The sequence below is a fragment of the Sus scrofa genome, chromosome 3 (assembly GCF_054392235.1).
Source record: "Sus scrofa isolate SSC_HxYL_T2T_F1_AM1 chromosome 3, Sscrofa_HxYL_maternal_Yorkshire_Landrace_v2.0, whole genome shotgun sequence".
Classification (NCBI taxonomy): Eukaryota; Metazoa; Chordata; class Mammalia; order Artiodactyla; family Suidae; genus Sus; species Sus scrofa.
The window spans coordinates 54,812,175-54,884,263 of NC_139385.1; the positions used below are offsets into that span (position 1 = coordinate 54,812,175).

A 72,089-nucleotide genomic window follows, 5' to 3' on the forward strand; every position below is an offset into this window, starting at 1 on the left:
GGGCCCTGGGGGTGGGGGAGGAGGACGCAGAGCTCCTCCACTCCCAGGTTTCCTCTGCCTTCTGGGTCCTCCAGGTGCTTGGGGTGTAGGAAGCTCATAGCGTAGGAGCACAGAGGCACCCTGCCCCAAGCCGCAGCTCCACATGTTCAGTTCCTTATAGGAGCTGTCAAGCTTGCATCCCGACACCCCCTGCCCAGAGCCTCTTTCCCCAGTCGAGGGCAGAGCTGGGATCGTGCCCAGGCTCCTTGTTAGGGGTCCAGTCACCATGGCACCATTCCAAGTGCCCCCGGATCTGGTGGCCCATGCCCGCCGCATGCCACTCCATGGAGGGAGGAAGACAGGCGAGGGTCCTGTTGCAGGGAAATTCCAGGGAAGAAGGCTGCAGGATGTGGGGCTGGGAGTGCTAATGCAGCCCTGGCTCTTCGGATCCCCACGGGCCCAGCAGACAGGCTGAACAGTCACTCAGCGCTGCTTTTGCTCCAACTTTGGAGTTTTGGAAGACTTGGAGCTTTCAGGAGTCCTTCATGGGCTGTTTCGTTTCACTGCACAAGATCTCAGAGAATGGAGAGGGAGACAGAGCTCCAATGGAAAGAGCCCTGGCTCTGATTCAGGAAAGTTTAGTGGTGAATTACAAGATGTTGGAAGCCTCTGGTGTCTGTTCTGTAAGGTAGGGATGAGAAATCACCCCCACCTCAGAGGAGTCACGGTGTCAGTCAAGTCCAGGGCACCAAGCCTGGCACACATAATGACAAGCCAGCCTTCAGGTCTCTGGGGGTCCAATTATGTGTGCTGCATTGTATTTGGTTGTGTGAGTGTGAAGGGGGTGAAGGGTAAACAGCCTCCTCTTCCTCTCCTTAGCTGGTCCCTTCAGCTCCAGGCTGCTGTCTAGTTTGGTCACTGCATCTTCTCTGAGGGCCTGTGCAGGCTGCTCAAGACTGTCCACAGGGCAAGCTTGTGTGGGGGGTTTGAAAGCCCTGCCCTGGGCATTGCTCACTCTTGGCCTGCTGGTCTTCCAAGGTTTGGTGGCTCCCAACAGGTGGATTATGCAGCATCCCCCATCCTTTAAGAGACCAAGCAAAGAGGAGCAGGGCAAGGAGAAAGAGAAGGAAGGATTCATGGTCCCCAGCTCTGACTCAACCCAGGCTTGCTCCGCTCATTCTGCAAAGTGATGGGGCTAAGTGTGACCACCAGTTTTCTCTGGCAAGAAAATCTTGTTAGCTTAAGACTGTCCATCTGTTCCTCTGTGTACTTAATGCTTCTTTGTCAAAATAAAACTATAAAAAATTAATAATTTGAGACCTTGAGAAGTGAGAGGAGGGCTGAAAACAGCTGAGAGTCCTGGCTGAGTTCTGTGTGAGGCATTGTTTAATGCATGTCCACAGGGGTCAGCTGTTTATATCATCCTTCCTCCCTCCCTTCCTCCCTCCCTTCTTCCCTTCTTCCCTCCCTCACCCTTCCTCTCTCTGTCTCTCCTTTCTTTCCTGCCTGCACCTGTGGCATGTGGAAGTTCCCAGGCTATGGGTCAAACCTTCATGACAGCAGTACCCCAAGATGCTGCAGTGACAACGCCAGATCCTTAACCTGCTATGCCACAAGGAAACTCCATGCCTCAGTATGTTTCAAAGACCTCTCCCAGGGGAGCAGTTCTAAGAAATGAGGACCCTGGTACCAACAGGCAGTTGTCAGCTGAACCCTGTTTTTCAAGATAAAGGTAACGATTGAGTCACTAAGCTGAAACTCTGACCTGAGATGCTTGGTATCCATTATGACCCAGTTAACCTATTTTAAAAGTTAGTTTGGGGTTACTTAATAAAAAACTTCCAGAGTTCCCATAATGGTACAGCAGAAACAAATCTGGCTTGGAACTATGAGGTTGTAGGTTCAATCCCTGGACTTGTGCAGTGGGTTAAGGATCCAGCGTGGCCATGAGCTGTGGTGTAGGTTGCACATGAGGCTTGGATCTGGCATTGCTGTGGCTGTGGTGTGGGCTGGCAGCTGTAGCTTCAATTCAACTCCTAGCCTGGGAACCTCCATATGCCTCAGGTGTGGCCCTAAAAAGCAAAGAAAAAAAAAGAAAAAACGAAGAACTTCCTACACCTGAAATACATTTCCATTCTCTCCTTTCAAGTAATTTTTTAGAAACCTTTTTTTGCCTGGAGTTTCTTTTCATTGCTAGTAAGATGGCAACTCATTCAGCTGCTTTTACCAATACTTTCAGCTTTGAAATAGAAATAATTCAATGCTGCAGTTCCTGTTGTGGATCAGTGGGTTAAGAACCCAGCATAACATCCATGAGGATGTGGGTTTGATCCCTGGCCTCACTCAGTGGGTTAAGGATCTGGCATTGCTGCAAGCTATGGCATAGGTCACAGATGTGTCTCAGATCCAGCAGCACTGTGGCTGTGGCAGAGACCCAAAGCTGCAGCTCTGATTCTACCTGTAGCCTGGGAATGTCCATATGCTACAGCTGAAGCCTTAAAAAGAAAAGAAAAATGAAAGAATCTAATGCTAAGATTCTCAAACTTGCTGTTGGTTAGAATTACCTGTGGACCTCTTGGAAATGTATCTGGGTTCAGACTTGATCCCTAGATTTAACTGATCTGGTATGACCTGGGCAACAGTAACTTTAAAGCTACCAAGTATGGAAAATGTAGCCAAGGCTAACCAGTGTCATGTGCTGTTTCTTTGTGACTCTATGTGGTCACCTCTTGGTACTTTATTTATGTGCTTTTTTATTTTTTCTTTTTTAGGTCCTTACCCATGGCATATGGAATTCCCAGGCTAGGGGTTGAATCAGAGCTTCAGTTGCCAGCCTTCACCACAGCCACAGCAATGCTGGATCAGTGCCACATCTGCAATCTATGCTGCAGCTCAAGGCAACACAGGGCAATGCCAGATCCTTAACCCACTGAGCAAGGAGAGGAATCAAACCTGAATCCTTATGGATACTAGTCAGATTCTTAACCCACTGAGCCACAGCAGGAAGGCTTGTGCTTCTCTTTTTTATAATCTGCTTATTCTAGAAGCTATTTGCCCAACTCTTGGATCATTCTGTTTCCAGGCTCTTGGTCTCTTTGTGTTCCCTTATAGTGATTTTCAGAGAAGTTCTTTGCAGGAGGAAGTGGCAGTGATCAGGAGGGCTTGGGAGAGTGTTAGTCAAGCTAGGTTGTCACAAGTCGAAATGCCCACAGAGGCCAGAGAGCAACGTAAAGGCAGTGGGCTGGGTGGGAATGATTCAGTCACAGAGGGAACTGGGGTTTGCAGTGATCTGGAGGGTACGTCCTCTGGATGAAGAAGACCACAGCCACCCCCTTCCAGCTGGTTGTGCCACATGGGCTGTCATGGATTGCAAACATGGCTACAAACTCTTCTCATCCTGGAAACCTTCCCCCTCTGTGATGATCCTTTGCAACTCCTTATGTCAGGAGGTGGATTTGGTTTCTCCAGCCCTTGACACCACAGATCATGGAACTTGCTCTGGCCAATGGGGTGATGGCAGATGTGACACCAGTGGAGGAGGAAAATTACTTGCGCATCAGTGCTTGCTCCCCTGATGCTCTTGGGGGTTCTGTGACCATGGAGGAGAGCCCTGGCCAGCCTGCTGCATGATGCACATGTGGCCCAGACCACAAGGACTGCCTGGCTGAGCCACAGAATTTGGGAGAATAATAAGCATTTGTTCAGGTGACTGAGTATCAGGGTGGGTTGCAAAAGCTTACTGAAATACAGCCCAGAATTACCAGTTGTTATGATCTTTTGCAGAGGAACCAGAGGTTCACATTTTTGTGTCAGCTCCAGTTTGTAAAATATTTGAGTTATTAGCCAGCATCCAGAAAGCCCTCTGCCAGCCAAAGAAAACACATCTTCAGGCTGCCCTGGACCAGCAGGTTGTTGTTTCAGAGGATGAGAGGTGTTTGTAATCACACTGAACTGCCACCTATTTTCTCACCTTCCTGCCTTGCTGGCCATGCCCAGCTTACCCTCAGCAGCTGTTTTTTTTTTTTTTTTTTTTTTGTTGGAAGACTCACCACAAACCTCATAACCCCAGCTTCTCTTGGCCTTCTTCCCACATGGAAGTGGGAGCTGCTGGTATCGGGAATTGTCATGGAGAAGTGAAATTTGAGAGGGATCCCAGTGAAGGGAAGTGGAAAGGATATTCCTGGTTTTCGGCCAGCAAGGGATTGGGCATGGGAGTGGTGCTGGTGGTGGGACAATGAGTGGGCAATGAGGCCACCAGTTTGGGCCAGAGAAGAGGGTTTCTGCAGGGAAAGCAAAAGAGCAAACACAGAGGAGAGATGATGTGCCCCCCCCCAAGTGCTAAGCCTGAATTTTGACCTTTGATTCTGCGAGCATTCTAGGCAAAGAGAACTACCTTGAAGCTTTTGAATGGGGGTGCATGGGAAAGCAATGCTCTAGTGTATTCTAGACATCAGAGTGCTCATAGCATAAGAATGGAGGCAGAGAGAAACAGACAAAAGATATGAGGCTTGTGATGCCACAGGGAAAAACTGAGATGGGGAAGAATTTTACTTGAAATTTATGGTAACTTCTCTTTACCTTAAGTTATGCTAATCCTCTTATATCTAAACAAGGCGTATTGGCTTTTTTTCAAGGCACTTCTGTCACCAACTTCATTTTGTCAATGTTCCTCTTTCCTGACTGAAAGGTGTCTGGAGCTCACAGTTATTTATTCTTCCACTTCTCTACTCTCCACCAGTGCTTCTGGAATCCATCTCCCCTTCTTCCTGTACACTCCCCTCCCTTTCACCCTGAGGGATTTAAGTTATTCACCTTCCTCAGAATGAAGGCTTACCAAGTGGGGAGGGTGGGAGGAGAAACCAGAAAAATCTTAAATATGTTTTTAAGTCTTGGAGAGCTGAAAGGCAGGGCTACAGATATGGGGGAAAAGGAGAAAAAGAAAACTAAGAGAAGTTAATTATTGTCATAATGCCATGAAAATACAAAACCTACACAAAACAGTGGTAAAGTGGCCAGATGTAGACCAGTGATTTTTCACTCTTGACAACACGTTGAAGTCACTAGGGAGCTTTAAAAATTCAGTCCTGGGATCCACCTTCTAGAGATTCTGATGCAGTTGGTGTGGGCAATGGGATCTTTCCAAGCAAAACTCTGAAGGTGATTGTATGGTATGTGGGAGGTGAGAACTGCTATCCATCTTCTCACTGGTGCCTCTCCTAGGCTGAGGCTGCTGTTTTGAGGTTTGAAGCCACCTCTCAGCTGCATCTGGGGGAATGTTTGCTATTCAGTCATCATCATTTTCATGGTAGATATGGGCCACAGTTCCCATGTTACCTTGAAAAGTATGTGCAGTTCTGGAGGGACATGTCTAATGTGGGCCATAATCCTTGGGTTTGATGAAAACTATTTGTTTTATAGGAATGTACAATGGCCTTAATACCAGTGAGGATGCTCATTGCCATAATTCTGCCTGGTGAGAGTACTTCTTCCCAAGAAAAAATGAGCAGAACTCTTAGAACTTGTACACAAATGGGATGGAGGGAAGGAAGATAAGTAGAATCAGAAGACAGAGCAGATGAGATTTCAAGATGAGATTTTTGAAAGGAGACAGAGGTCAGAAACATACTAGTTGTTAAGAATGGGAAAGCTTTGAAATGTTAGTGTAAAGGTAATGGAGGTATTATGGAAGTGTTAACATATTTAAATGGGACAGGCCTGAGATCAGCTGGCAAGGGGGCAAATGGCTGAGGAGCCAAGCGGTGCCATGGTGCTTATATCCTTCAAAGCCTGGGAGTCTGAGTGAGGTCATTTGGAGGGAACCTCCAGAGCCTGGCTGGCTGAAGAATTGCTGAGGAGAATTTTTTCCCCTATATTCCACCTAGAGGGTATGTGGACAGTAAACCTCCAATTCACAATCATCAAACTGCTCGTGCTCATGGACAGACCTTTTCTCTGGAACTGGAAAGATGTTATCACCGTCATTTTTTTAGAATTGAGAACAGTGGTGCCTTTAAGAGATTTTGCTTTAAATATTTGTTTTGTTTTGTTCTTTTTTGGCTGCCCCGTGGCATTTGGAATTTCCAGGCCAGGGATCAGCTTTGAGCTGCAATTTTGACCCATGCCACAGCTGTGGCAATGCTGAATCCTTAACCCACTGTGCTGGGTCAGGAATCAAACCTATGCTTCAGAGATGCCACCAATAGTTCCACAGTGAGAACTCCTGCTTTAAATATTTTTTTGAAAACCTTGATATCAGGATTCCTTGTTGTCCCAGTATGATTTTTGGAGGCTTAATGGAACTTTCTTAAAATTAATGTGTGTCCATTAAAAAAAAATAAAAGCAACCCTTGGAGTTATTTTGTAGCACTTCAGGTTAAGGATCCAGTGTTGTCACAGCAGTGGCTTGGGTTGCTGCTGTGGCACAAGTTTAATCCCTGACCTGGAAACTTACACATGCAGTGGGTGTTGCCAAAAAAAAATACAATTCTTTTTGATGTTTGGCATTTTATATCTAAAATAGATTTCTAAGTATATCGTGGGGAAGTCTAGTGTTCCTCAGTCTTTAACATGTTCAATGGAAAAATAATTGATGTTAGATTTTCTACTAAGACATTTTTTAAATATGTAAAAGAAAATGTGTGATAGGTATTTAACACATTGATATGATGCTTCTTAGATTTTCAATAACCTGCCCTTCAGAATTGCCATACCAGGCATGAGAATGCACATGAATCAATAGGTGATGGAGTCTTACAGCAGTTAATTCATCTCAGGGATGACTGGTCCATATTAATTTTTAGTCCAAACATTTATGTTTTTGGAGGGCAATTTTTAGCAGCTTTATTGAGTTATAATTGATATGCACCAAATCATAGTTGTTTTATTTTATTTTATATTTTATTTTATTTTGTCTTTTCAGGGCCACACCCATGGCATATGGAAGTTCCTAGGCCAGGGGTCATAAGGAGCTATAGCCACTGGCCTATGCTATAGCCACAGCAACAAGGGATCCAAGCTGCATCTGTGACCTACACCACAGCTCACCACAACTACAGATCCTTAACCCACTGAGCAAGGCCAGGAATTGAACCTGCATCCTCATGGATCCTAGTCTGGTTCATTACTGCTGAGCAATGATGGGAACTCCCCAGACCATACTTCTTTAAGGTCTATAGTTTGATGAGTTTTGTTACATGAATACACTTGTGATGTTAATACCACAGTCAAGGTGATAAACATATCCATCACCCCAAAAGTTTCCTCGTGCATTTTTGCATCCATCCCTTTCTCCATCTCCTCATGATCTGGTTTCTGGCACTATAGATTAATTTGGATTTTCTAGAGTTTTGTATAGATAGACTTATATAGGAGGTACTCTTTTTGAGGGGGAGGGGTTGGTTTTGTTCACTCAGCACAATTATTTTGAGATTCATCTACACTTTGTTATGTTTATCAATAATTCTTTCCTTCTTATTGTTGAGTAGTATTTCCTGGTTTAGATAGATCAGATTATGTTTATCCATTCACCTGTTTGTGGAACATTATGGTTGTTCCTAGTTTTTGGCCTTGGAGCTGCTGTAAACATGTGTTTACTAGAGCAACTTTGGGATGGCATGTCTGACATAAGCCACATTCTTGGGTTGGATGTACAAGTCTTTGCATGGACGTGTGCTTTCTTTCTCTTTGGTCAATACTTAGGAGTGGAATGGGCAAGAAACCACTGGTTTTCCAAAGTAAATGCACTATTTTCCATTCCTATCAACAAGAATTCCAGTCAGTCCACATCCTTGTCAGCAGCTCAGTGTGGTCAGTCTTTAGTTGTAGCCAGTCTAGTGGAAATGCAGTGGTGTTTCACTGTGGTTTAAATGTGTATTTCCCTAGTGACTAATAACGTTGAACATCTTTTCATGTGTTTATTTGCTATCCTTATGTCTTCTTTGGTACAATGTCTGTTAAAGACTTAATATTTCTTTTTTTCTTTTTAGGGCTGCACCTGTGGAGGTTCCCAGGCTAGGGGTTGAATTTGAGCTCTAGGTGCTGGCCTACACCACAGCCACAGCAACAAGGCCAGGGATTGAACCCACAACCTCATTGTTACTAGTTGGATTTGTTTCTGCTGTGCTACAATGGGAAATCCAGAATGTAATTTTTTAAAGTGTTGCAATATGAAATAAATTTTAGGAAATATAGTTCTACTATGTCTACAGATATAATCTATGGATATTTGATTTGAAAATTAAATATAAAGTTTGGGATTTTTTGAACTCTCTGAGTATTTCATGCATTTTCAAAATTCACTAGCTTGGGAGTTCCTGTTGTGGCTCTGTGGGTTATGAACCTGACTAGCATCCATGAGGATAGGGGTTTGATCCCTGGCCTCACTCAGTGGAGTCAGGATCTGACAGTGCTGCAAGCTACAGCATAGATTCCAGATGCAGCTTGGATCTGGTATTGCTGTGGCAATGGCGTAGGCTGACATCTGCAGCTCCAGTTCAACCCCTAGCCCAGGAACTTCCATATGGTGCCGGTGCAGCTCTAAAAGAAAAGAAAATGACTAGCTTGACAGTAAGAGATTTCAATTCATACCATTGCAATCCAGGCAGGAAGAGATCTTCTATTTTGAGGAGGTAGCTCTGTTAATCATTTAGATAATCAAGTTGTGTTCTGTTCTGAAGTATATAGGAAGGTGTAAATAGCTAATCTGCTTATATGTGTTCTTTTAAGTTACACAGAATCAGAAGTGGGAGTCATTACCAATGAGGCTCAGCGGTACAGGTCACAGGCAAGTTAAACTAACTTAGTTGACTGGATATTATCAACCACTTACAATCATATTAATATTGGTGAGAAGCAGGAGAACATATGTGTTCCTTACTATTTTGAGGCATATAAAATGTATAGCTTTGGGGAAGACAATTTGGTTGTACCTATCAAAATAGGAAATGATATACATTCCACCCACAAGTTATACTCCATAGCACAAAAGTACTCATATTGTACAAAGGTATGTGTATGTGTAATATATATATATATATATTAAAATAGTTAATGTAATTGTGTTGAAAATATATTTAAAGAGGAAACTACTTTAAGAGGTATTTCTAAAAAAGAATAGGTTAGATCTATGTATACTATTATATATATATATATATTGCCATGAAAAAAAGATCCAGAATATATTGAATGAAGAAGAAATAAGCTTTGTATCATTTGAAAACAATTTTATTATTTTAAAATAATGTTTATGTATAGAGTGGGGTCATACCTTTAGAAGGAGTTAAGTACAAAAGTCATCAAGAGGGAGTTCCTGCTGTGGCTCAGTGGGTTAAGAATCTGACTGCAGCGGCTTGGGTTGCTGAGGAGGTGCAGGTTCAGTCCCTGGCCTGGGTACTTGCCTCAGCCTCGGATGTGACCATAAAAAAAAAAAAAAAAAAAAAAAAAAAAAAAAAAAAAAAAAAAAAAAAGAAACAGTCATCAAAAAAGGGAAAAATTTACTTGTCAAAAGTACACTTGAAAATCCCTCTAACCACCATCAAGTAGACTAAATGTGATTTTGTTTATACAAATATATACGTATATAAGCCTGTATGAATATACCATCTAAGTACATCTGTGTGTACTATTCAGTGCTTTTTTGTTTTCGTTTCCTCCTCTGAGAGCCTACATTTGAATTCGAGAAAGTTAAGCATGCCTGTGTCTCAGCCCCACTGCAGGATTCTCATTGCCCAGAAAACATCTGGAGGTGAACATATGGTCCTTTTAATGTTGGGTCCCCCTGGTGAGATTCGGGGCTGAGGGAGACATGAAGAGGAGTTTACTTTTGTACTTGACAACCAAAAACAGACCCTGACTGTTGTTCTCCCCTTACTTTCTCCCAGTCTGGACCAGGACCTTCTCCTGGCAGCTGCTTACGTTTCTGATGCCCAGTACAACAGAAATGTTCCATTTGAAACATCCCCTCAGGCCATCAGGTAATTAAGGTGTTAAACTGTCACCTGGAATCTCTTGTCCTTTAGCACTTCCTGTTCATTTTTTGTTTGTTCCTTTTCACTCTAAAATCAGGTATAGTAAGCTAGAATTTGCATTAAAAATTCACTCATTTTACAGTACGATGGGTGTCAATAAACCTATAGTCACTTAACCACCATCACAAGCATAATGTATAATGTTACCATCTACCCTAAAATTTCCCTGTGTAGCAATATCCTTTCCCAGATACGCTGGCAACCACTGTCTGCTTTCTTTTGTTAGAGTTTTGCCTTTATTGCATTTTTTTTTCTTTTTCAGATTCTTTTCCCATATAGATGATCAGAATATTGGGTAGGGTTCCCTGTGCTATACAGCAGGTCCTCATTGGCCAGTCATTCCATAGACCACAGTCAGTACTTCATATTCTTGAAGTTGAACCTAAACTGAAGATGTTGTTTCCACAAATATTTTGAGAAGTGTATAGGGTTTAGCACATAGAATTGAAGAAAATCCAATGCTTTTTTTTTTAAGTTGTAAGAGCATTGTGCCTCATAGGTTGGGAAGCATTCAGATGTACTAAGGACAGATAAATATGTAAATGAATAACACCCAGGACAGGAGACAAGGATCCAAGTTAAAAACATATCATTGTCATTTCCTCCTAGACATGGTTGTAGCCACTTCAGTGAAAAGAAGACTTGTGCTTTTCTTCTGTGGGCTTTTGATGCAATTCAGACATTTGTTCTTTGCATGAGAATTCAGGTTTTTTTCTCCCTCATCCCCAAAGATTTGGCTCAGGATAAGAAAAAAAAAAATTCTTATCATCAGGGCTCAGTGTCAGCGCCTCCCAAAAGTGAATGCCTCACCCTTGGATGCTATAGAGGAAGTTGGGGGAACTGTCCCTCCATCAGAAAGAGACCCATGTGACTGCAAGGCCTTCTGAGTGCCTACCATGCCCAGAGATGGGCTTCTGTGCATTACAAGTCAGCTAGGCTCCTCAGCCACTCAATAACCCATAACTCCAGCTGAAGCTTTGCTCGGTCCTGTAAAGGTAACTTTTCTGGCCACAACCACCCAATGAGGAGGGTCCTAATCCTAGCTTGAGACTGGTAAGAAATGTGCTTTGAGATATGATAATATCCTTGATTTTTCCCCCAATATCATTTCAGAGTATATGCTCAATTAAATGCTGCTCCTCCATCTCTAGAATTGAAAGGAAAGAGACTAGACTTTATATTTGACCTCCCATTACTTCTCTTTATTTTTTTTTAGCTGTGGCAAGACATGCAGTATCCTAACCACTAGAGCACCAGTGAATGCCCTCATTAGTCTTCTTCTAATGGGATGTTGATGCTGTTTAACTCCTGATCCTTGGGGTTTTTTTTTTAGGGCTTCACCTGTGGCATATGGAAGTTCCCAGGCTAGGGATTGAATTAGAGCTGCAGCTGCTGGCCTACACTACAGTCACAGCAACATGGGATCCAAGCCTCATCTGTGACCCACACCACAGCTTGAGGCAATGCTGGATCCTTAACCCACTGAGTGAGGCCATGATCAAACCTATGTCCTCATGGATACTAGTCAGTTTCTTTAGTGCCGAGCCATACCGGGACCTCCTCCTGCTCCTTGTTTGTAACCGTCTTTATTCTCCTCTGCTCTAGGCTTTACTATTTCTATAACCACTGGACAATGCAGACAGCCACCTACTTCCTCATTTGTGTGGACCTGGCTTTCACCCTCTTTGAGGAACTGGCATGGCTCCCACTCCCTTTCTTGGTAAGCCTCCAACACAAAATGGCTAATCAGACCTTGTCATACATGAGTTGGACTCCAAGCCTCTTCCTTCTTTTTACCTCAGATTTTGATAGATATGAATTTGGTTTTATTTTTCTTGCTGGGAGAAGTGGGTGGAGGAATTCTGAGCTGGTGCTTTCATCATAAGTGGCAATTTTTAGTCTTTGGTGCCTGCAAGGATAAATTGGGTTGGCAGATGATGTTTTAAAAATCATATTTCTTTAATGCCAAGTAGATGATATCAAAATATAGGGGAACATGTGACTTGCCACATTCCCAGCTTTTTTTCATTGTCATAAGTCATTATTTGTAGGTGCTTTTCAGCAATACATCAAATCACTCCGATACTCCAGAGGGGCCTGAGTAATCAGTTGATGACTGCCCACATTGACTCCTGACTTGACACTGCTCTCACCTCTCAGAGTTGTTATGACAGAGACTATGACTTGCAAAGCCTAAGATATTTACTTTATGGTCCTTTGACAGATAAAGTTCACTGACCCCTTGACGTAAAGAATGGGCTTTTGTGATCTCCCATGATTCTGTGGGTGACTGGGCTCAGCTGGGCAGATTTTCACGTTGGCTGGGGTAGTAGATCTCTGGAGGCTGGCAGCTGCTGCTGGCTGGCAGCTGGGAACCCTGCTGGCTGGAGCTGTGGGCCACACAGCCACTCCCTGTAGCTTAGGCTTCTCCCAATTGCCAGGGGTGGGGTTCCAGAAAGGAGCATCCTAGTGTGCAAGCCCCATCCACCTTGCAGCAACCTGCTGATGTCCTGCTGGCCAAAGCCCTTCATATGCTGGAGCCCTGAGGCAACAGGGGAGGACCCTGCACAAGAGGGTGAAAACTGGAAGCATGGTTCACTTGGGGCCGTCCAAGTTGATGGTCTTCCATGCCTCCAAATGATGGGGCAGCCATGATTAATGAAGTCTCTGGGTGGAAAGCTTTTGGCCCGGTGACTGTCGAACAAAGTCTGAAGCGGCAGGGCTGGGCATTCACAGACCTGGACAGAGTGGGTTCCACCCCAGCCCTGGCCCATGCTGGCTGAGGTGAGACTTCCATGTGGCCTCTTCTCGGCCCCTGGCCTCTCTTCCCAGGCCTCACTCTTCTGTTTGTTATTGGTCACATAGAGCTTGGGCTTGGCTGCCTGAGTTCCAGAGTATGCCTTCGGCTAGCATTTGTACTTCAAAAATACATGCATTAGGGAGGGCTTTGGTCCAGATCCAGCATTTACCAAGACAACCTTATTTTGTGCAAGGGCATCCTGGCATTGCCCTAGACCCTTTGGCCAACCCGGCCTTGACAGTGAGTCTCTGTAGCCCCTCAAGTGTGAACAGGCTGAAAGCTAGGATGTTTGCAGCTCATAGCCAGGCCCAGGACACATGAGCACTAGGGTGAGGGGTGGAAAAATTGTGTCACCTGCTGTTTTCAGGGCCCAGAGCCAGCACCTACCTCCTGTCCCTGACCCTTAGGAAGTTTGTTCCCTCCAGTCCTCCAGACCTCCAGACCTTTGCATCTCCCTGTCCTGAGCCACACTGTCCAGTGCCCTGTATCCCACAGAGGAGATTGCCAGGACTTTGCAGGGGGCCAGTGGCCTCTGTTCTCTCCTCTATCCAGCTAAATACAGGCAGAAAGACTGCAGGGCCATGATACTTAAGGAATGACCCAGCTTGTCAAAACACATCTTTGGAGAGTTGTTCCTAGAGAAACCGAACATCTAGATGTCCATTCTGAGTGGGTAATTGGAGACTATAGGAGATGCCTGCTTCTGCCGGGCCTGCCTTCCCCTTTTCTGGGTAAATGGCTTCTGGGGGGGGGGGGTCCTCTACCTGCTGATGCAGCCCCCCTCCCCCCTCCCCATGAAGCCCTGCCAGTTGAGTCATGGGATTTGTGGTTCCAGAGCAGGTTTCATTTTAAGAGGAAAAAATCCATTCTAACCAGCAAAGAATTTTGCTGCAGCTGTGAGTAAAATGAAGGGACATGGCTAATTATATCAGGGTGGTGGGGGAGTATGAGTGAACCAAGACCCAGACTCTGAGCAGCAGGGTGCTGGCTCCCTCTCTGTCTTCTTCCACAGGCTACCTCAATTGCTGAAGTGCTCTGCCTGACTGTGTTCTTTGGGAGACTCGTACACTTTGCGAAAGTCACTCCTCAGATGGTTTTCTGGAAGGATACAAAAAACATCTGCCTCATGGTAACCATCATGGTGAGTGCTCGTGACAGTGCCTTTGAGAGTTTGTGGTCAGAGGCAGGAAAACCAGGAAGAGCAAACACTGAAGAGGTGTGCTTTGGCTCACCTTAGCAAATACCAGTCAGTGCTACTGCTGGCAAACCATAACTGAATCACCAATTGGACAGAATGTGAAAGTGTGAAGAGTCTAAAATATCAATAGCACTTCCAAATCAAAGAGAGACATAAACTGCAGAAGAAAAATAGGCATGGAATGTACACACATATATATATATATATAAATTGGGTCACTGTGCTGAACAGCAGAAATTGTCACAACATTGTAAGTCACCTATACTCTATTTTTTTAAAAAGCAAATAAAAAAATAGGTGAAGGCATCTCCTAAAAGAAGAAATAAATATCTACAGCAGAAATTGGCACAATATTGTAAATCAACTCTACTTTAATAAAAATAAATAAATAAATAATTTTAAAATGTTTAGAAAAAAGAATAGCAAATAGGGGAAAATGTTTAACTTGACTAATTAAGACATGTTTTAAAGCTGCAATAAAATACCAAGTATGTGCCTATGAAACAATGTTAGCAAGATTGAAAATAAGAACACATCAGAGTCTACTGGAGGGGGTATGCTGTCTGTCTTTCTGGAAGTTGGCAGTTCCTTTCAAAAGCCTTAGGTATGCATATGTTTGCACCTGGATTTCCATTCCTGGGACGTGATCTTTAGGAAAGAAGGATGTGTTCAAAGATTTAGTCACAAGCTTGGTCATGGCTGAGCTGTTCATAACATTGAAAAATTAGAGGGAGTTCCCATCATGGCCTCAGCAGGTTATGAACCTGATTAGTATCCATGAGGATGTGGGTTCGATCTTTGGCCTCGCTCAGTGGGTTAAGGATCCTGCGTTGCCCTGAGCTGTGGTATAGGTCGAAGATTCGGCTTGGATCCCACATGGTTGTGGCTGTGGCTTTGATCCCTAGCCTGGGAACTTCCATCTGACGAGGGTGTGGCCCTAAAAAGCAAAAACAAAACAAAGACCCAATTGGAAACAACTGGGTTTCCTGACAGAAGGAAATATGGCACATCCACACAGCTCTTTAAAATGGCCTTAAAGGCATGAATGTGTCTGTTATCAAGGAGAGATGCTCATTGTCTATTAAGTCAAAAGAACAGGTTACAATACAGTTGGAACACATCTTTGTTAAAAGAAAAGAAGAAAGAGCATGAGAGAGCCATAGAAAAAACTGGAAGGATATATGCTAAGTAATCATGCCAAGTGGGGTAGGGTAATGTGTTAGATGCTGCTGTGAGGAGCAGATGGGCCAGGGCAGTGATTAGCTGAGAGGGCATCATAATTAGTGTCTTGGCCCAGCAGCCAGCCTGCCTGTTCTTCCCCGTTAACCAAGACCTCGCCTTTGCCCTTTCTACTCGCTCTTCTTTCCCCATCAGGCCATCTAATCTCAGAGCTTCAGTGAACAGTTGGTGGTGGTGGAGTCCCCAGGCTGGAGCCAATACTGGTTTCTTCTCTGAATTTCTTTACTCCATAGCCAGCTGCTTGCTTGTTGTTTCCCCATCAGTGCTGCAGCTCACACTCTATGTGGATGGGGCCAAACCCACCCTCTCCTTCCCACGACTCGTGTAGCTATTCCTCCTTGGTCTGCGGTGCTTTCTCTCCCATCACTCACTCCAAGTCCTCCTGTTGAAGGTTCCCTCTCTCCCCCATCCTCGCCATGCCCCCTTCCCCTTCTCCCCACTGGGGGCGCTGTTGTGTCTGATGTGGCCACCTGTTATCTCTCTGCTACACGCCATTCTGTTCCCATGATATAATATGGCCCAGGTCCCTGTCACCCCTTTCAGGAACTGCCATGGTCACCTCAAGCTCAGATCCCTTAATCTGTGTGTTTGAGATGTCACTGCTGGATGAATTCTCAGAAGCTTACTTCAGATCCCGACACACCCTCACTCAGAACAATGTCTGTGAGCCCTGCAGACTGTGGATCCCTCTGGTGCCACCCATCCTGCAGACATGCATCATCGGCGTCCTCTCCACTCCAGCCACCTGAGCTGCCTGCTACTCCACACTCAGTGTCTCTTTGACCTAGAACATGTGCTGTCTTTTCTTAATCTTTGTCTGAATATTTGCTTTGAGTTTCCTTCGCATGTCTGCTGAACACTCAGAGGACACAGAGTACTGATCTGGTCTTTTTTCTTTCTTTTTAAGGCTGCACCTGCTGCATATGGAAGTTCTTGGGCTAGGCGGCTACAGGCCTGCGCCACAATCACGGCAACCCCAGATCAGCACTGCATCTGCAACCCATGCCACAGCATGCAGCACCCTCAGTTTATAAAATTGCTTTTTTCCATGACGGATTGTGACCCTCCTTCTGGGTCGGTGATCATACATTCACATGGTCACTTCCCCTGACCCCTAACAGTACTGACACCTCTGTCTTGTGTCTCTCACAGCTGACTTTGATTGATCTGATTATCTATGGGTCCCTGGAAGCTGTTAACATCCATGCTGTTCGATGGTCAAGGGCCTTAAGGCCAGTCTTCCTCATTAACTTCCCCGAAAGTCGTCAGGTAAGGATGACTATAGGACACACCAGGGTGTGGTTTTTACATTTGCAGGGAATTAGCTGATTTCCCATAAATGAAATGGAATCTTGCTGTCACAGATCCGAAGGGCTTTCCGAAGCATCCGGAACACCCTTCCCGATATCCTCTACATCTTCCTCTTGTTCATCTTCAGTGTGCTGATATTTTCCCTCATGGCCTTGAAGCTTTTTGGGGATAGGTGAGTGCCCCACTCTGGATGTTTCTGCCTGAGAATTCTTCCACCTTTGGGTTTGGCATGTGGGCAGTGGAATTTGTCACTAGATGCTGTCTTCCTCATTCAGACACTCCAGGAGTGTTCTTGAAAGTGGGGCGGGGAGGGAGAGAATAGGTTGGAAGCCACAGCTTCATTTATGGCTTTATGATGTGGGTTTTTTCACTCTGTATTGTTGGTTTCTCTGAGGGGTCTTAAAACAGTGGAAGGGTCACCCTACTTCACCAAAATCCTGGACATCACGTTTGAGTTCTACGTGCTGGTCACCACAGCGAACAGCCCTGACATCATGTATGTGAGTCCCCAGCTCAGGTTCCTCCAACATCTTTTACCTTAACCCAATTCACTTTGTTAAAAACAGCTGTAAGAGAAAAAAATAGTGATTTTCATATTTCAATGATTTATTCATACTCAAATTTTTGAGGAGTGCAAAATGTCAACATGAATGATAGCATACTCTCCTCTGTGCTTAGACCCAAATTTAGATGAATTAAAAACAAAAAGCCTGGAGTTCCCATTGTGGCTCAGTGGGAACAAATCTGACTAGCATCCACTGGGACGTGGGTTCTATCCCTGACCTCACTCAGTGGATTGAGGATCTGGCGTTGCTGTGAGCTGTGGTCTCGGATCTGGTGTGGCTCTGGCTGTGGTGTAGGCTGGCGGCTGTAGCTTTGACTCCTGGCATGGGAACCTCCGTGTGCCACAGGTGAGGCCCTCAAAAGAAAGAAAGAAAGAAACAAACAAAAACCCGGAAAGCAACAGGAGACATCTCTGGAGATACAGCTCAAATATTTAAGCCCACTTTCTATTCTGGGATTTTGAGTGTTGAGTTCAGACACCCAAGTCATTTTTTGTAAAGGAATCATGGCTTGTTCTAAGCAGTGATGTGGCTTTCTGATAAAATAAAACAGGAAAAAAAGGTTAAGATTAGTAGTTGTCACCTCCCCCCACCTCCCAAGGGTAATTCTCCACACATCTGGACATTATTGAGAAAAACATCATGGGTTTTTTCTAATGTCCTTTGTGTTAGGGATTTGCCTCACGCATGGAGGTAAGCTGATTTGATAGTGCAACACCTAGCAGAGAGCTCTGGTGGTTCACCATTGGGGGTTGTGTTCAAGCTGCAAACATCAGTCGCATCTCTTCCCACACTTGCACTTAGGGGGAAGGGGTGGATTTTCTATCACCCAACTCTGTGTGGGACCATCATGTCAATTTGTTCTGGGTTGGTGGCTCACACATGGGCCAAAAGGAAGCAAGGTGAGGTTCCTGGCCCTCCTTGTCTCTTCTTGGGTCTTGACCTCAGACCCTCAGCTGCCACCCCCAACATCCCCTTCTGTACAAAACCCAGTTTCCATTAAAAGCAGTATGCGCATGCCTCCCAGGTTATGCCTTATGTCCCAGCACCATTATTAATGGCACTCCTCTCATTCTTAAAGTCTCAGTGGGGATAGAAAATTATCTGCTCTGCAGCAAGGGAGTCTGTGTCCCCGACGAGCCCTGAGAGTAAACCCAGGCTGCAGTTAGGATTCCCTCTACAGTTCTGGGCACTTTTCTCTCTTTTCAGGGATCCATTTTCTCATATTGAAGGGAGGGCGTTGAATTGGGCCGAGCTCCAAGGTCCTGCTTGCTTTGATGGTTGGGACCTCTCTGAGGCACTAAGAATATTAGAAGGCAGGTTGGAAGTGAGCTGTCTAGCATTAAGGATGGTTGGGCTTCAAGGCCCAACCATGCTGTTTGGGAGTTAGGGAAGGTTCTCCTGGGCCTGTGCACATGGCTGGTCCCTGTGGGATGTCCCCAGAGCTCAGTCCCATGAACAGTGATTATCTCCTTCTAGGATGCCTGCCTATGAGTTCTGTTGCTGGTATTCGCTCTTCTTCATAACCTACATCATCATCAACACCTACATCTTCATGTCCGTCTTTCTGGCTGTTGTCTACAACAATTACAGGAAGCACTTAAAGGTAGCACACATGATCCAGGGGTTGGAAACTGGATGCAGCGGCAGGGAGGCTGAAGAGGGCATTTGCTAAATATTTGAACCTGTCCTTTCTCCTTTTGCTTTGGTGAATCTGAAGACTTGTCTGGTGGCCTGTGGGACCTTGTAGTTCTTTACCAGTCTGAGAGGAGTCTGACAGTGTGTCCCAACCTCATGGGCAGGGGCAGGTCCTAGCTTTGCACCTCTCTCTTTTTTTCTTTTTAGAGGGAGAAACTTTCTCAAAAGATTTCCCTTAAATAAGGTCATCGCCACAGACTCACCATCCAATTCCTGGGCTCCTGGCCTCCTCCCTCCTGCTAAGGTTGCAGGTGTGGTAACCACCCCCACCAACACCTGGGGTTACAGGTATGGTATAGCCTGAGCTGAGCCCCTGAGAAGGCCTTGCACTGAATGTGGGGACGGAAAACATGCCCATGACTGAGAGTCATCTGAGCATGTAGGTTTCATATGGAACAGCTTTCAGGGTCCCAGAGTCCAGGACCCCTACTTTGTGGGGTCATGGATGCTGAATTTCTCCAGGGCTTTAGCCTTCACTCTCAGACCTAGATCAAACCGTAGTCACCAGCCTATGCCACAGCCACATCAAACTAACCAGAGAGCAACCCTTCACCCTGAGAACAGAAAACTCAGTCCTTCCTAGCCTGTGGCCGAAGGTCCCAGCACCAGCTCCACACCCTGCCTGTGGGCTCAGCCCCTGAAGGTCTCCCCAGACCAGACTTTCTGCTTTGCCCCAGATAGGCACTTTTAGCCTGTATGTAAGCACATGGGCCTTGATTCTGACACATGGGTTCAAATCCAATCTCTGTCACTTAATATAGGACTTAGATGTTACTAAAGCTCTGCAATCCTCAGTGTGCTCATCTGTGAAATGGGGGGGTAATAACACTCCCTACTTGAGAGAGGCATTAAGAGGATTAGAGCACAGGTAAATAACACTCAGCTAGGTATCTGAGCTGGTGAACTCAGTGCACATTAATCATTCTTCTTCTTTTTTTTTTTGCTTTTTAGGGCCACACCTGTGGCATATGGAGGTTCCCAGGCTAGGGGATGAATTGGAGCTACACCTGCCTGCCACAGCCACAGCCACACCAGATAAGAGCCACATCTTTGACCTACACCACAGCTCACAGCAATGTGGCCAATACATAATCCACTGAGTGAGGCCAGGGATCGAAACTCCAACCTCATGGTTCCTAGTCAGATTTGCTTCTGCTGCACCATGACAGGAACTCCAATCATTATTCTTCCTAACACTCCTTACTGCACCACCCTCATGGAGGCATCATGCCACCAGCAGGGTTGGGGTCGGACAGATCCCTGTACTGGCTGGGCCAGGAGGGGGAGAGTGGCAGAGCAGGGAGTGATCAATGGAGGCAGGAGGCACCCAGGAGCTCAGCACCTTGCAAGATGGAGCTGGCACTGTCAGGCTCCCACAAAAAGCCACAGAGTTTATGCCCAGCCTTGGAGGACCCTCCTGGAACAAACAGGACTGGCCACAACTGTGGCCAGGGGAGTTTCTGAAGCCTGGATCCTAGGGACCCATTCAGGACATTCCTGCCTCTGGTGGGGGGGGGCACAGTGACCATGCCCCTACTGGGCCTCTGATTGGACAAGTGACCCACCCCTCAGTGAGGAGCTCAGGTCCTGGTCTGATGGAGGACAGGGGCCCAAACACAGGGAAGTGACAACATGGAGAGGAGGCTGTAAAACCTGTGATGTGAGAACACAGGAACAGCTGCCCAGGGGGATCCTGCAATACGAGCATCTGCCACAGGCAGTTCTAACCAGACACACAATCTGAAGTCTCCTTCTCCAATCTCTGCAAACAGCACAAGGCCTATGGCTGCTCTCTGCCTGGAATGTCCTCCTGGTCCCCCCTGCCCGAAAGTGGGGAGGGCTCCTGCCAGCTCTCCCATCACCTCCTTCTGGAAGCCCTCCACAAGCCCTCTGCAGGGGCTGTGCAGCTCTTGGCACATATCTCTGCAGAACAGGCATCAGCATCCTTGTCTCAGCTCCTTGCAGGCTGGAAGTCCCCTGGGAGCAGGTCCCCAGCCTGACTCACCCACAGGCCTCAGCCCTAGCTTGGAGCATCACAGACACTTGGCATTTCTGGGATGGATGACTGGCCCACACACATTTGATCCTAAGTGGCTCTGCCATGATGGCAGGTCAGATGAGGTTCATGGTTTGCAGCCCTTCTCACATTAGCATCTCCTTGGCAGCTTCTGGGCCCCAGACAGGCTGAGTTTCATGATATGGATACATGTTGATTCAGGATTATTGAACTGGATGAGCTAAGCCTTTTGACTTATCAAATGTTGCCAGACACTGTCTTTCATAAGCCCCAGGTTCTATTGCTGCTGCTGGTCTAAGAATGACTCTTTGAGTGTTACCACCATCTAGAGCAGTGGTTCTGAACCTCAACACTATACCAGAGTAATATTTTAAGACCATGGATGTCAGTGTGGGTGGTTTTAAGGTGCTGGTCATTTTTTCTGCAGGGCAGTGGTTCTCATTTTCCTGGGCATTGCAATAACCTCATGGTTTGTTAAAACACAGACCCTTGAGCCACAAACCCCAGCATTTCCAAAGCAGGTCTGCAGTGGAGCAAGAGTATCTATTTTCCCAACACATTTCCAGGAGCTGCTGCTGCTTCTGGTCCCAGGAACACACCTTGAGAACTCTGCTCCCAGATTTGAGGGAGTTCACAGCTCTGACAAGGAGAGGTCACAGTAGGCCCCAGAGACAGGTTTGTGTGGTTGGGGCCACCTGGGTGGGGGCACAACATGGATCAGTAACCAGAGACTGCCTACCTACAACAGGACCAAAGCCAACCCTGGCCACTGCAGCCTTGGCAACAATGGCAGTGGCAAAGTGGTCTCCTTTCCAGAACCCCATTGTGGAGGCCATGCACCTGTGTGAACCTCCTCACATTTAGGGCTCACTGCAATTTTGCCAGTAAGGAAGGTAAGGTGCCAGGGTTCACACTGACCTGCCCTTTTAAGCTGGGACTCAGGCTGAGGTCCCCTGAGTCTGTCCTGTGCAGAGGGTGGTAATGGGAGCCTGGAACCCAGACATGGGCAGAGAGATTAGTTATAGTATCTTTAAATGCCAGCATCTGTGGCTTACTCCCTGTGTCACCTGGGCCAGCTGACCTGACTCTGTTCCTCACTTTCTGCCCCCTGAAAGTGGTTATATTTAGCCATTTTTTCTGGGGTTATGGGAGGTTCACGGATGGCCCTCCGTGGGGTAGGCTCCCTGCTGGCTAGGTTTCTGGTTTTCATTAGCTCTGTGAGGAAGGAGGTCGAGTTTGCCTGCCTTGCTGCAATGGTCAGAAGGACCACCAGGCTCCAAATCTTTCTTCTCCTGTGCCCCTCAACAAGTGTGTGTTACCTGCACCTCTCTGGAAAGGCAGAGGCCTACCTTGGACTTATCTTTCTTATTGACCCTCCTGAGATTTGCTTCTGCCCAGGAAGAGACTCAGCCCCATCCCAGCTCCTTCAGGCATCCCCAGCCAGGTTCTCCCGCTCCACTAAGAGAACTGGCCCATCCCCCATCCTCACACCTCACTGCCCTCATCAGGTCACCCAGGAGCCTTACCTGAGTAGGCAGAACTCACAGAGGTGAGGCTGGGGCCTGGCTCCAGAGGGCGCCTCTGGTCTTGTCTGGGATCAGAGACAGGTTGGCATATGTGATTGGGATTGTAAGGAGTATCACAGGCTTTTTACTGCCTAAATTCTTTTCTGTGTGTGTGTGTGTGTGTGTGTGTGTGTGTGTGTGTGTGTGTGTGTGTGTGTGTGAGATGTTTGCCTCTGATTGCTTTTTAGGGCCACACCCATGGCATATGGAAGTTCCCAGGCTAGAGGTCAAAATGGAGCTGCAACTGCCAACCTACACCACAGTTTACAGCAATGCTGGGTCCTTAACCCCTGAGCGAGGCCAGGGATGGAACCTATACCCTCATGGATACTAGTTGGGTTCATTACCACTGAGTCACAGGGGAACTCCCTTTTCTGAATATTTTAAGGAACACTAAAGCAGAGAAACAATGATGTCACTATATATCACTCTCCTGGTAGAAAATGAAGGTGAAATAGAGCAAACATGGTTTCTAACTGCAAAACCGCCTTCAGCCCTTACTTGTCAGAAACTCATGCATGGCATTCCTCGGATACCTGGCCCACCTTTACTTTGAGAATAATCTGGAGGATGCTGCTCCATAAAATATTAAGTTTGACATGTCTGAATGCAGTGCCTGGTTGGTTGTAATCCACCCAAATTTTACACATTGAGAGCATAGAGAATTATGGAAGAGAAAATCCCACACCCCATGTCTGAGGTGAAGGTTCCACCCACTGTCTGACACAGCCCTACCTTCTACTGCTCTGAGCTCCTACAGCCAGGACATGGTCTCAAGCTCACAATTCTGGCACTCCCTTGCACTGGGGACTTTCAGTGTCTGGTACCTGTGCCCTCCTGGTGTCTGCTTGCACTGTCTCAGGGACAGAATGAGCATGGTGGCCTTCACATAAGCCACATACAGGGAGCTGGGCTGGTCCCAAACCTCTTTATTGTGACCATAAGTGAATCCATATTTTTCAGACCAACATCTTGATATTTAGTTTGGAAACTCTGAGCTGAAAGCTCAGGGAATGGAAAAGACAAAAAAAAGGGTGGGGTGGGGTGGGTGGGCAGTTCCCTTTGTGGTGCAGCAGAAATGAATCTGACTAGGAACCATGAGGTTAGGGGTTCCATCCCTGGCCTTGCTGAGGTGTAGGTCACAAATAGGACAAAAGACAAAAGAAGGAAAGAGAGAAAGAAAAGAAAGAAAGAAAGAAAAAGAAAGAAAAAGAAAGAAAGAAAGAAAGAAAGAAAGAAAGAAAGAAAGAAAGAAAGAAAGAAAAAGGAAGGAAGAAAGGAAGAAAGAAAGAAAGGAAGGAAGGAAGAAAGAAAGGAAGGAAGGAAAAAGAATGCAAGCAAGCTCAGGGGTTTGGCCTCTGGCATATTAAGGCCTCTCCCTTCAAGCTTCAGAGTCCTTTGGGCAAAAAGCCTCTTTTAATTGTTTCCCTTGAGCCAATGCTTCTTCCTCCAGAGGGTGCTCACAAGCCCTGAGCAGAGGTCATGTTTCCAACCCAGATTCCACTGCCTCCTCTGCTTCAGGCTATTTGGGAGGAAAGAAGGGCATCTGGAAGATTCAAAACCACCCAGCTGGTGGGTCAGGACTCAGAGCACCAAATCTATGGGTGAAGATGATCAATTTATCCTGGCAGCAGAAGAAAAGTTTCACTCGCCCCTCTGGGATTTCTCTTGTCACATTCATTTCCTGGGAAAATTCTCCAAACTCACTTACTGAGCAAGTCACCAGGGAGGAGTGGGATCTGTGCACAGCACCCCACAAGTCCCGCTTTAGAGGTACACTTTGGCCCCGGTGTGAATTTTTATACGAATCTTACCTCCTGAGCAGCCCAGAGGTTCATCTCTAGTAAACCTACATGATAAGAATATAGACTTATTAATGACTGGCCTAATGTCTCTAAAGCACAATCAACTCAGCATGAAAGAAAGGTGTTTCCCAGGGATCTGGTGAAACTTCACAGCCTTCATGCAAAGGGAAAGGAAACTGTGCTTCTCCTTTCCCACATCCTTCCTCAGCCCTGAAGACAGGAAGGTCTGGCATTTGGGGAGAAAGTATTGGAGAGAATGCCTTGGGCATGTGACTCTGCCTCTTCCTCTCAAACTGTGGGCTCAGGCAGCCTGAAAGCTGGATGCAGTCTCCTACTGACTCTGCTCTCCTCCTGAGAGCACCCCAGACCCTGCTTCCTGGAGGTTGCTGTACAAGTGTGGGTGAGTAATTCTGGGCATGATTTTGTGCCATGCCAATCCAAACACTCTCTTGGGCAGCTGATTCAAAGGCCTGGCCTTAATGGAGTGAGAACTGGGGAGTAAATTCTACATGGAGGTTCCCAGACTAGTAAATTCTATATGGAGGTTCCCAGACTAGGAGTCAGCTGCCAGCCTACACCACAGCCACAGCAGCTGGGAGTAAATTCTATACTCCACCCAACAAAGAATTGGGTTGTTACTTTGCTGTCACTCTGACTTCTGCATCCTGCATCACCACAGGACTTCTTCACATAAGGTCCTGTGCACAGGCATTCATAGCAGGAGAAGCTGCAAGGATAACAGTGGTTGGCGACCTGACCCAGCTGCACATTATGGAGACATGCCATCTGGTGTCCAGGAGAGCACAGGAATGTATTGTGTCTGTGAGCATTTGGTCAGGGAGCCAGGAGTGGATCCCACACAAGGAGCAGCAAGTCCTAGTAGGTGAGAAGAGCATGGAGACCAGGACTCTGGGTCACACTGTAGACTCATATCTAGCTGAACACCCAGGCAGCATCTGAGAAGCCCAGCAGCAAGGAGCAGGGAGCCCATCACTGGCATGAGATTCAGAGAACTAGCCATGTTCAGTGGGCACAGAGCCGGGCAGTGAATGGGACACAATCCAGAACAAAACACAGAGTAGGAAAGTGGAGACAACAATGTGGTTTTGTTTGCTGTAAGGAGCAATTAGAGGACAGTGAAGAGAGGATTTCAAACTTCATTTCTTGTGCTGCTATTTACTAACATCTCCTGAATGCAAGTCTGCTCCTTTCAATCTTATGTTTATCCACCAATGTCTGTATATAAATATTTGACAAGTATTCTTCAGTTGTTATACACATCAAGAGGAGGAGTTCCTGTTGTGGTGCCCCGGGAGTTCCCAATGTGGCACAGTGGAAATAAATCCGACTAGTAACCATGAGGTTGTGGGTTTGATCCCTGAGCTTGATCAGTGGGTTAAGAATCCAGTGTTTCCATGAGCTTGCTGTAGGTTGAAGACATGGCTCAGATCCTGAGTTGCTGTGGCTGTGGTGTAAGCCGGCAGCTGTAGCTCCACTTTGACCCCTAGCCTGGGAACCTCCATGTACTGCAGGTGTGGTCATAAAAAACAAACAAAAAAACAAAACAAACAAACAAAAAAACCTATGGAGATTTGATGAGTAATTGTAATGTGGATGGGATCCTGGAACAGTAAAATGAATTTAAGTAAAAAACTAACAAGATCTGAATGAAGGGTTGATGAATAATTAATCAATAGTCCATCTAAGAAAGAAATGGAAAATTTTATTCAAACCAACCTGAAGATTATAACCTAGGATTATGTCCTAAATATTACAACCTGAGGGAGTTCCCGTTGTGGCGCAGTGGTTAACGAATCCGACTAGGAACCCTGAGGTTGCGGGTTCGATCCCTGCCCTTGCTCGGTGGGTTAACGATCCGGCGTTGCCGTGAGCTGTGGTGTAGGTTGCAGACGCGGCTCGGATCCAGCGTTGCTATGGCTCTGGCGTAGGCCAGTGGCCACAGCTCCGATTCGACCCCTAGCCTGGGAACCTCCATATGCCGCGGGAGCGGCCCAAAGAAATAGCAAAAAAAAAAAAAAAAAAAGAAAAAAATATTACAACCTGAGGATTATAGCCTCCAACAGTCTTCCAGAAAATTCTGAGGACTATTTCACCCATTAGAGGACAAAGCACAGTTGCCTACATTTTTGAAGAATAGGGTTATACATCACAGTAATGTATTGACAGTTTACATAGTCCAACAAGGAGATTAGGGGTCATTGAGACCTCTTACAGGACAAAGAAAGGTTAGCTAAGGAGTTACCTTGCTAGTGCCAGGAGGAAAACGGTTTTTGTTGTTGTTGTTTCCAGTAGGCATTCCCATGTATTCTAAAAGGATCTAGGTAATATATGATGCAGATGCACAATGCACACTAAAGTTTCCCTAGCCTTGGAACCTCCATGTGCTGCAGGTGTGGCCATAAAAAAAAAAGCCTATGGGTAGTGGCTCAAAAGGCAGAGAAAATTTTATGTGAAATGTTTCTTGTTCTGCCTCAAGAATGGTTTTGTTTAATTGAAAGTATTACTTTAGCTAATAATACATCAATATTGGTTCATTCGCTATGATAAATGGACCCTACTAACATAAGGTATTAAAAATAGAGGAATCTGGAGGTGAGCTGTATGAGTATTTTCAGTACTATTGTCACAACTTTTCCATAAGCCTAAAACTATACTAAAATAAAATATTTTAATGTATTACATTTTTTATTAAAATCTTATACTTTGGGGTTTGGGATCATGTAGGTGTAGTACCTATCCAACTTTTTTTAAAAAGAGAGAGGCAAAAAAATAATCACAATAAATGTAAATTCCTGGGTTCTTAGGAACCAAGGTTCCAATTTAGCTGGTCCAGGGCTAAGCCTAGAAATATGTATTTTTACAAAGCTCCCCACATGATTCTGGTGCAGGTGGCTTCAGATCATACTTTGAGAAGCATCACCTCCTTCTAGTATGTTTCATTGGAGAGCTTGGTGCATGACACAGATGAAAGCCATTCAGGTGACTGGGCCCTAGCCAGCCACACTGACAGTGTTTAGTCTAACCTCAGACATAGACCATGAGCAGCATCCTACCACAATAAAGGAAAAAAAACCTGACAGGACCCTGAGTATGAAGAACAATCACATCAGGAAGACTTCATTCCTTGGGGAAAAATAAACCTGGAGGTCCCTTTTCTGTGCGGCTGATTGATTCATTTGTTCATTCACATGTTCGTTCATTTCCTTCCACCTTTTCTTCTTTGCTTTTTAAACAGGCACACCTGTGGCATATGGAAGTTCCTGGGCCAGGGGTCAAATCAGAGCTGCAGCTGCCAGCCTATGCCACAGGCACAGCAACACCAGATCTAAACCACATCTGGGAACTGTATCACAGCTTATGGCAACACCAGATCTTTAACCCCCTGAGGGGGGCAAGTGACCAAAATTGCGTCCTCAAGAGACAACATCAGGTCCTGAACCCACTGAGCCACAACAAGAACACTTCTTTCTACTTTTAAGGACTTATTTGCAGGAGGAGCTGTGCCAGATGATGGGATTCCATGTGGTGAGCAAATGCAACCTGCATCCCTTCCCTAGAAATTCATTCATTTTTTTCAATTTTTATTTCTTTTTCTCTTTGAGTGGATTTGCAATGTTGTGAAAATTTCTGCTGTACAGCAAAGTGACCCAGTCCTACATATCCCCCAAAACTTGAGAAGCTGATTTCTGGGTCCTTAGACAGCCCAGGGAATTGCATAACCCCTGTCTGTCTCTCTTGTACAATGGCCATCCCATCCCTACCTCCATGCCACTCTTCCCTGCAAAGAATAGCAAAACATGGAAGGTTCCTATTACTTCCTTCATCAACCCATGAACTGAGCCCAGGATGAGATCCACCAAAGTAAGAGCTATGAGGTGGCAGAGACTTTTCCAAAATGTCAGGGAAAATTGCATATTTAACCACATTAAGTCCTTCTCAGTGGACCTAGGGACTGGGTCTCTCTGCTTTTAGATGGACTTGCCTCAACTCTGCTGTCATACTGTTGCAGAAACCATGGCAGCAGAAAGAGACAAGCTGCACTTGGAGACGTGGAATAGCCAGGTTTATTCAGCACCAGTGTGGGCTCAGAGGAGTCACTCCCAGAGTCTGAGAGGTGACCTGTTTTTCCCATACAAGCATCCTGGCCCTCCCCCTTCCCCAAGCAGACAGTGTTCCTGTTTAAGAAGCTGCTGCAAGATTACAAGAAGGGTGGCATGGGGTAAACAAAGCTGCTCTCAGGCAGGCAGCTGCCTCCTCAGCCAGGGGTGGGGGGGTGGGGGTTGTTTCTCTAGTTAAACTCTCACTTCAGAGTGTTATTAGTCTTTGGCTCAATGCACAAGCTGATACCGAGACTGAGCTCCTGGGATGGGTTGGCTGCTGGGTCTCCCCACAGGGCCTGGGATGGTGAGGAGGATGGCGGGGCCCTGAGGAAGGGCACTTCTGTCATGTCATTTGAGGGGCTGTTGGAATTGCAGATCCAAGTGGGGACTAAGACATACAAACAATTGGTAATTGGAAACAGCACTAAGAAGCAAAGTTCTAGACCACCTGTCCAAAAAGCATATGTGGTCAATAAGCACAGGCCTCTGGAAATGTCAGCCAGGGTCCAGGTGCCATTTTTGCGTCAAGTTGTCCCCATCAGTAAGAAGGTAGCCCGCGACCCATGCTTTGATGATCTGTCAGGGGAATATAATCCTGAGGTTTTTGATAAAACGTATCAGTTTCTAAATGACATCTGAGCCAGATAGAAAGAGCTTGTGAATAAACGGTTGAAGAAGCACCGCTAGGGGAGGAGCATGAGAAACCACAGCAGCTGCTTCAGAGCATGGAGCAGCAAGACATGGCACAGCAGGAGCAAAAGTGGCAGCAGGAGATCTGCCTGGTCCTGAAGCAGGAGTGGTGGGCTCAGGCCCAGCAGGGCCATCGGCCCTACTTCCTGAAGAAATCTGAGCAGTGCCAGTTGGTCCTAGCTGAGAAGTTCAAGGAGCTGAAATGCAGCAAGAAGCTCGAGAGCTTCTTGAGTTGAAAGAGATGCCGAAATGCAGGCAAGGACAGAAGACATCTCCCTTTAAGCAAAGAGTAGTAAGGAAATGTCCTCAGCTCTGCTGCTGCCCCAGCAAGAAATGCAGCTCCTGGGACACATTTGGGCTGGGCCTGTTCTTCTGGTCCTTTCCCACTCAAGGGCAATGCTCACAGCTCCCTTGGAACTAGATTGGCTCAGAGATGACTGAGAGGGTCTGGGCTGCCCCAGGGCTGGATGAGAAGAGCAGTTCAGCCTTGTGCCACAACACACTTCCTCTCCTTGGACCTGGATCACTGTGTCCTCCTGTCCTTCTCCCACTTTCCTTGAAACAATGATTCTGGTATAGAAGGAAAAGGACCAGTGAGTGACACTGAGGCCAGTTGAAGGCCATAGGGCCTATGAGTGACTCCCAGGACTGGGTCTTTATGTGGGAGCCAGTTCATAAACACTCTTGTCACTCATCTTTTTTATTCTGCTTATGTTGTGGGCAACATAGAATTGCTGTTTCAGGGGTTGTGCGTGGGGTGGGCAGTAAACCTGAGGTTGCTACAAAGTGGAGAGTTAGTTCACAGCCCCCTCCTACTTAAACCCAACAGATGACATGATCATTCAAAGAGGGAACCAATTCCACAACTCATCAACATAGCTTTGGTATCCCATGCAAGGAGAGATAGGAGGGGAGGACAGAAAACTTCCCCAGTAGGTCAGCACAGCTGGCTCTACTGTTTGGGTTGCAGATTCAATATTGCCCACATGGACTAGAAAGTATCCTTAAGCTGACACTTCAGTTTAAATGGCCTCAGGTTGGTAGTACCTTGAGGCTCCTGGCACACAAGCAATTGCATTCCTTTTGAGGATTGTATGTGAAACACAGGCCTTAAAGAATTCCTTCAGATAAAATTTCACTTATAGTGAAAACACAAAGCACACAAGGAAAGAAACTACTGTGAGCAAGAGTCATTAGGAACAACAGCAACAGAATCAGACATGCAAAGACTAAGATGTTGGAAGCATAAAACAAAATGTAAAAATGTCTTAGGTTTAAAGAAAAGTTCTGACTAATGAAAAAACATCAAAAAGGACCAAATTGGTTTGATAAAAAAAGTTTTTAATGGAAAATGGAGTATTTGAAGTTAGAAACTTATTATGGTTAAGTAGCAGATGAGACACACCTAGAAGGAGAATGAACTGGAAGTAGATGTGGAGATGATGGAGCCCAGGAAAACTGGGAAATGGAAACTAAGAAAAAGAGGTTAAACACGTGGAAGAAGGGAGTTCCCTGCTCCGGCACCACAGAGTCCATGGCGCCTCCGCAGCACCAGGATGCAAGTTCAATCCCTGGCCTGGCACAGTGGGTTAAAAGGATTTGGGGTTGCCACAGCTGTAGCTCAGATCCGATCCCTGGCCAAAGGACTCCATATGCCACAAGCGGTGGCAAGAAAAGAGAGAAAAAAAAAAAAAGGAAGATAGAATGAGGAGGTGTGACACAAATTGCAGTTCCAGAAGGAGAGAGTTCTTGAGAGGCAGAATTTTCTAAAGCAATAGAACATAAAAGCCCTAAGAATCAGGAGGACCAGACAGGAATGTGAGGGGGAGGGGGGTGGTCCTAGAAAAATCACACAAACTAGAGAACATTAGAAAGATTAGCATCTAAAAAACAGCTGGAAAGGAAGGGGTAGAATTCAAAGCTGAGACCTCTGTTATTGCTTGATGCTTCCGGGATGGTGAAAAAGATGTCCTATTGACAAAAACACACAAAAAATGCATTTCACCCAGTGACCAAGATGAAGGCTGTAGCTGCCAGCAGAGTTCTGGCCCAGAGGGAGCAAGGGAGCCAGTGCCATGGCCTCCCCAGTGCCACATGTGTCAATTCTACCATAAAGCCAACAAACCATTTCAGGATTATAAAAGCAGAAAAAGACAAACTACTGGGGCCACAGGAACCTTAAGAAAATAGAAGAGAAGCTTGAAAAAAAAAAAGATAAAGTCTGAGCAGTTAAAATTCCTCTTAAAAAAAAAAAAAACTTACTTCAATAAGATAACCTTGAACAGAGGAGATGTCCCAATTGAGGAGATGTCCCGATTGTGCATTGCAGTAGATGGAGCAGTTTTGGGATCCTGGCTCCAACTCTTCCAGCTTTGTGAACTTGCTCACCTCAGTCTTTCTTATCCAGATTCTCCTGTTGTAGAGTAAGATCACACTGGCCTCTCTGGGCTCAGAACACAGGGTCTGAGCCATGGTGGACTGTCCCTAGGTGCAATTCTGATAAGGATGATGGTGGTGATGGTGATAATGATGATAGCGATGGTGTGGGTAGCAGTGATGGGGTGACTTCCTATCCACAGGCATTTGGGGACAAATGGTTTGGGGTGCAGTTCAGGCAGCAGTACTAATTGAACCCCACACCCAGGACCTTAATGTACAGCCCAGGTGGACAGCAACTACCCAGACCAGCAATCCTCAAACTCTTTGATCTCACGATCCCTTTATCCCCTTAAAAATTAGTGAGGAATCCAAAGGTGTTTGTTTTAAAACAAATCTTTAAAACATAATTATCATCTTTCATTAGCCACTGAAGCCATGACACCATCACTTGTCATGTTGCTTCTGGAAAACTCTGCTGGATGCTCATCTTTAAAATGAGAGTGTGGTGGGGAAGAAAGGAGTTCCCATCAAGGCTCAGCAGGTTAAGGACCCAATATTATCTCCCTGAGGATGCAGGTGTGATCCCTGGCCTCACTAAGTGAGTTAAGGTTCCAGCGTTGCCACAAGCTACAATGTAGGTCACAGACATGGCTCATTTTGGTGCTGCTGTGGCTGTGGCTATGGCTGTGGCCAGCAGCTGCAGCTTTGATTCAACCCCTAGCCCTCCAACTTCCATATGCCACAGGTGCAACCAAGAAAGGCAAAAATGGAAGAAGTTACTTCTCCTAAATATTTCTGACATTTTCACAAGGGTATTAGTCCCATCTCAGGGAATTCTTTTTCTTCTAGCCTTTTGGTTCAGTTTTCCACACCAAAATATTGCCCTCCCTTTTGACCCCAACATTGCCCATGCATGTGCACATATAAACGCACACACACACACACACACACACACACACACACACACACACACAGGCACAGAGTCATCCTCCCTCCCAGGCATCACCACCACACCTAGGGGAGGAATTCCAACCATTGGCTCCCAGTCAATACAAGACAATCAAATTGCACACAGCTTGAAAGACCCAAGGATAATTAGAAACAGGCAGGGCTGAAGTTTGCCTCAGGTCTGCCTGCTGGAAACACGAAAGATTTGCAAGTCACAGGCACAGATTAAACAAGACTGTGACAGCAGCTTGGGCAAATAAACTGTTTTTAATGTGCCCTCGGGCTCTTTGGAAGCAGACTGGACCCTGAGCATACAGTTGCTTGACCCATCACAGGTTACCATCATGACTGACAATGACAAGGCACTCTCCACCAGCCCAGCTGAATATCAAAGTTTGCAAATTGCCCACCCTGGGGAAAGATCCCTGCCACAGATGATTTCCCTCAGCCCACACAGAATTATCTTAAATATCAGCTGGTTCCTAACATTAAAAGCCAAGAGAGTGCACATAAAAAATCTGAATTTCTAGCTCTAAAAAAAAAAATCCAACAATACTAGGGCTATGTTTCAACAGTGGGCTTCAGCAGAACAGTAAATACTGCCTTAGAGGGTACTTGTGTATCCTTTATACCTTAACTTGAAACCACTAGGTGGCACCTGGAGGAGGTGGGGGCTCCAAGGGTCTTGGGTTCAGCACAGAAAGAATTCAGCGAGAGGTAAAGTGACACATCAGAGGTGACTTAGTGGGATGGACTAGGACTTTGGGGTTAGTCAGTGGAAACTATTGCATTTGGAGTGGATAAGCAATGAGATCCTGCTGTAGAGCACTGGGAACTATATCCAGTCACTTGTGACGGAACATCATGGAGGAGAATGACAGAAAAAGAATATGTATGTCTGGATCACTTTGCTGTACAGCAGAAATTGACAGAACATTGTAACTCAATTATAAGAGAAAAAATTAAAATCTTTTTAAAAAATTTATTTTTGTCTTTTTAGGGCTGCATCTGTGGCATATGGAGGTTCCCAGGCTAGGAGTTGAATTGGAGTTGTAGCTGCCAGTCTACATCACAGCCACAGCAACACAGGATCCGAGCCACATCTGTGACCTACACCACAGCTCAGGGCAAAACTGGATCTTTACTCACTGAGCAAGGCCAGGGATGGAACCTCCATCTTCATGGATGCTAGTCAGGTTCATTTCCACTGAGGCATGATGGGAACTCCAAAAATTTTTTTGAAACAAGTGAATTTTTGGAGTTCCTTTCATGGCACAGCAGAAATGAATCTCACTAGGAACCATGAGGTTGTGGGTTCGATCCCTGGCCTCGCTCAGTGGGTTAAGAATCCAGCATTGCCATGAGCTGCGGTGTACTTTGCAGGTGCAGCTCAGATCTGTTGTTGCTGCAGCTGTGGCATAGGCCCACAGCTATAGCTCCCATTAGACCCCTAGCCTAGGAACATACATATGCTGCAGGTTTAACCCTAAAAAGACAAAAAAGACCAAAAAAAAAAGATGTGAATTTTTTTTTCTTGTTTAGGGCCACACATGTGGCATATGGACATTTCTAGGCTAGCAGTCGAATGGGAGCTACAGCTGCCAGACTATACCACAGCCACAGCAATGCCAGATCTGAGCCACGTCTGTGACCTACACCACAGTTCATGGCAACACCAGATCCTTAACCCACTGATTGAGCTCAAGGATCAAAACTGCAACCTCATGGTTCCTAGTCAGAATCATTTTCACTGCACCTCAATGGGAACTCCAGTCTTCCTCATTCTCGAATAGCTTCCCTCATCAGTGTCTCCTCCATGTCCAGCACAGGGGTCTTCTTCTTCTACATGGTCAAACTGGAACAGTCATGGTGCAATGGAAATGAGCAAAAAATGGTAATATATGTTAAAATATGATCAATCATCATAGGTTTCAGTATAAGGTCACCTTTTCCTATATTTTTGTTTCAGTGCGTGCAGAGAAGCATGTCCTAGGAATCATTAACTTGGTAACCCCACTAGGCAGGATGTTGCTCTCACTCCACCATTGTTTTATTGTTTTAGGACATGTCTTGTGGCTTTGTCACTAAACAAGCCGGCTTGGTTTTGCTGTTAAGCTGGCTTGCTTTCTTGAATGATCACTAACTCACAGAGGTCACTAACTCACAGAGGTCTCCCATACTTTTTTTCTACCTATGATCCCCTAGTGGGATTAACTATTTAATCACCCACTCTGACCCTTTACTCTGTCCCTATTAAACCCATTTCTCTCAACTATATCACCTGCCACACCCATCAGCTACTGTATTAGGTGTTATATATTCTCAGAACTAATACTACTGGCTATTTTAAAGGCTCATGGTTAGACCCACTCCATTTACAATCAGGTTTACTATAATCTCTACTATGCAGAAGCTCCTCTGGGAGCTGATGAGCATGAAAAAGGCCTCCAAGAAGCTAAAAGTCAATGCAACTTGCTCTGGGTAAAGGCATCAGACTTGGTTAACTTATTTCTATTTTATGCACAAGTCTTAAAGATTTTTTTTTCAAATCAAACTTTTCAGTCCAAAGAGGAAAATAATTAGAAGCAAAAAAAAAAATTCCACATGGTGAAGATAAGGAGGAATCCCTTCCCTCTCAGCCCCCACTCAAAATACACACATACACACAGAGACACACACACATACATAAATCAATATTAATGGTGGAAATAGAAGTAAACACTCTCCCTCATGTTGAGATTTACTATATAGCTGCAATAATCAAGACAATGTGTCACTGGAGTTCCCACCATGGCACAGTGGGTTGAGAATCCTATGGTATGGAATTTCCAATTGTGGCTCCGTGGTAACAAGCCAGACGAGTATCCATGAGGAAGCCAGTTCAATCCTTGGCCTCTCTCCATCGATTAAGGATCTGGCATTGCCATGAGCTGTGGTGTAGGTTGCAGACACAGCTCGGATCCTGCATTGCTGTGGCTGTAGTGTAGGCCAGCAGCTACAGCTCTGATTAGATGTGGAGCCTGAAAACTTCCATATGCCACAGGTACAACCCTAAAAAAGTAAAAAAAAAAAAAAAATGAAAAAAGAAAGAAAGAATCATATTTAAAAGGCTTCGGTCACTGCAGAGGAGCAGATTCGATCCCAAGGCCAGTGCGTTACCCCAGCTGTGACTCAGCTTCAACCCCTGGCCTGGAAACTACCATATGCCAAAAGTGCAGCCTTAAAAAAAAGAGAGGGAGTATCCATCGTGGCTCAGTGGTTAACAAATCTGATTAGGAACCATGAGGTTGTAGGTTCGATCCCTGACCTTACTCAGTGAGTTAAGGATCTGGCATTGCCATGAGCTGTGGTGTAGGTTGCAGATTCAGCTTGGATCTGGTGTTGCTTCAGCTGTGGTGTAGGCCAGCAGCTACAGCTCCAATTAGACTCCTAGCCTAGGAACCTCCACATGCCAAGGCAGTGGCCCTAGAAAAGGTGAAAAGACAAAAAAAAAAAAAAAAGACAATGTGGTGTTGGCAGAGGAGTAGAGACATAAGTAAATGGATCAGAATAGAGAGCCACAAAATAGACCTACACAAGTATACCAAATTAACTTTGAACAAAGGAGAAAAGGCAATTCAATGGAAGAAAAATATCATTTTCAATAAATGGTGTTAGACAACTAGACTTCTAGAGGCAAAAAAATTAACCTCAACCTAGACCTCAAACCATATAAAAAATTAACTCAAAACTAATGGTGGAAAATAAATGTAAAATGCAAAACTTTATATAAATATTCTAGGAAGAAAACTAGAGAAGACTAAGGTACCTAAGACTGTGCAAAAAGTTTAATCAGACTCAACGCCATAAGCATGATTCAGAAAAGGATAATTTGGACCTTGTCAAAATTAAAAATATTTGCTCTGCAAAAGACCCTGTTAAAGGAATGGAAAAAAAAAGATTACAGACAAGGAGAAAATATTTACAAATCATTTATCCAACCAAGAATTTATACCTAGAATACACAAAGTACACTCAAAACTTGGCATTTAAAAAACAAACCATGCAATTAGAAAATAGGCAAAAGACATGGACAGACCTTTCACCAAAGATGATATGCACAAAACAGTCACAAGAAAAGATGGTCATAATCATTAGCCATTAGAAACACGCAGGTTAAAACTACACTAAGAAGTCACTTCCATAGCTTATTCTACAATAACTAGAACAAAAACAGGGTGACAACATCAAAGACTGGCAAAGATGGGGAGAAACTGGATCACTCATACATAGTGGTGGAAATAAAATGGCACAGCTACTCCAGAAAACAGTTCAGCCGTTCCTTTTAAGGCCAAAAATCAACCTGCCATGTGACCCAGGAATTGCACTCTTAGGCATATATCCCAGAGAAATGAAGATCTAAATTCACACACAAAAAACCCTATAGTATACAGATGTTTTATGGTTGTTTTGTTTATAAAGGCCCCAAACTGGACCTATCCAAATATCCTTCAAGGGGTGAATGAGCGAACAAATGAAACGTGGTACATCTCTCCCATGGAATAATATACAGCAATAAAAAGGGAAAATATTGACACACTCAATGCCTTGGATGAACGTTACAAAAATTATAATGAGTGAAGAAAGGCCAATCTCAAAAGGACACCTACTTCATGATTCCATGAATATAACACTCCTTAAATAACATGGAGATAGAGAACAGATTAGTGATTAGGGATAGGGGAATAGGTGGGTGTGTCTATAGAGGAGTAGCAAGAGGGATCTGTGCTGGGCAAGTATTGTTAGGTATCTCCATCACCATGGTTGCATGAAACAACCTTAGTTATGTGTAACAAAATTACTGAGTTACACACCTACACACACACACACACACAGATGAAATGCGTGTATAACAATGTGGTGAGGTCTGGAGAAACTCTGTAGACTGTACCAATGTCAGTTTCTTCTTTTTGATATTGTCCTGAAAGAAATTCCCTTTGGGAGAAGCAGGCTAAGTGTCCTCAGGACCCCCGTACATTCTTTTGCACCTTCCTGTGAATCTGGAATTGTTTCAAAATAAAGGATTTTTGAAGCCTACATTATTTTAAATTTAGAAGGTCCCTTTTACTGTTGGAACTCACGTTTCAGCACAGTGATCAAGATGCAGCCCCAATGGTCCCTGGCCTCCCAGAACTCCCAGTTCCTGCTGACTTGTCTCATACCCCTGGCCAAGTAATGTCTCTTCTATGGAGCTCAATCCCCCACCTTCAAAAGGAAGAATGAATGACTGTTCAAAGCTCTTGCAGTTCTCGGGATGCAGGACCTCACATGGACTAGGGAGAATGCCATGTACCGATACCAGGACATGGCAGTCAAGGAGATGGTGCCCAAATGAGAACCATTAGATATTTGCTTTGGGTTCTGCAGCCTGACTGGCATGGCCAGCTGATGGAGGATGAAGAAATGGGGGCTTCTGGAAGACACGTGAGAGGAGATAGGGAGGGAGGAATGAGGAAGCCCTGGGAGCATTGCAGGTTGCCACCTGATGCAGGCACACCTATGTGTGGGTATGAAAGCCTCAGCCCACAAGCTAAGCTCCACCCTAACCCCATGCCTAAGCTGATGCCTGTATACCAGCATACTTAGGGCATCTTGTCCAGTCCTATGGCTTTAAATGCCATCAATTCACAAATGCCTGCCAGAGTTACATAGTTTTTCCTTTTTACGGCTGCACCAGCAGCATATAAAAGTTCCCTGGGTAGGGGTTGAATCAGAGCTGCAAAAGCAGTCCTACTCCACAGCCACAGCAACACCACATCCAAGCTGCATCTGCAACCTACACCACAACTTGTGGCAATGCCAGATCCTGAATCCACTGAGCAAGGCCAAGGGTCAAAACCATATGGTCAGGCACATGTTGTTAGGTTCTTAACCCACCGAGCCACAGTGGGAGCTCCCATAGTTACATCTTTAGCCCTCACCTTTCCCATGGCATGGAGACTTGTTTATCAAAATGCTAACAACATTGACACTCAGCATCTCAAACTGTAAATGGCCCAAACCAAACTCTTGCCTCCCTGTCAGCCAAATTTGCTTCTTCCCCAATTTTCCCTCTCTGGAATCAGTACCCCTGAGACTCCACCTCCAATGTACATTCCAGATCTATCTACTTCCCACCATCCCCACTGCTACCACCAGCCCCAAGGCATTTGTCTCCCCTGGACCTGAGCCTCTGCTTCACCTCTGCCCCTGGTAAATGATCCTTCTTCAGTGTTCATTAGAGCTGGTCACCCCCCAGCTTAAAGCCCTCCAATGGCTTCCTGGCTCACTTAAAATCCAAAGTCCTCACCCTGGTGAATATGGCCCCTTCTTCCTCTCTGACATCATCCCCTCCCCTCCCCTCCCCATCCTGCCCCCTCACTGTGCTGCATGGGGCCTCCTTCTGTTCCTTAGATACCACAGACCCTCTGCACAGACCATTGCCAGAGTGGAGGCTCCTGCACAGATCTTTTCATGCCTGGCTCCTTCTCATGGGCACCCCTCAGAGACCTGCCTGGACCAACCTTTCCAAGATTGTATACCAGTCACCCTCCCCTCATCTCCTGTTTCATTTCTTCCTACAATAGGAATAGTTTCATAATTTGTTATTCATACCTCGTGCCTTGCTTGTCTCCACCATGGGAACATGGGCAATGGGTGAATAGGTGTCTTCTCTACTTTTTTACTCCAAGTGGCTATGACATGCCCTGGTACACAAATGATGCTCAATAATACTTGTTAAATGGATGCATTGCTGCCCAGGCCACATGGATGCCCTTGGGTTAGGGTCCTTCAGGCAGGAGAGCATTGATTCCAGTGTTCCCTTTGACAACACTCCCTTTCACGAAGGGTGAAACCCTGATCTGGGCAGAGTAGGGCTCAGCTGGGAGATGAGTAAAAAGGCTAAAGCCAAGGACCCTTAAGGACACCCAAATCCTGGGCAGGTGCAGAGCCTGGAGTGAAGCAGACACCTCCCTGAGGACATGAAGAGGTAGCATCTTGGAGCTGGTACAGATCATCCCTTACCTCTGCACAGGATGAAGCCATCAGCCCCAAGATGAAAGAGGAGAAACACACCAGGACAGAGATGGACATGGGACAAACCCCAGAGGTGTGTGGAGTTAGGGGTGGACAGTGTGACCCTGATGATAACCAGGAAAAAAGTAAATCCAACATTTACATAGCTCTTAACTAGAGATGCTCACTTAAAGGAGAGAAATAATTTGCCACCATCTTAACGTCCCTTGATTTTAGTTTTTGGGGATTTGGGTGTTTTGTTTCATATCAGATTGCTAAAGTACAAAATCAGAAGTTTGATTTCAAATAAAGAAATCAAGAGAAAGGTAGGTGTGGGCCCCAAATATCCCACTCTATGGACACATGAAGTCAGCTGGGCCAGCTGCCTGTGTGTTTGGCTACAGGGCATGTCTTCAGTGATTCACTAAGTACACACAAGACAACTCTGAAGGAATTAATATACCCCAAAGGCTTTGGGGCCCTTTCTCTGTCATCTTTTCTCTGAAGATTTACAGTGCAAATCCAAGTACTTCAAAGACCAGCACTGGAGGGGTGAATGGGAAGTCTGGGAAAAAAATTATCATATATAGAATGGTTAAACCACAATGCCCTACTGTACAGCACAGAGAACTATTTTCAATATCCTGCAGTAAACCACAATGGAAGGGAATATGGAAAAGAATATAGATAGATGTATATATATATATATATTTGGTATATGGTAGAAACTCACACGACATTGTTCATCCACTAACCTCAATAAAATACATTTTTATAAAAAAGTGAACTCCTCGAAGTTCATAAATAAATTTCAAGGCAAATGAGAAACTAAAAAACAAAAGAAAACGAAAACTCACCCAGCCCTAACAAATACGCAAATCAGGGGAGAAAAGAATCTTTTTAAAAGTCCCCAAATTACACACTACATGAGAAAATAAGGGGGGTCTGGGAGTGATGGAAATTTTTTTTTTAATTTTATTTTCCCACTGTACAGCAAGGGGGGAAATTTTTTCCTTCCATACTGTTTCCAAATTTTCTCAACAAACACTAAAATGCTTTTAAGATAAGAGAAACATTATCCTTATGAGAAATCAAGTTCATGATGAAGGGGAGAAGGTCTTCAAAGTATTTTACCAGATGTTTCACTTCCACGAATTCATGCTAATAGAAGCTGTAGTAATAAGACCAGAGAGACACAGTTGTTGCACAATCAAAGAAACCCACATCACACTGCATCTTGACCTCCCAGGCTAGTGTCACAAGAAAAAACACACTTTGTGGTTGACTCTGTGTCACAAATTAGAAGGACCTGATGAGAAAAGACAGACAAAAAGCCCTCTGATTAACTCATGGAAGCCAACACAGATGGCCCAGGTGGCTCCTGAGGGCTGGTCTTAAAAGACATGAAGAAGCAGACAGCCTCTGCCACTACAACACAAAGGCCCTTAGGCCCTTAATGAGTGACATGGAAATTATATTCCCCATTTGCAAAGCACTTGACATGCATTATCATTTCTGACCAGTCCTAGGTGGGGTCTAGTCTGATATTATCATATCTGGCAAAGGAATTGTATGCAAAATTGATAAAGAAAAACAAAATATGAAACTCTTCTATAATGATTGTAGGACCCAGTTACAATGGCAGAAGGGACATCCCACACACACATCCACCAAGCAGTTAGCTGCCATACAACCCAAGTGTCTGTCCTACAATTTGACTCAATTCTAACATCATTTCCTGGAGTCAGCATCATATGCCATGGGTTAAGGACTCAGCCCCCCCCCAAGACACTCCAACCCCACTTCAGATGTCAATGGCAAGCCATAGGTCCCCAGGTTACCCACAACATCTGTCCGACTTGGCTACAAATCAGGGGTTCCCGGGACCCCTTCCTTGGGTTCAGGTTAATTAATCTGGTAGAGTGGCTCACAGAAATCAGGGAAACACTTACATTTACTAGACATTCAAAGGATATGACCAAGGATGCAGAGAAACATCAGATGCAGAGATACATAGGACAAGGTCTGAGAGGGTCCCAAATGCAGGAGGTTCTGTCCCTGTGGGCCTGGGATGCATCACCCTACTGTTGTAGATGTGTTTACCCATTGAGAACCCCTCAAAAACCCCATACTATTGGGATTTTATGAACACTTTATCTAACTCCATTTCCAACCCCTCTCTCCCCACTGGAGAGTGGGAGGCTTAAAATTCACAGCTTCTAATCATGCCTTGGTCTTTCCAGTGACCAGTCCTCACCCAGAGACACCTCAAGAGAACAAAAAGATGTTCTTGGTGCTCTAATCACTTAGGAATTTACTGGGGCTTTTGGAGCTCTGTACCAAGAATTGAGGACATAGTGCAATATAAATATTTTCCATTATCTCACGCTTTGCAACACAGTAAGACAAACCACCAATTTTTTTAATGGACAAAAAATAGGAACCCAAACTATGTCCCAATGAGAACATGTGGAGGGCTCCCTGGTGGTCTATTGGTTAGGACTTTCACTGCTGTAGCCCAGGTTCGTCCCTGGTCTGGAAACTGAGATCCCACATCAAGCCATTGCATGCTACAGCCAGGAAGAAGAAGGAGAAGAATTAGAAGAAGAAAAAGGAGAAAATGAAGAAGGAGGAGTAGGGGGGAGGAGGAGGAGAAGAAGAAGGAGAAGAACTGTAACTAGTCCAGAAGCACAAGAACAAATGCTCAACATAGGTAGTCACCAGGAAAAACAAAAGTAGAACCACGGTGAGATGATTCTACACTCTCACTGGGCTTAACCTAACATTAAATGGAGCAAAGAATATTGGCAAAGATGTGAGCAACAGAACTCTCACACATTACAAGAGGGAATACAAAATGGCATCACCATTATAAAGAACTCTGGCAGTTTCTTACAAACTGCCAAACACATCCTTATCATATAACCCAGAAATTCTGGTCCTAGTCCCTTAAACAAGAGGCATGAAAACATAAGTCCTCACAAAGACATGCATGCAAGTGTTCAAAATGGGATGGTGACTACATGTGACTGTCAAAAATTGGAAACAAATCAACTGTTCATCAGGAGGCAAATGGAGATGCAAATGATGGTACATCTATTCAATGCAAAACCACTCAACAATAGAAAGGAATTAACTCTTGCCAAACACAAAACATGGCCAAATCTCAAAAATGTTAGGCTGGACAAATGAAGCCAGCCACCAAGAATGACACCAGGAAGGATTCCATTGACATGGAATTTGAGAAAGGACCAGCCTAAGCCTCAGTGATGGAAATTAGATAAGTGGTTGCCCCAAGGCTAGGGGTAGGAGATTGGCTGCAAAGGGACCTAAAGGAACTTTGGACCAAGAGGGAAAGAGTCTCCGACCTGATTGAAGGATTTGTTTCAAACATTTTTTTAATTTGCCAAAGGTCTCCATTTAAAAATGGATTTTTTACTGTATATAAATTATACTCCAGGAAGGTTGATTTTTAAAAGAAAATAATAAAGCTAAGTGTGACATCAAAAAAGTGTGTATGTATGTATACATGCAAAGGATGCCAATCAGCTGAGGGTGTGGCTGCCTCAGAGCAGGGAGTGCACAGGGAGTGAGGAGGTGTCAGCTGGGACTTGGACTTTTTCTGCTACAAATTCTGTGCCATTTGAATTGTGGCAAAAGACAATTTAGAATAAGGAGGAGTGGGAGGAGAAGATGGAACTTAAGTGGTTTGTTCAGGCCACACCAGAGGCAGACAGGATTCAAGCCCAAGCTTTCTGATTCCATGTGTGGGAATGACCTAGGTCCCAAGAGGGTGCTCTGAAGGAAGGCATTCTTCATCCTCTGCTGCTCGTTTTGATGGCATGCAAAAGCCTGTCCCAAATGCCACTTGGAAAATTTCTAACTATGGAAAACATTGCACAGTGTCATCGGAAACATTTAATGCTCTGGCTCCTGGCTTCAATTGTTCAGTAAATATTTATGCCTTTTTTGCCAGTAACTTCTCCGGAATAGAAAGAGCTGCCTTCCTGCTTCCTCATCCTCAGCTGTTGCTCTGGCACAGAGGGGACTCACTAGTCAGTGCTGTCTGCTAAGTCCACAGCTCAGCCCTGCCCAGTCCATCAGGAATGGTTCTCGGAGCATTCTGGAATGCCCCAACCTAGACCTCAAAAAAAACTTCATCTTACTTCTAACAATATATATCATAGAAAATTTTACATCAACCATCATTTTTTTTTTTCTTAAAGCCTCACCCATGGCATAGAGAGGTTCCCAGGGCCAGAAGTGGAATCAGAGCTGCACCTGCCAGCCTACAATGCAGCCGTGCCAATACCAAATCTGAGCCACATCTGCCACAGCTTGTGGCAATACCAGACACTTAACCCACTGAGCGAGGCCAGGGATCCAGAACCTCACAGGGAGAACATAAGGTCCTTGAGCCGCTGAGCCACAACAGGAACTCCTCAACCATCTTTTAATGCCCAGGGCTGGGCACATCTAAAAATCTATTTTCAGTTTTGTGTATTGCCTGACACATAGAGCACTATTTATGGAAGCAATAAATCAACACGGAGATAAAACACAAACAAATATCGAATTTAACTAAAGACACTTTTTTGGAGATGGGGTTTGGAAGGAGGTGCTTTTTTTCCCCCCTCCATATCTTTACTGATTTTAGGTTTTCTTTGCTAAAGTCTGTAACAGACCCTGGACAGGTGAACTCCTCTAGGCGCTCCCCTGAATTGTGGGTATTTAACCACTAGGTGGTGGGAGAGAGTCCTTTGCCAGGGGTTGGGGGCTGGGGGATGGGACGTAAACTGATGCTCTGCTGCCCTTGATGAGGTGACTGTGGGGAGCTTTCTGACCCACAGCTTTTCAGTTAACATAGAATCTGTTTGTCAAAGTCTCCAGAACATGCCAGAATGTGAAAAGATTAGACTTCAGAAGGAAACTGTGGCAACGTCATTTTAAAAGCTGTTTCCAGCTTAAGGTCCTAAAGGCAGACACTTGTCCAGCAAGGCAGTCATTTATCAGCTCACCTGAGCCTTGCCTTGCTTTGCTTGCAAACACTGTTCTTAAATCAGATGCAAGCCCAGACAACACCTAGCTCGCCCTTTAACTTCTATATAATAGGAAGGCTTTGTCTCTCTCATTGCTTCCTATTGGCTTATCTTTCCAATGGGGACAAATAGCTGATATGATGGCAGTTAGCTCAAATCTGGGAATGGAGAGCGGGGATATCTTGGTGGCAGGGCAGAATCTGAGAATTTAACTGAAGATTGTCTCCTACAAGCACACACCCTGATTTTCTCCTGCCCTTTCTCGTCTGTCCTCTACAACACCCTCCACCTCCCACTTCCAAAACCACCCCAAGAAAAACTGGTTTGTGGACTTCAGGAGGACCAGGTGACATGTCAGTCAGGCAGCTTTCTAAAGGATTTCCGAGGATAACCTTGATTGTACATGACCCCAACCTACACCCCCTCAACTCAGCAACTACATTCAAGAGCCAGACAGCCTTCCCAGCAGGCCAGGCTCTGGGAGGAAGAAGGGACCCAGGAGAGGCTGTCCTTCAGGCTGAGACCTGCGATGGCTGGATGACCAACACCTGGTCCATTGAGACATCTCAGGGAGCCCAAGGAAACTGCAAGCACAACAGGAGCTGGAAATGACAAAAACCACCATCCAGACAAGTCTGGACAGAAGCCGCTATGCAGACACAGACACATGGTTTCCAAGAAAATTCAGGAAAATATCCAGAAGCTGCCTTTAGGCCATAGCTCAGCAGCGAGTGAAGCCCATGGACAAGTGGTTGGTGGGGACACAGGAGCCACAGAGCATCCTGTGGCAGAACTGGGAGAATCAAAGATGGCGGAGGAGTAGGAGGACACGCTCGCCCTCTCCCACAAACACAACAAAAAAAGCACATCTACAGAATAAATGACTCGCACAGAATAGCAACCAATCGCTGGCAGAGGAACCTAAACTCCAATAACGGCAAGAAATTCGTGACATTATTGGGCAGAACGGGAGAAAAGAGGAGAGGGAGAGAAGGTGAATCCGAGTGAGACGGGCGCTCCCGAAAGGGAACTGCGGAGGAGAAAGGGATCCCGCACCCTGGAAAGTCAACTACCGGGCGAAAGATCAAACGAACCAGAGGAATCTCCAGATGCAGAGAAGAGTGTGCAGTAAGTTGGAGTACGGAAAACCTGATCAAGAACCCAACGGACCATCTGAACTAAGGGCACAGTCACCAAAAATTGAGACGCCTGGGTGGGGGCTGGGCACCGAATCCTTGGCTCCAGAGGTTAGTCCCCGAGAGGGGGCCGGGGGACGCCTGGGGGGGGGACTGGGCACCGAGACCTCGCCTCCGAAGGTTAGTCCCCAAGAAAGGGCCGGGGGGCGCCGCCTGGGTGGGGGCTGGGCACCGAGACCTCGGCTCCAGAGATTAGTCCCTGGGCTAGGGGAGCGGGGCAGAGCGGAATCTGCTTGGGGAGGTCTAGAAACCATTTGACAGGGCAGAGACTGCCTGGGAGACTAGAAAACAAAGCTGTCGCAGAGGAAGGGAGCAATACTCCAGGGGCGGGGAAGTGGAAAGCCACATCAGAGGGAACCTGGGAGAAGAGCCTGGTCTGCGCCCGTGCTGGGGAGGGGAGAGAAGAAGGGGTGGGTCCCCATAGAATACCCCCCATGCCACAGCAAGCTTACAGGCCCGCTAGCTAGCAGAAAGCTGTGCTTCCCAGTGCATCCCCTCCCCCCACCCCCGCCACCCCCTAAGCTCTCACGGACCTGGGGCTGCCTGCCATCCAGGAGGGCTGGCCTCAACAATTGCCTGAAGCCTACCACCGCAGGGGCTGTCCCTGCACAGGCCTGCTTGCCGTTTGGTGGGGCTACACATCCGCAGAGCAGCACCAAACACCACCAGACCCCGAGAAAAGGCCTGCAGCCCAGAAAAGCTGGAACAAGCCTAGCCAGGCCGTGAATAGATCGGCCTAATTCTCGGACGGTTTTTCTGAGTCGGGTTGCCCCGGGGAGGAGCCTCTTCAGTTTCCAATGGCCCTGCTACCCGCCCAAGCCCCCAGGGGGTGCCCCATGCCCATGAAATAACTGCTCAGCACCACCAGCCCCCTGGAAGAGCCCCTGCAGCCCAGAAAAGCTGCAACAAGCTCGGCCAGACTGTGAAAAGATCCGCCTACATTCTCAGGCTGTCCTTCTGAGTTGGGCTACCCTAGGGAAGAGCCTCTTAGGTTCTCAGTGACCCAGATAGCTGCTCCAGCCCCCAGGGGGTGATGCACCCCTGAAGAGCAGCTGCCCAACACCGCCAAACCCCTGCAAGAACCCCACAGCCTAAAAACACCAGAGCAAGCTCTGCATGACCAAGTGAAATCTGCTACCATCGTGGTGTGGACCTCCCAGTCCTGTCTGCCCTCAGGAAGTCCTCCTTTGCTTCAAAGAAACACTGTTAGCCCCATCAACACTCCAGAAAAGCCACACTGCCTCAAAAAAGATTGACCAACAACGCCAGCCCTCAGGAAATATTCCACGGCAGTGACAAGGCAAACACTGCCCAGTCACGGAGAGTACAACTCCCTCAGGAAAAAGAAAACAACAAGCAAGATGAAGAAGCTGAGAAACCACCCCCAGTCAAACCAACAGGAGAACTCACCTAAAACAGTCAACAATGAAACAGATCTCTGCAGTCTGACAGACCTGGAGTTCAAAAGAGAAATACTGAAAATACTGAAGGAATTAAGAGAAGATATGAACAGTAATGCAGATACCCTCAGAAAGGAAATAGAAAATAGAAGGAGGAGCCAAGAAAAACTAGAACATTCATTTGCAGAGATACAAACTGAGCCAAGGGCAGTAAAAACCAGAATGAATAATGCAGAAGAACGAATCAGTGATATGGAAGATAGAATAATGGAAATCACTCAATCTGGTCAACAGACAGAAAACCGAATCAAAAAACTGGAAAGCAATATAAGAGATCTATGGGATAATATAAAGCGGGCCAATCTATGCATAATAGGAATTCCAGAAGGAGTAGAAAAAGATAAGGGAATGGAAAATATATTTGAAGAAATTATTGCTGGAAACTTCCCAAATCTAAAGGATACTGGATTCAAGATACAAGAAGCACAGAGGGCCCCAAACAAACTGAACCCAAACAGACCCACACCAAGACACATCATAATAAAAATGGCAAAAGTTAGTGATAAAGAGAGGATCCTAAAGGCAGCAAGAGAAAAACAGAATGTTACCTACAAGGGAACCCCCATAAGAATATCAGCTGATTTCTCTACAGAAACACTACAGGCCAGGAGGGAATGGCAGGAGATATTTAAAGTGCTAAAAGGAAAAAATATGCAACCTAGAATACTCTATCCAGCAAGAATATCATTTAAAATAGAAGGGGAAATAAAAATTTTTCCCAACAAACAAAAACTTAAAGAATACAGCAACACAAAACCCAGGTTAAAGGAAATATTGAAAGGGCTTCTCTAAACCAAAAAGAAAGGAAGGAAAGGGAAGAAAAAAGAAAAGAAAAAAAAAGAAGAAGAAGAAGAAGAGGAAGAACTAGGACTGAGGAAACTGCAATAAGAGAGCAGTCACTCAAATAAGCCAGCATACAGATTTAATCATGAACATGCTTCAAACAAAATAAAATTAAAAAGAAAAAAAAAGAGTCATCAAAACCATAAAATGTGGGCAAGGGATGTCAGGAGGTAAATAACCCTTTTTGTTTATATGTATGTCTCTCTTCTTAATTTTAATATAGTAATGAAGTGTTTGAACTTACAGGACCATCAGGCTAAAACACACAATTATGGGAAGGGGTTAGCATACTTAAAAAACAGGGCAACCACAAGCCAAAACCAAATATTGCATTTGCAAAAAAGGAAAAAAAAATACACTCAAGCAGATAATAAAAGGAGACCATCCAACCAAAAAAAAAAAAAAAAAAAAAAAAAAAAAAAAAAAAAAAAAGAAAGGAAGAATGGAGAACCATAGAATCAACTGGAACACGAGGTTCAAATGGCAATAAATAATCATCTATCAATTATCACCTTAAATGTCAATGGACTGACTGCCCCAATCAAAAGACACAGTGGCTGAGTGGATAAAAAGGCAAAAACCTTCAATATGCTGCCTACAAGAAACTCACCTTAGGACAAAAGATACATATAGATTGAAAGTGAAAGGGTGGGGAAAAATATTTCACGCCAATACACATGACAGGAAAGCAGGAGTCGCAACGCTCATATCAGACAAAATAGACTTTAAAACAAAAGACATAAAGAAGGACACTATTTAATGATTAAGGGATCCATCCAAGGAGAGGATGTTACTATCATCAACATATATGCCCCAAATATAGGAGCACCCAGATACATACAACAAATATTAACAGACATAAAGGGAGATATTGATGAGAATACAATCATAGTAGGAGACCTAAATACCCCCCTCACATCAATGGACAGATCCTCTAGACAGAAAATCAATAAAGCAACAGAGATCCTAAAGGAAACAATAGAAAAGCTAGACTTAATTGATATCTTCAGGACACTACATCCAAAAAAAGCAGAATACACATTCTTCTCAAATTCTCATGGAACATTCTCAAGAATCGACCACATATTGGGACACAAAGCTAACCTCAATAAATTTAGGAGCGTAGAAATTATCTCAAGTATCTTCTCTGACCACAATGCCATGAAATTAGAAATCAACCATGGGAAAAGCAAAGAGAAAAAACCTACTACATGGAGACTAAACACCATGCTACTAAGAAACCAATGGGTCAATGAGGAAATCAAGAAGGACATTAAAAACTACCTTGAAACAAATGATAATGAAGACACAACCTCTCAAAATCTATGGGAGGCTGCGAAAGCAGTGCTCAGAGGGAAATTTATAGCAATCCAGGCCTTGCTCAAAAAAGAAGAAAGATCCCAAATTGACAACTTCACCCTCCACCTAAACAAATTAGAAAAAGAAGAACAAAGAAGTCCTAAAGTCAGCAGAAGGAAGGAAACTATACAGATCAAAGAAGAAATCAATAAAATAGAGACTCAAAAAACAATAGAGAAAATTAATAAAACCAAGAGCTGGTTCTTTGAAAAGGTGAACAAAATTGACAAACCCCTGGCCAGACTCACTAATAAGAGGAGAGAAAGAACCCAAATAACCAAAATTACAAATGAAAAACGAGAAATCACAACGGATACAGCACCAATACAAAAAACCATAAGAGAATACTATGAACAACTGTATGGCAACAAGTTTGACAATCTGGAAGAAATGGACAATTTTCTAGAATCTTACAGCCTGCCAAAACTGAATCAAGCAGAAACAGACCAACTGAACTGACCGATCACTAGAAATAAAATTGAAGAGGTGATAAAATCACTCCCTACAAATAAAAGTCCAGGACCAGATGGCTTCACAGGTGAATTTTATCAAACATCTAAAGAGGAATTGGTGCCCATCCTCCTTAAACTCTTTCAAAAGGTTGAAGAAGAAGGAATACTCCCAAAGACATTCTATGAGGCCACCATCACCCTCATTCCAAAACCAGACAGAGATACCACCAAAAAAGAAAACTATCGCCCAATATCATTGATGAATATAGATGCAAAAATTCTCAGCAAAATCTTAGCCAACCGAATGCAACAACATATCAAAAAAATTATACACCATGACCAGGTGGGGTTCATCCCAGGTTCACAAGGATGGTTCAACATACGCAAATCAATCAGCATCATACACCACATTAACAAAAGAAAAGTCAAAAATCATATGATCATCTCAATAGATGCAGAAAAAGCATTTGACAAAGTTCAACATCCATTCATGATCAAGACCCTCGCCAAAGTGGGTATAGAAGGAACATTCCTGAACATAATCAAAGCCATTTATGAGAAACCCACAGCAAATATAATCCTCAATGGGGAACAACTGAAAGCCTTCTCCCTCAAATCTGGAACAAGACAGGGATGCCCACTCTCACCACTGCTCTTCAACATCGTTTTGGAAGTCCTAGCCACAGCAATTCGACAAACAAAAGAAATAAAAGGCATCCATATAGGAAGAGAAGAGATCAAACTGTCACTGTATGCAGATGACATGATACTATCCATAGAAACCCCTAAGGACTCAACCCCAAAACTCCTTGAACTGATGAATAAATTCAGCAAAGTAGCAGGATATAAGATTAACATTCAGAAGTCAGTGGCATTTCGGTATACCAGCAATGAAATATTAGAAAAGGAGTACAAAAATACGATTCCTTTTAAAATTGCACCTCACAAAATCAAATACGTCGGAATACACCTGACCAAGGAGGTAAAGGGCCTATATGCTGAGAACTACAAAACTTTAATCAAAGAAATCAAAGAAGATGGAAAGAAATGGAATGATAGTCCATGTTCCTGGATTGGAAAAATCAATATTGTAAAAATGGCCATACTACCCAAAGCAATCTACAGAATCAATGCAATCCCTATTAAATGACCCATGACAGTTTTCACAGAACTAGAACAAACAATCCAAACATTTATATGGAACAACAAAAGACCCAGAATCGCCAAAGCAATCCTGAGAAACAAAAACCAAGCAGGAGGCATAACTCTCCCAGACTTCAAGAAATACTACAAAGCCACAGTCATCTAAACAGTGTGGTACTGGTATCAAAACAGACACACAGACCAATGGAACAGAATAGAGAACCCGGAAATAAACCCTGACACCTATGGTCAATTAAGCTTTGACAAGGGAGGCAAGAACATACAATGGGAAAAAGAAAGTCTCTTCAGCAAGCATTGCTGGGAAACCTGGACAGCTGCATGCAAAGCAATGAAACTAGAACACACCCTCACACCATGCACAAAAATAAACTCCAAATGGCTGAAAGGCTTAAATATACGACAGGACACCGTCAAACTCCTAGAAGAAAACATAGGCAAAACACTCTCGGACATCAACCTCATGAATATTTTCTCAGGCGAGTCTCCCAAAGCAATAGAAATCAGAGCAAAAATAAACCCATGGGACCTCATCAAACTGAAAAGCTTTTGCACAGCAAAGGAAACCCAAAAGAAACCAAAAAGACAACCTACAGAATGGGAGAAAATAGTTTCAAATGATGCAACCAACAAGGGCTTAATCTCTAGAATATATAAGCAACTTATACAACTCAACAGCAAAAAAGCCAATCAATCAATGGAAAAATGGGCAAAAGGCCTGAATAGACTGTTCTCCAAGGAAGATATACAGATGGCCAACAAACACATGAAAAAATGCTCACCATTGCTGATTATAAGAGAAATGCAAATCAAAACTACCATGAGATACCACCTCACACCAGTCACAATGGCCATCATTAATAAATCCACAAATAACAAGTGCTGGAGGGGCTGTGGAGAAAAGGGAACCCTCCTGCACTGATGGTGGGAATGTAAACTGGTACAGCCACTATGGAGAACAGTTTGGAGATACCTTAGAAATCTATACATAGAACTTCCATATGAGCCTGCAATCCCACTCTTGGGCATCTATCCAGACAAAGCTCTCCTTAAAAGAGACACATGCACCCGCATGTTCATTGCAGCACTATTCACAATAGCCAGGATGTGGAAACAACCCAAATGTCCATCGACAGATGACTGGATTCGGAAGATGTGTTATATATACACCATGGAATACTACTCAGCCATAAAAAAGGATGACATCATGCCATTTGCAGCAACATGGATGGAACTAGAGACTCTCATACTGAGTGAAATGAGCCAGAAAGACAAAGACAAATACCATATGATATCACTTATAACTGGAATCCAATATCCAGCACAAATGAACATCTCCTCAGAAAAGAAAATCATGGACTTGGAGAAGAGACTTGTGGTTGCCTGATGGGAGGGGGAGAGAGTGGGAGGGATCGGGAGCTTGGGCTTATCAGACACAACCTAGAATAGATTTACAAGGAGATCCTGCTGAATAGCAGTGAGAACTATGTCTAGATACTCATGTCGCAACAGAAGAAAGGGTGGGGGAAAAAACTGTAACTGCAATGTATACATCTAAGGATAACCTGGCCCCCTTGCTGTACAATGGGAAAATAAAAAAAAAAAAAAAAAAAAACTGGGAGAATCAAGGCCAAGGACCAGGGAGCAGACCAGGCCAGACAAAGTGCCCAAGAACCACCACAGACTGGCTGCACACTCCCTCCCCACTAACAGCCTGAAGACCCCTCCATGTCATGGTGTCCCCCTGAGAGAGGGAGGGGGAGGGGTGAACTCCAACCCAGTTGAATTTAAACCTAAAATGACTGGGAAAGGATTGCATTGCCTGAGTTTGCCTGAAAGAAACTAAAAAGGAGAAATTCCATCAGAGATTCCGTCCCTCCAATAAAAGGGGGAAGAGTCTTGTGCTCCCCTGAGGATGTGGCCTGTGAAACACACGCACTTCCTGGAAAATGGCCAGAATCTAAGCTCTTAGCCATGAGATGCAGGCTGACTTCTGTTTCTGCGCTTGGCACAGAGGGCAGGGAAATCACTGTTAAAAGAAGGAAGTCCCAGACACAAGCTCAGTGATCACCATCACATTCTCTAAGTTTGCAGCTCCCAGAAGCAGGCTGTGGGATCCTCTTTTGCAAACCAGGGAACGGGGGTCAAGGCAGTTAAATGACCTTTCACAGTGGCTGGTGGGAAACAGAGCTTGAATGTGAACCCAGTAGTTCTGCACCTTGAACCTGCTCCCTTTGCATCCTATCTCACTCCTAGTTCAGTATGTGGAGAGTTTAATTTTCCTAAATCAAAATAATGAAAGTGATAATTTAGACCTAACAACCACTAGCTCATCTTACTTCTTTCTGAGGTTTTTTAACAACCTGATACCAGGGTAAATTTCAGCCCCTCAAGAGTTAACCATGGCCTTGACACTCCACAGCCATCCTTCCAGGAATGTATTTCCATATCTTTCTTTGTAGATGTGCACTGTCCAGGACAGCAGACACTAGCCACTCAGAGCTCTGCGCACGTGAAATGTAAAATATAATACACACCCCAGGAGTTCCTGTCAAGGCTCAGTGGAAATGAATCTGACTAGGAACCATGAAGTTGCAGGTTCGATCCCCGGCCTTGCTCAGTGGGTTAAGGACCTAACATTGCTGTGAGCTGCGGTGTAGGTCACAGACATGACTTGGATCTGGCACTGCTCTGGCTGTGGTGTAGGCTGGCAGCAACAGCTCCAATTAGACGCCTAGCCTGGGAACCTCCATATGCCATCGGTGTGGCCCTCAAAAGACAAATACAAATACACATTCTTCTCAAATGCTCATGGAACATTCTCAAGAATCGACCACATATCGGGACACAAAGCTAACCTCAATAAATTTCGGAGCATAGAAATTATCTCAAGTATCTTCTCTGACCACAATGCCATGAAATTAGAAATCAACCATGGGAAAAGCAAAGAGAAAAAACCTACTACATGGAGACTAAACACCATGCTACTAAGAAACCAATGGGTCAATGAGGAAATCAAGAAGGACATTAAAAACTACCTTGAAACAAATGATAATGAAGACACAACCTCTCAAAATCTATGGGAGGCTGCGAAAGCAGTGCTCAGAGGGAAATTTATAGCAATCCAGGCCTTGCTCAAAAAAGAAGAAAGATCCCAAATTGACAACTTCACCCTCCACCTAAACAAATTAGAAAAAGAAGAACCAAAAAGAGCTAGAGTCAGCAGAAGGAAGGAAACTATACAGATAAAAGAAATAAAATAGAGATTCAAGAAACAATAGAGAAAACTAATAAAACCAAGAGCTGGTTCTTTGAAAAGGTAAACAAAATTGGCAAACCCCTGGCCAGACTCACTAAAAAGAGGAGAGGAAGAACCCAAATAACCAAACTTAGAAAGAGGAATTGGTGCCCATCCTCCCTAAACTCTTTCAAAAGGTTGAAGAAGAAGGAATACTCCCAAAGACATTCTATGAGGCCACCATCACCCTCATTCCAAAACCAGACAGAGATACCACCAAAAAAGAAAACTATCGCCCAATATCATTGATGAATATAGATGCAAAAATTCTCAGCAAAATCTTAGCCAACCGAATGCAACAACATATCAAAAAAATTATACACCATGACCAGGTTGGGTTCATCCCAGGTTCACAAGGATGGTTCAACATACGCAAATCAATCAGCATCATACACCACATTAACAAAAGAAAAGTCAAAAACCATATGATCATCTCAATAGACGCAGAAAAAGCATTTGACAAAGTCCAACATCCATTCATGATCAAGCTCCTCGCCAAAGTGGGTATAGAGGGAACATTCCTGAACATAATCAAAGCCATTTATGAGAAACCCACAGCAAATATAATCCTCAATGGGGAACAACTGAAAGCCTTCTCCCTCAAATCTGGAACAAGACAGGGATGCCCACTCTCACCACTGCTCTTCAACATAGTTTTGGAAGTCCTAGCCACAGCAATTCGACAAACAAAAGAAATAAAAGGCATCCATATAGGAAGAGAAGAGATCAAACTGTCACTGTATGCAGATGACATGATACTATCCATAGAAACCCCTAAGGACTCAACCCCAAAACTCCTTGAACTGATGAATAAATTCAGCAAAGTAGCAGGATATAAGATTAACATTCAGAAGTCAGTGGCATTTCGGTATACCAGCAATGAAATATTAGAAAAGGAGTACAAAAATACGATTCCTTTTAAAATTGCACCTCACAAAATCAAATACGTCGGAATACACCTGACCAAGGAGGTAAAGGGCCTATATGCTGAGAACTACAAAACTTTAATCAAAGAAATCAAAGAAGATGGAAAGAAATGGAATGATAGTCCATGTTCCTGGATTGGAAAAATCAATATTGTAAAAATGGCCATACTACCCAAAGCAATCTACAGAATCAATGCAATCCCTATTAAATGACCCATGACAGTTTTCACAGAACTAGAACAAACAATCCAAACATTTATATGGAACAACAAAAGACCCAGAATCGCCAAAGCAATCCTGAGAAACAAAAACCAAGCAGGAGGCATAACTCTCCCAGACTTCAAGAAATACTACAAAGCCACAGTCATCTAAACAGTGTGGTACTGGTATCAAAACAGACACACAGACCAATGGAACAGAATAGAGAACCCGGAAATAAACCCTGACACCTATGGTCAATTAAGCTTTGACAAGGGAGGCAAGAACATACAATGGGAAAAAGAAAGTCTCTTCAGCAAGCATTGCTGGGAAACCTGGACAGCTGCATGCAAAGCAATGAAACTAGAACACACCCTCACACCATGCACAAAAATAAACTCCAAATGGCTGAAAGGCTTAAATATACGACAGGACACCGTCAAACTCCTAGAAGAAAACATAGGCAAAACACTCTCGGACATCAACCTCATGAATATTTTCTCAGGCGAGTCTCCCAAAGCAATAGAAATCAGAGCAAAAATAAACCCATGGGACCTCATCAAACTGAAAAGCTTTTGCACAGCAAAGGAAACCCAAAAGAAACCAAAAAGACAACCTACAGAATGGGAGAAAATAGTTTCAAATGATGCAACCAACAAGGGCTTAATCTCTAGAATATATAAGCAACTTATACAACTCAACAGCAAAAAAGCCAATCAATCAATGGAAAAATGGGCAAAAGGCCTGAATAGACTGTTCTCCAAGGAAGATATACAGATGGCCAACAAACACATGAAAAAATGCTCACCATTGCTGATTATAAGAGAAATGCAAATCAAAACTACCATGAGATACCACCTCACACCAGTCAGAATGGCCATCATTAATAAATCCACAAATAACAAGTGCTGGAGGGTTTGTGGAGAAAAGAGCACCCTCCTGCACTGCTGGTGGGAATGTAAACTGGTACAGCCACTATGGAGAACAGTTTGGAGATACCTTAGAAATCTATACATAGAACTTCCACATGACCCCGCAATCCCACTCTTGGGCATCTATCCGGACAAAACTCTCCTTAAAAGAGACACATGCACACGCATATTCATTGCAGCACTATTCACAATAGCCAGGACATGGAAACAACTCAAATGTCCATCAACAGATGATTGGATTCGGAAGAGGTGGTATATATACACTATGGAATACTACTCAGCCATAAAAAAGGATGACATCATGCCATTTGCAGCAACATGGATGGAACTAGAGACTCTCATACTGAGTGAAATGAACCAGAAAGACAAAGACAAATACCATATGATATCACTTATAACTGGAATCTAATATCCAGCACAAATGAACATCTCCTCAGAAAAGAAAATCATGGACTTGGAGAAAAGACTTGTGGCTGCCTGATGGGAGGGGGAGGGAGTGGGAGGGATCAGGAGCTTGGGCTTATCAGACACAACTTAGAATAGATTTACAAGGAGATCCTGCTGAGTAGCATTGAGAACTTTGTCTAGATACTCATGTTGCAACAGAACAAAGGGTGGGGAAAAATGTAATTGCAATGTATACATGTAAGGATAACCTGACCCCCTTTCTGTACAGTGGAAAAATAAGGAAAAATAAAATATAAACCTCACTCCAGACGTCACAGATGTAATATTTTAATATCTCACTCAGTACTTCCATGTTGATTATGTGTTCAAATGATAATATTTTGGATATAATGTGTTGAAATATACTATGATTCACGTTATTTTATTTTATTTTTACTTTTAGGGCCACACATGTGGAATATGGAAGTTTCCACGCTAGGGGGCAAATCAGAGCTGCAGCTGCCAGCCTATGTTACAGCCACAGCAACACAGGATCCGAGCCACATCAGAAGAGTGGGTTGAACCCACATCCTCACTGACACTATGTTGGGTTCTTAACCTCTTGAGCCACAATGGGAACTCCTAAAATTATTTTAACACTTTATTTATCTATTTATTTATTTATTTATTTATTTATTTATTTATTTATTTATTTAATCTTTTAGGGCTGCACCCACAACATATGGAGGTTCCCAGGCTAGGGGTCTAATCGAAGAGTTAGCCACTGACCCTCACCAGAGCCACAGCAATGCCAGATCTAAGCCTTGTCACTGACCTACACCACAGCTGACAGCAATGCTAGACATTAACCCACCAATCAAGGCCAGGGATCGAACCCAAAACCTCATGGTTCATTTCCACTGTGCCATGACAGGAACTCCAATTTTACCACTTTACTTTTTTAATGTGGATACCATAAAATTTTTAATTCTGTATGTGGCTCACATTTAAAGGCTTACAATTAAATTTCTATTAGACAGTGTGGCTCTATGAAATTAATTTGATATCTGTTTTTACATGATTCTTCATTGATGATTTTCCAAAGTCAGCGAATCAATGGAAAGACAAAAGCTTTCTGAGACAAAGATTTGGTTTAAGTGATTTTTGCTCACTCAAACAAAAGGTGGTGCGTAAGGATTATGTTTTCATGTTGCCGTATTCCAGGGGCTGTCCAGAGCACCAGGAGTAAAGCTTGAGAAAGTGCAGAAGTTTTGAAGACATGCGATCCTGCTTGGTGTCCTGGCTCAACTACTTCCTATATACAGGAACCTAGGCCAGTTACTTAACTCCTCAACACCTAGATTATACCCTGCAAGGATGGAAGGTCAAGAATAGCTGATGCTTAATGATGTTGGAAGGATAAAATGAGATAATAAATATGATGTGTCTGGTAGCCACTTTTTTCTTTTTCTTTTTTTTCATTTTTGGCAGCCCTGCAGCCTGTGGAGTTTCCAGGCCAGGGATCAGATTGGAGCCACAGTCACGACCTATGCCACAGTTCATGGCAAGGCTGGATCCTTAACCCACTCTGTTGGGCTGGGGATCTATCCTGTGACCCAGTGCTCCCAAGACACTGCTGACCCCACTGTGCCACAGCAGGAACTCCCACTTTTTTCTTTTTCATCCAGCCCTGTCAGTCTCCCTGACCACCCTCATCCTCATTTTCAGTTTCACTCCTTAAGATGTACTGAAAATCCACTTGGCCAAGGCATTTAGTGTGTGTGGAGGAATCTGAAATGCAATAAAGCTGTAAAAGAGTACCAAATTGTGCTTAGAGAAGGGAACATCCCCCTGGTTTGGGAAAGCATGGTGCTTTGTTTGGGGTGCCTCGGTTTCCTCATCTGTGAAAGGGGGAGAAGGTTTTATGGCAGTAACATTTGGAGGTCCTAAGGGTGGAGTGGGATATTGGAGACATGGAGGAGGTCTCCAGGGTGATCTTTCCCCAGTGGAAGTAGACAGAGTGAAGGGACATTGGCGGGCTCTGATGCAGACTGGGTCTGTGACGTGGTAGTCACTTGAACTTGGGTTTCTCCATTGCTTTCCATTCCTTTTCAGTTTCTACAGGAATGACCTCCAGCCCCTGGAGCCCTAGGATGCATGCTGCTGGCACCCCCATTTGTCACACAGAAGATGGTCTAACCAGGATTACTTCTATTGTCCAATTTGCATTAGAAGTAACCAATGAGACATGGCACGTGGAAGACTTGGGCAGGGATGCATCGTGCAAGCTGAGATGTCATAGCTGTTGGTGGCGCTGAGTCTGGAGCCCAGCTTCCTTCTGTCCCCAGATGAGGAGTTCCAGGCAAGCCACTCCACCTGTCTCAGACACCCTTCCTCATCCTCAGGGACTGGATATTCAAGGACCCTTCCAATACTAAAATCCTTCCTTTCTGCCGCTTCAGAACCATCGACTTTTTGGGTAATGAAAATAAGCAAGTGAGTCTTCTGCTTCCTAAGGCTCAAAACTAGCTACAAAACTAGCTCCAGAAATGTCTAGGTCAATCCAATAGAGAAAATATTTATCATGTGTATGTCTCCACTGTTGAAACTCCTATCTTAGCAACATAAAAAGAAATACCAACCACAAGCCTTCCTTTTCCTATGGATGAACAAGCGTGTCCTGTCCAGCCTTGTAATCCAAATGTAAATAATTTCTGACTTGTGGAGGGTAACCCTTCAGGAGGGCTACCCTGCCTCATCTTGCATTGCAGTTGCCCTCCTGATTTATGATTTCCTGTGTGTCTGGTGTGTTCCCACTGCAGCTCAAATGAGGAGGCAAGACCAAAACATCCCCTGACACCCAAGAAACCATTGGAGGCAAAAGTTTCAACCCCAAGAACCTCAGACTCAAAGAGTGGGAAAGCCTGGCCCTTCCTTCTCTCCAGTTACCAAACAAGAGACTGGGGTGGTTGCTTTATTTTGGAGACAGAGAGGTGGATTTGCCCAGATATATGCCCAGGAGTGGGCTTGCTGGATCATATGGTAGTTCTACATTCAGTTTTCTGAGGAACTTCCATGCTGTTGTCCATAGCATCTGCACCAATTCACACTCCCACCAACCCTGTAGGAGGGTTCCCTTTTCTCCATGCCCTCTCCAGCAGTTGTTACTTGTAGATCTATTACTCATGGCCATTCTGACCACTGTCAGGTGGTACCTCATTGGACTTTTGATTCCCATTTCCCTAATAATTAGTGATGTTGAGCATCTTTTCATGTGCCTACTGGCCATCCACATGTCTTCTTTGGAGAAATGTCTATTTAGGTCTTCTGCCCATTTTTTGATTGGGTTGTTTCTCTTTTCATCGAGTTGTATGAACTGTGTGTAACTTTGGAGGTTACACCCTTGTCTGTTGCATCACTTGTGAAGATGTTCTCCCAATCTGGGGGGTATCTTTTTTGTGTCCAATCTCTTGGGATAGGACATGATGGAAGATAGTGTGAGAAAAAGAATGTATGTACGTGTATAACTGGGTCATTTTGCTGGGCAGCAGAAATTGGCAAACATTGTAAAACAATTATACTTTAATAAAAAAATGCTGGTTTTCTTTAAATCCTCCATTAGTCAGTGCTGCCCCTTCATGGAAACCCCAACATCAGTGGTCCCCACCCGGTCCCTACTTGGGTCCCTAATTCCATTATCCTTGCAATTCTGATTTGATGTCAGTGGCCTTTGCTGAGCTTCCTGTGTGTGTGTCAGTTCTTGGTGGTCAGGTGGGTGTGTGCACTCTTCTCTCTCCCTCAACAGCTCGCAACCTACACCCTCACCCCCCAGGCTGGGCAGGATGTCTCCACTTCCTGTGCCTTCCCAGCCAAATCTGAGGCCAGGTGGATGCTGTGATGCTTGAAGGACAAGTGTTCTCTGCCCAGAGACTCGGAGCATGGCCCTCAGCTGAGGAAGCAAGTCCCAGCCCTGGTGTCTTCCTGACATTTCTAGAAGAGACAAGAGGCAGAGGAGATGATATTCTGGAAGAGGCTGGCTTTTCCCTCAAGTCCTACCTCTACGGTGGCCTCAGTTCCCCTGCCCCCAACCATTGGCACAAACTCCTTGCCCCTCCTGTCCAGTTTGCTTAAACGGAAAGTAACCAGCCCCAGACACCTCCATTATAACAAAGAGAGTTTTGCAGGATTAAACAGAAATAAGTCAACATGAGGGCCTAATGCATATGCCCGAGTCAGGGTCAGTGTTCCTCTGGTCACACCAGGTGTTTTGGTTCCCTTGGAAATAGGCCCCTTCCTGTTTTTTTTTTTTCCTTTCTTCTTTTTTGGATGCCCCTCAGCATATGGAGGTCCCAGGCCAGGGATCCGAGGATGGGCCCCTTCTTCTTCTTGTTCTATTTTTTTTTTCCTAGGGTCACACCTGTGCATAAGGAAATGCCCAGGCCAGGGCTCAAATTGACATAGCTGGCAGGCTACACCACAGCCATGCTGGATACAAATCACATCTGTGACCTATGCCACAGCTCACAGCAACACCAGATCCCCAACCCACTGAGAGAGGCCAGGGATCGAACCTGTATCATCATGGATACAAGTCAGATTCATCTCCACTGAACCACCACAGGAACTCCCAGGGCTCCTTCTTAGACGTTCCATTCAGCCTCCCTTCCTCTGTGGTGTGTCCAGCTTTGGGAACAAGATCAGCAAATGGGGGTGGGGTCTTTGACATGAAGATCCCTCCCACATCACATGGGAAATGCCATTTTGAAAACCTTTTTTTTTTTTGGTTACAGCTTTTCCAGTAGTCACTGCTCCTTGCAAAGACTAGAGGAGATGAGACAGAGAGGATGGTGAGTGACAGTGGGGAGCCCTCCATTAGTGGGAGGGTATGACCTGAGAGTAAAAGAGCAAAAGCTTGCCCACAGCCCAGCCTTAGAAGAACAGACATCCTTCACATCTGTGGGCCAGACACAAGGTCACAGGATGGAGGGCTCCCCAGGGACACTCTGTTTTCCCATATGACTGAACCAAGTCAGCTGGACATGGTCTGGGTGCCACAGTGGGAAGTGACTGCATACCACCCTGTTGGTGGATGCCTGTGTGCTTGCATTCCTGCGAGATTATGTGCTGAGCACTGAAGAGCCTCTCAGACCAGCTCTCTCATAATAGGCCTTGCTCAGCTCCAGCTGCAAAGAAGATCCAGGCATCAGATGGGACAATCCAAGGACCCTCAGCATTCGTTGTGACCTGACTCACAGGGGGCCTCATTTCCTCTCTCACTGGAGTCATCACCAAGGGCTCCCTGCTGGGACATAAATTAAAAAAAAAAACAAATCGGATTGCATAGCAGTCTGTGTGTCTGTCCTTCAGCCAATCTGTCTGTCTGCTGTTGCTTTTGGCTGAGGCCCCAACAGCCCAGCCATCTGCTGTGAGAGCCCAAAATGAATCCAGAGTGTTGTTGAAATCTTGGCTGCCTCTGTGCACTGGTGCCAAATAGATATGCAGAGACAGAGATGGAGGAAACAGAAAAAGTAGCTTTCATTGCCAGGCAGAGAGGGGAACACAGCACGCTGCTGCCTCAAGGACTGAGCCATCCTTGGAGGGGGTGGTGAGGAGTCTTGTAGTGGTTGAGGATCAGGGTGTGATCAGCTCATGAATGTTTTCTGATTGGTGGGTGGTGAGGTCATTGGGAATTAGTGTCATCAACCTTCTGGTTCCAACCGGTCTGGGATCTGCATGCTGGTGGGCAGCACGCAGTTGACTTCTTCCACCTGGTGGGGCTTTAGCACCTGATAAACAGCTGCAAGGACATGGCTCAGAATATTATCCATAGTCTTTGAAGAAGAACTAACTAAAGGTTCTTGACTTTGTTGAATAGCTAAACTATTATTCTGTCATGCTGGACTGTTTTCTTTTTTCTCTGTGTTTTCTTTTTCACCTGTCTGATGAAATTGGCTCTTTGACTAAAGTTGTCCTATAGCTAAAAAGGCAGGTGGAGGCCATGAGTCGGGTCCACTCTGGGAAGACCTCCCAGGTCCTGCTCAGTTACAAGAGCAGCACAGCATGGTCAGGTCATACACAGCCCAGGGGCAAGCAGTCCTGCATTTTCCCCCACCTCTGCACCCACAGCTGCCACCCAGACCCCTCCTCCTACCTTTGTTGCTCAGCCCCCCTGATGGTATTCCTACACCCATCAATTTGCTGACCTCTGGTCCCTGCCTGATACCTCTTTCCCTAGAAGCCAGCCCTGAGCTCCTGAGCACACAGCATCTAACTGGGCAAAGGAGCACGTGACTCAGAGCCAAACTGTTCCTCCCTAAACATTGGGACTAGAAAACCCAAAAAGGCCCAGAGTCCTTCCTTCCTAAGAGGCCTGGGGGGGGGGTCCATATTTTGGCAGAGCTTCCAGGTAACCTAGGATAAGTGAGCTCCAGAGATCTTCAGCCTTCTCTGTACAGCTGACTCCAAGCACAGGGTATTCCGAGCCCAATGTGGGCACCAAAGCAGAAGGACAAGCAGCTAGTGAGTCCCATGGGTAGTGTCCCCACTGTGTGTGTGTGTCTCTCTGGGAGGTGGCTGTGCCTCCATCCACAGAAATGGTTTTCTGAGATCCACCCTAGTGTCAAGTCCCTAAGCTGTGTACCACATAAGGCCATCAAAATAGAAAAAGAAAATCCCTACCGATGGCAGTAATGTCTGGAAATGCAATATCTATCTCTAGGCAGAGATAGTTTTACTTTCCACAATGACTGCTTCTCCACCGCTTGATTTCTTACCCTATCCTTGTGTACTTTGTAACAGTGAATAAAAAGTTCTGGAGATGTTCACATTACAGCCTCCAATTTATATATCCTGGAATTCCAGTCACTGCACAAATATCCTTTATCAACTATGCTGTAACATGCATATATATTATGTATATGTACACACATCCATCTCTATATAAAACACAGCCATGATGCCTACAGCCAATGTCAATCCATGGACATTTGCTTGCTCACCCACCACACACTCAGCTCTGTCCTGTGGATACTGAAACTGCACAGAGCCCAGGTCCTGGCCCCTAAGAATTCACTAAGTATACAGGTGAACACACACACACACACACACACACACACACACCATCACTGGCATCCCCACCCACCCCCAGCAGGATGTCACACTTCATCTCTTATGCAGCCCTTTCCTCTTCTATCCACTCCCCTCTTCCCACTCACCTACACACCTGTCCCCATGGCTCCAGACATCAAAGCCTACATCTCTGGTCCTCCTCCCTTTCCACACCCTGTATCCAACTCCCTTCCTGAAGGACCTCAGCAACTCTGATCCAAGATGCACATGAATAGGAAATCTTGCCCTCTGGATGTAGCCACACCCCAGTTCTCAGAGAGGGCCAAGAAGGAGAAGTGGACAGGCATATTTATTAGTGGCATGGAAGGAGCCCACTCCAGGACACCCCTGACATATCAAATGGATACAGCGGTCCTGTGAGTCAGCAGCTGACCTTTGGAATCTGAGTTGACCCTCATCAGAAGACTATGAAACAATAATTAAGCTTCTAGGTTCAGAACCCACTGCCTTTTCACCCCAGGGTCCCCAGCAGCACCACCCCACGACCACCAGATATTTTGAGGTTTACTGGCCAGAGTTCCCTCTTGTCACGCAGTGATTGATTGGGTTTGTTAGTTTGTTTTTAACTTGGGTCCCAAAGGTGCCCAGGGGCATCTTCCTTAGGGAACAACTTATGATAGTATTTATCAAACATTTATCAAGGACTTACTCCAGGTCTGGCCCTGTACAAAGTATCTTAAGCAGTTTATTCCATTTATTCCTAATAATATATTCTACAAATCTCAGGTTCTTGTCTTCATTTCCCAGAGAGAGACTTGATCCAGTTGTGGTATACGTTCCAGGTATATCTGTCCAATCATGCTTGTTATTTTTGTACTGATATCAGTCTGCATTATCTATCAGTTACTAAGACATATACATTACAATTTTTCCCTCTGCAATGGTGGCTTCATCAGTGGCTTCTTTTGAATCTGTCTTTTTTTGCGTGTTATATATTTTTGTATACCATCAATGCATACATGTTTGAAATTTTAATAGCTGTATCTTGATTTAAAACTTACGTACTCTATTTTTTCATTATATTGTTTTCACGTTCTGTGCCCCCCCTTTATTTGCATTTTAGGGTTGCTCCCATGGTATATGGAAGCTCTCAGGCTTGGGATCAAATTGGAGCCGCAGCATATACCCTACACCATAGCCACAGCAACACCAGATCTGAGCCACATCTGTGACCTATACCACAGCTCACAGCAACACTGGATGCTTAGCCCACTGAGAAAGACCAGAGATTGAACCCACATCCTCATGGATCCTAGTTGGGATCATTAACTGATGAGCCATGAAGGGAACTCCTGTTTCAGCATTTTCATAATCATGTGAGTGTGTCTGTGATAAACACAGCGCTATTTTTTTTTTAATCTTGTCTGGCAGTCTTTGCTTTTACCTAGCAGGTTTTGCTCATTTACTTTATTTTTTTCCCTCTATTTTGGTTTTTTTTTTATTGGAGTAAAATATATAACAAAACATAACATTACCATTTTAACTATTTCTGGGAGTATAATTCAATGATATTAATTACATTCATCACAGCTCTCTATTTCCATAAAATGTTCACTGCCTCAATCAGAAACTGGCAAGAGGTCCCTAGTGGCCTAGTGGTTAAATATCCCCATTGTCACAGCTGTAGCTGTGGTTGTTGCTTTGGCATGGGTTCAATCCCTGGCCTGAGAACGTTTATGAGTGTGGCCAAAAAATAAATAAAATAAAATAAAAAGTAAAGGTGCACTCCTTAAAAAAATTGGCTAACTCCTCATTTCCTCTCCTTCCAGTGCCTGGGAAGCTCCATTCTGCTCTCTGTCTGACAAGTTTATTCTGGGTGCCTCACATGAGTGGGATCATATCACTGTCCCTTTGGGTCTGGTTTATTTCACTTGGCACAATGTCTTCAAGGTTTATCCACGTTATAGCAGGCGTCACTCCTCTTCATGGCTGAGTACTATTCCACAGCATAAATCTACCCCCTTTTGTTTATCCGTTCATCCATTGATGAACACTTGAGTTGTTTCCACTTTTTTCTCTTGTTAAGTGCAGTCATCGACATTGGCACACATGTCTGCTCCAGTCCCTATTTTCTACTCTTTGGGTGTCCTCCTGGGAGAAGCAGTTTCCGCCCAAGTCCGACATTCTTGGGCCTCTCTAGATAGACTGGGCCTCCATGGCAGAGATGGAAACAGCAGAGTCAGAATCAGGAAAGCAACCCAAGGAGTTCCCAATGTGGTTCAGTGGGTTAAGAACACCACTGGTATCCATGAGGATGTGGGTTCCATCCCTGGCCTCATAAGGTGGGTTAAGGATCCAGCACTGCTTTGAGCTGCAGCATAGGTCCAAGATACTGCTCAGATCCCAAGTCACTGTGGCTGTGGCACAGGCTGGCAGCTGCAGCTATGATTGCACTCTAGCCTGGGAATTTCCATCTGACAGGGGTTCCGCCCTTTAGCTCATTTACTTTAATGGTAATTTTTCATATCTTTAGATTCACTTCTACCATCCTATTTTGTGCAGTTTGTCCCCTTTTTCTTTTCTTTTTTTTCCTGATTTTTTTTTTTAGGACTGCATCATTGGCCTATGGAAGTTACCAGGCTAGGGGTTGAATTGGAGCTATAGCTACCAGTCTACACCACAGCCACTGTAACACCAGATCCAAAACACATCTGTGGCCTGTGTCACAGCTTGAGGCAACACTGTATCTTAACCCACCAAGAGAGGCCAGGGATTGAACCCACATCCTCACAGACAGTATGTCAGCTGAGTCACAATGAGAACTCTAAAAATCCATATTTTATAAATCCATTTCATCGGGTTGACTCTTGGTCCCACCACTCCACTGAAATCACTTAGTGAATGTCTTCTAGGTGCCAGTGGACTTGGCCCATGTGTTGAGCACCACTGACCGCTTCCATATCCTTTACTTTTGTCATCTGTGTCTCCTGGTTTTCCTTCTGGCCTCTAATGCCTCAGTCTCCTGTGGTGACAATCCTTGGGCTACCTGCCCTCACATGTGCTCATCTTAGATACTTTTGTTTCACTCCCCCTGATCCCCATCACCCTCCTCCATCCTGCTCTGGTCCCTAGAGGGCTGACCCAATTAGCCTGCATCTACTGAGCTCCATGGCTGACTGGGTTTAGTTGAGTTGAGGAACAGAGAGGAACTCCAAAGGCAGAAGGGGTGACAGGTGAGAGCATTCATTCCCAAGCTCCTCACCCAGCTCCTACAGGGTGACCTTCCCATTCACCTACTCTCTCTAAGTCTCTGGGACATAACACAAACCCTACTAATTGTGCCTCACCAGCCACATGGTTCTATTGGGTCCTTATCACAGACGGACATATTCAACTGCTGTCTGGGGAGTCTTATCTACACATGCCAAAGGCATACCAAATTAATTGATCCAAGATTTAAGAGAGTTACTTCCCTTATGTATCTCACTCCCCCTAGAGCAAACAAACTACCTGAGCTGATTATTCTCCCAGGTGCCTGGTGGCATTATGTAATGCCTCTTGGGTGAGTCAACCTAGAGGTCTCAGCATTATCCTCCACTTTGCCTCCTCAACCCCACCCATATCTAATCATCACTAAGTCCATTCTCATTCCATTTTAGAAGGATCTCAGTTCTATCCCTTTCACTCTCTCCCACCACACTGGCTTATTTCAGGACCTCATCCCATCCCCCTGGACAATCTGTCTCCTTGCTTTGAGCCTGGCCCAACTCAAGCCCTCTCTGTACTACAGTGCAAAAATAAACTTGCAGAAATGCAAATTCCACTGGGTCACCCAGATCGCCTCTGCCTAGACCACCAGGTCCTTCCTAATGTCGACAGACAAAAAATACACCGTGGAGTTCCCACTGTGGCTCAGCAGTAATGTTCCCATGTAGTATCCATGAGGACAAGGGTTCCATCCCTGGCCTTGCTCAGTGGATGGGGATCCAGCATTGCTGTGAGCCATGGTGTAGATCACAGTTGTGGCTTGGATCTCGCATTTGGTGGCTGTGGTGTAGGCCAGTAGCTGTAGCTCTGACTGGATCCCTAGCCTGAGAACTTCCACATGCTGGGGGTGCATCCCTAAAGACACAAGAAAGAAGGAAGGAAGGAAGGAAGGAAGACAGGAAGGAAGGAAAGAAGGAAGACAGGAAGGAAGGAAGAAAACCCACCTAAAATTTGAGAGTGATGTTTTATTCAGCAGACATCCTGAGGACATAGAGCCCAGGACACAGCATCTCAGATAACCCTAAGAAACAGTTCTGAAGAGACAAGGGAGGAGGCAGGATACATAGGCATTTTTGCAACAAAACACCAGGTAGTTGAAACATCAAAGGATCACTGTTCATCAAAGAAAATCAGATATTGCAAGTTATGGAATTTAGCACTTTTCTAGGTAGGGAAGATGCAAGGGTCTGGGTTTGCTGTGTACCTCAGCTCTCTGAGGCCACCATCCTGGGCTTTCTCATCCTGCCTCCTCAGGGTGCACCATCAGGGGAGGCTGCAGCAGTTGACTGCTGGATGGCAGGCATCTTGTTTCCATCCTGAGTTCCCTCAGGGATCAAGGTCGGGTGGATGTGATGTGGTGGCTTGATGGCTGCAGCATCCTTTGTTTACTTGATATGGCTGGCACTATGTTAGTTCACACCAGTATGGTCCCTAACCTACATTCCCAGTCTCATCCTTCACTACTTCCCTTCTGAGACACTACCTGAAGTCCTTGTACCTGACAGCACTCCCCTAGCACTACTCCTTCTACTAGATTCTGGAGTAGCAGCTCCCAGACTCAGCCACCCGCCCTCCTCCTGAGAGCATCTGTAACACTCTACCATACTTCCTAAAGACTTCTGTCTGTCTTCCCCCAAAACCTGTGAGCCTCTTGAGATCAGAGACCAATCCTCACTCAACTTCATTTGTCCAATGCTTAGGGTAGTGTCCTTCATGGACCAAGATCAATAAATGCACACCCCTCTTGCTGGAGGTTCCTTGGCCCAACCTCCCCTACACTGTAGATCAACCAGGTCAAGCAAATCTTGGCACCCACTTTTGAACCCTTGCTCCACACTTATCCCTTCTCTCTGTATCTGAGCTGCCAGTCAGGTCAGAGGTAGATGTCAATAGTAAATTATTTCTCACATCCACTTCTTCTAGGCAAGTGGCTCAGGACTTCTTAGGATTATCAACTTTTTTGGAAGAATCCAGATGATTTCACAATGAAACTAGATATAGATTTGAAATGCATCAAACCACCAAGGACAACAGCCTTCTCTGCCAAAATTATGGATCTATCTGTTTATCTAATGAACAGTTCATCTAAAACACGGGAGAGTATTCTTCAAAAATGTACATTGAGGAGACCCATCATGGCACAGTGGAAAAGAGTAACTAGGAACCATGAGGCTGCAGGTTTGATACCTGGCATTGCTCCATGGTGAAGGATGCAGCATTACTGAGCGCTGTGATGTAGGTTGCAGCTTGGATCCTGTGTTGCTGTGGCTGTGGCCTTGGCTGGCCCCCAGCTTGGGACCCTCCATATGCCACAGGTGGGATCCTAAAAAGCAAAAAATAGAAGTAAAAATAAAAATGATGTTGTTAATGGTTGTTTTAGTCAGTTCATAAGAGTTGAGTTCAGTTGTAACAGTCTCCTGAGCGATGGATGATTTCCAACAGAGTAAATGAAACAGACTGCTTTGCCCCAACCATTTTCTTAGCAAAGTACACGTTACTTTCCTGATTTCATTTAGGGGACTAGCTGGGTTCACATCCTGCTCCAGGTGACAGAAAGATAAGCCTTTTTCCACACAAAGATGATACAATTTTACTGTCTAGGATATTTTACAATATAAGGCAGGTCTTCAGAATCAAATGGCCATGCTGCTTAAGTATTACCAGAAATTACAGCTCCAAAATAACTTTCTAGCAGTTCCCACTGTGGCTCAGTGGGTTAAGGACCCAACTAGTATCCATGAGGATGTGCATTTGGTCCCTGGCCTCACTTAGCAGGTTAAGGATCTGGCATTGCCATGAGCTGTGATGTAGGTCACAGGGGCAGCTTGTATCTGGCATTGCTGTAGATGTGGCATAGGCCAGCAGCTGCAGCTCCAATTCCACCCTGAGCCTCAGAACTTACATATGCCACTGGTGTGGCTGTAAAAAGAAAAAATAGGAGTTCCCTTTGTGGCTCAGCCATTCACGAACTTATGATCCATGAGGCTGTGAGACTGATCCCTGGCCTCTCTCAGTGGGTTAAGGATCCAGCATTGCCATGAGCTGTAGTGTAGATCACAGATGCAGCTTGGAACCCAAGTTGCTGTGGTGGTGGCTGGCAGCTGCAGCTCTGATTTGACCCCTAGCCTGGGAACCTCCATATGCTGCAGTTGCAGCCCCCCTTCCCAATAAAAGAAAAGAAAAAAAAAATCATATTAACTTTTCTAAAACCAAAGCCATCATTGATGAGGACATCCCAATCATTGTCAGCCTACAACTGAGCCAAACGATGACGTTACATGAGTGTTCAAAGAATGCAAAACAAAACTAATCAAAACCTACATAATAGAAATTCTCTGAATATTGGCTTGACTATCAAGAGTCTCCATTAACAGTATTCCTGTCCTCAACTGAGGTCAATAACCATTGATTAAGCCCTCACTGTGCTATGGAGAAAAGTCAATAATGACAACCATAATAAAAAAAAAATAGATTCAAACCTCCACAAGCTCTTGGGATTTAGGAAAAAGTAAAGGCAGGCATGAAACTGTAGCCACAGAACAGATGGGATATATAATATGATAGAGCTGGAAAAAAAGATAATCTATGATTATGGGAGAGGGAGAGAGAATAACCCCCACTGGGGGATTCAACTGGTGAATATATACAAAGCTTTTGCCCAGGCAGGGAATGTGATTTAGGCTGAGAGAGCTCGGAATCTGTATCAAGAACACCAGGTAGTAGAGCAGGTGCCCTGGGATTTTGTGGAAGATGAAGCTGGAAAGATAGAGGTGGGCTGTGAAGGGCTTTGAATTCCTGGCCATTCTGCATGATGGGACTTCTTTATGACATAGGCAACTGGTCCATTCTTGTACATGTTGCATGTGAACCTGAGACTAGTAGGTGTTCTCCAGTTCTTGGCTAGAGTATTCTCATATGTTTACCAAATCCAACTTGTTAATTGTGTTGTTTGTTTTACCTATTTGTTGGTACCAATTTTTCCAATTCCATTTCCGCTCGACTTTTAAATAATTGAAATAGATAAGGTGAAATCTCCAGCTGTGGTGATGGATTTGTAGAATGTTCACTATTGTCATAGCAGTTTTGTCATATTGGTTTTAAAGCTGTCTTATTAGGTACACACACGTTTAGAATTTATTCACCTGAAAAGTTCCTTTACAAGACCCTTCGGTGAATGGTGATGGAGGTAAACTCTTAGTGTCTGTTTACAGAAGAGCATTTTTGTATTACCCACATTTCCTTTTGTTTTTGCTATTTTTCTGTAAGGTGGAATGAGCCTCTTACCAAAGCAACACTTTCATTCTTATCCTTCAAAGACAGATTGATGCTCTCGGCATTTTGAAGATAGTATTTCATTGATTTTTCTTCTGTTGTTGCTGTTGAGAAGTCTGCCACTCCAATTGCCATTTCTTTGTAAGAAATCTGTCCGTTTTGCTCTGACTTATTTTAAGATCTTCTCTTTGGCTTTGCTCAGGAGTTAGTATGAAAGTCATTTGCAGTGTTCCTTTGTCCTCCTCCAGGTACACTGGGCTTCCTCTATCTGGAGAGTCATAGCTTGCATTAGTTCTGGAAAATTCTCAGCCATCTCCTTCAATATTGCCTTTTCTGTATTCTCTAGTCCCTTCTTCCAAGACTTTGCTTAGATAAATGTTATTCTCATTCCACCCTTCCCTCTCACTTAAGCTCTACTTTATCATTCCCATTTGCTTTCTATCTACTCTGAATTCTAAGAGTTTTCTTCAGACCTATCTTCCAGTTCATTAATTCTTCCTTCAGCTGTTTAACCATCCCCCTAGGCACATAGTTCAGCAATTGTGTTGGTTGCCTCGAGGAGATTAGTTGGTTCTTTTTCAGACCTGCCTGGTTTTATTTTTAAGTTCCGTCTTTTAGTTCTTTACACATTTCCTACATTATACCAGCAGTTCCCCTGCCTAAGTATAGGCAAGTGGCTTTCTTCCTCTGCTTCTCAGTTTTCTCATCTGTAAAATAGGAATAATGACTGTACCTCCCTCACAGAGGTGTAAAGATTAAATGGGTTACTATATGTGTACCTGCCAGTGTCTCATCAGGAACCAGAAAACAATAATCTAGGTACTTCAATCAGAGAGGGATTTAAATACAGGGAAGTCC

The 72,089-nt window shown here is 44.8% G+C and overlaps 1 protein-coding gene and 1 pseudogene across 1 annotated transcript; both read left to right on the plus strand.

The window, feature by feature from the left end:
- The first annotated feature begins 5,719 nt into the window (after window positions 1–5,719).
- On the plus strand, window positions 5,720–20,813 carry LOC146404636 (two pore channel protein 2-like). The gene is made up of 9 exons (XM_085020112.1): window positions 5,720–5,778; window positions 9,858–9,950; window positions 11,610–11,724; window positions 13,817–13,945; window positions 16,394–16,510; window positions 16,606–16,724; window positions 16,947–17,048; window positions 18,595–18,721; window positions 20,586–20,813. Exons 1-9 carry the CDS (start codon window positions 5,720–5,722, stop codon window positions 20,811–20,813), a joined length of 1,089 nt encoding a protein of 362 aa, XP_084876238.1.
- A 7,739-nt stretch (window positions 20,814–28,552) lies between these two features.
- On the plus strand, window positions 28,553–29,304 carry LOC110258098 (ribosomal RNA processing protein 36 homolog pseudogene; annotated as a pseudogene).
- The last annotated feature ends 42,785 nt before the right edge of the window (window positions 29,305–72,089 follow it).

Bases quoted from the DNA above. Each gene is read 5' to 3' on its own strand.
- LOC146404636 (XM_085020112.1), top strand. From the start codon at position 5,720: ATGGCTGAGGAGCCAAGCGGTGCCATGGTGCTTATATCCTTCAAAGCC. The intron at 16,511-16,605 runs GTAAGGATGACT...TTGCTGTCACAG, and splicing joins ACTTCCCCGAAAGTCGTCAG to ATCCGAAGGGCTTTCCGAAG. The intron at 16,725-16,946 runs GTGAGTGCCCCA...GGTTTCTCTGAG, and splicing joins TTGAAGCTTTTTGGGGATAG to GGGTCTTAAAACAGTGGAAG.